The sequence below is a fragment of the Carex rostrata genome, chromosome 1 (assembly GCF_964058835.1).
Source record: "Carex rostrata chromosome 1, lpCarRost1.2, whole genome shotgun sequence".
Classification (NCBI taxonomy): domain Eukaryota; kingdom Viridiplantae; phylum Streptophyta; class Magnoliopsida; order Poales; family Cyperaceae; genus Carex; species Carex rostrata.
The window spans coordinates 15,870,356-15,942,444 of NC_135918.1; the positions used below are offsets into that span (position 1 = coordinate 15,870,356).

The following is a 72,089-nucleotide window of genomic DNA, read 5'->3' on the forward strand; positions in this document are numbered from 1 at the left end:
AAATAGGCCGCTGGAAGTATAAAAACTTCACAGACAAGCCATTTTCAATTGTTTTTGACCATAACTTCTTCGTTTTAAGTCCAAATCGATTCAATCCAGTTTCAAATGAACCCAAATTTAGTTCTCTATAATTTCAAGTAGTAATTGAACATATCCAAGGTTCAGCCAAAATAAAAAATTGTTAGTTTGTAATAATCTAGAAGTCAATAATACGATAATTTATCATAAAGCTTTGTTCATGAATTGGATGATTTATATAGCATTTTGTTGCCTTGAGTATTATTGAATTTATGGATCATTTCGAGTTCATGACTGAAATTGTGAAACTCCATAATATAGATGATATATACTCTTAAAAGGTCACTGACCAAGGTAATTAGCAGGAACACTAATTACCGCGATAAGGTTAGTATGTGGATTAAAAGATGGTTAAGTTTTACAAACCACCTGACACGAGATGTCATTTTAATCACATAGATACATGTTTTAGAAACATGGTATTTGACAGACCCCGAATGAAACATTAAATAGAATTGTGTTCGTGTCATTTATGTTTTCATTCAGTGTCACGTTCTACAGTATGAGGTATTTATCGTTCCCACTGAGAAATATGTATGTGTGATTGTTATCCACCGCTGTCCGTAAAAAGCAGTCATAACGGTAGCTTTTCCATATGTATAGCTTAGCTGAGGAAGTGATAGTTTACCAAGAATACTATTTGTCCCTCGTATCTCTATACGAGCTATAGCATCACTGGGCCCCTTGATAGAGTTAGATTATCTGCTAGCGGTATAATTACAAGAGTAATTATATTTGATAATCTGCTCAAGATCAAGAAAAGATTCAGTTAGCAAGGATGACACACATCTATCTTGAAACTAATCTGATAGCTATGAGACAGAAGAACAGACACAAGTAAATTGTTTACTGGATCGTGATATTGTACAGTACAGCATCATCTGTGTAATTGGATGGTCATGATGTGTTGCCAGATGCCACCCATGACTAACAGAAGTTAAAATAGTTTTAACTCTGTTTACCAACATAACACAGATCCTATTGGGTCACACCATATAGGAGCTACTCGGAGAATCTTACTGATTAATTATAAATTGATTATAATTAATATTAAGATGGTTATAATTAATTATACGTGTTATAATTAAATTATAAATGTTATGTAAAAATAACAAGCAAAAACATTGGTTAATTTATAAACGTGTATGACACGTTGTATAAAAGTTAACCGGTTAATTTATAAATGTGCAGGACACATTGTATAAATTATCGAAACAACAAATAACCGCAAGAAAAATATATATAATTATTCAGAATAATTATACGAATATTATTTGTGTTCGGGCCGAGGGCATTCGAGTCTTTTCAGATTCGTCCTTATCCGCATGACACGTCATCGATCCTATCCAGATGACACGTCATCGATACCGAAACAAATAACTGAAAGAAAAATATATATATAATTGTTCAGAATAATTATACGAATATTATTTGTGTTCGGGCCGAGGGCATTCGGGTCTTTTCAGATTCGTGCTTATCCGCATGACACGTCATTGATCCTATCCAGATGACATGTCATCAATCCTATCCACAAGGGCAAAATGGTCATTTCACACCTATGCCACCTTGCATGTGTAGAAGCATGGAGAAGAATGTGGAAGGGTGTGGAAGGGGTATTTTGGTCATTTCACATATAAAAGGATGAGGTGTCAATGGCATATCTTGTAAATAGGCCGAACTTGGAGGGCATTTTGGTCTTTTGCAACCGTATCTAAACACTATAAATAGGGGTGGAGGGGTAGAGAGAGAAAGATATATTCACATATATACATATGCACATTCACATGTATCTTTTCGTGCAGAAACGAATCGGTATTTTCTCTCTTTCTCGGTTTCTCTCCCAAATAGTGTTTCGGTTGAGAAAAGAAAGTTATACGTAGTTGACGTATAATCTTGCGGGTTGTTGTGGAGTATATTTACGGGATTGATGAATAGTGTTTTACCGAATTTAGCGGTATGTCAGTTTTGCATATTGATAAAACTGAGCAACCGAAAATTCGTGTTTACGGGTTTTCGTCTTTTCCCTGTGAATAGTGTTTTTGCAGAATTCCGCGGTTTACGGTATTTCTGGCAGAAGAAATAAACCGCTCTCCGGTTAGTCCTGGTGGATAACCGATAGAGGTATCACACGTGTGATACTCCGAGTCGATTCCTTCCCTGGTGAGGCTCTACTCGCTCGGTCTGCATTCCAACTGTGATTTGGAAACAAGGTATAAATATGTTATATTAATCTATTTAATTTGTAAGTAGATTAAAGTTTTAGAAATCAATCATGGAGTAGATCTGTAAAAGGATTAAATTGGGTTTTGATGCCAAAGGAATACTGAAGGTGGACCGCCTTGGAAAGTTTCCTGACATACCCCGTTTAATCTTGAGCTTAAGTTGGCCGTAGAAATTTTTGTTCTGCGGTCATTCCGCAACTTAAGCCTAAAAGGGTTTCCGGTTAGCACCCCGCGCAAAACCCCAACAAAAATGACCAAGATACCCCTTTCTTGACACATTTTTATAAATAAAAATGTAAAAATAATGTTTAAACACATTTTCTCAAGTCCAAATCATATAATTGACATGTTTCATGTATTTTTTACATACTTTAAAAATATAAATATGCCTGTACATGCACATGTACCAAAATAAATGTCGAAATATTTTCCAAATCAAACGAGAACCAACAAAACAACCAAATGAACCTTACATGAGCCCTCTTTTAGCCCCAATTACTCAGTTTACACCAAAATAGACGTAAATCCTGGAATGAACGAGGTATTCAGTATTGACCCGAAAGGTCTGCTGATATAATTAACGACAGAGGCTTGCGCCCGTCGGGAGTTAAACGTCCCCACAATCAAACAATAAAATCTCAATATGCTGATTATGAATTGGTAGGCCTGTCACAAGTGAATCGGAAGGAATGCCAAGAGAAGTTCCGGAACAAATGTTCCCCATTGCATTAAGGGATCAGCATATGTACTTAAATTGATTCCCTCCTCTTTAGTGCAACTCTCAGCACCCTACACAAGTGTCTCTAAACTCTATACTTTACTTCATTTTATATTTTAATTAGGACCAAGTTATTTGAGTTTCCACCAAAAATAACTCTAAGACACATTAGGGACTCATAACTTAGACTAAAATTTTAAAAAGACCCTATTCATCCCTCTAAGTGTCTTTGATACCAACACTTCTCATGAGTGACTCCATTGTCAAGGTATGAACATTTTTGTCTTTAATTTGTGTTGTTACATGATGAGTACAAGCTAGGTGTGCAGAAAATGGAAGGAAAGAAAAATAGAGAATTAGGGGTCTTCTATCAACCCACAAAAGAATAGAAAAAAGAAGAAATAATATATTACCACTAGATGCCGTTCATCTTTTGCTAGCTAGAAGCAAGTAATTTGATAGGTTTGAAGGTATCTATGTTGGTCTTGTATTTCCATGTGTAAACTAAATTAGTTTTTATTATCTTATTATGTGTCAAGTAACTGAGAACTAATTTCAAACTTTGCTAGAGAATGAAATATCTTTATCCGTGCCTATCAAACTTTAAGTTCAAACTTATCTGTTGTTACAAAGTTTTGGTCCCTGAATGACAATTGTAATGTATTTTGGGGTTATATTGAGTAAACCAAATGGTATATTTACTCTTTTAGTTTTTAGTTTTTATTTTTATTATGCATGTTTTCTTTTGATTCTAGAACAATATTGTAATTTACTCGTGAGCATAGTAACAAATTTGTAAAAAAATTCAAATCCCTTTCTATACAAACAAGTTAATGGATTTCAGAATCATCCTTGAAACTTTCACAGAATTTGTTTTTCTATCGATGCGTTCTGATGGGCATTGGAATAAATTGGGAAGCATTTCGATTCGTGTCAAGATTCGTATGCAGTTGATCCGCGACAAATTAACCTTGACAGAGATTGAAAGCCTGCAACCTAATTTGAGAAATATATAGTTGACGAATAAATGTCTACTTTAATTTTTTTTTTGTTGGCATCGATCACCCAGTATTTGAAAAAAAAGAAAATTTCTGCGTGAATCATGCGATGAAAAGTTTTATGATGGTGATATAATATTTAAAGAGAGAAATGCATGCAGACGGCAAGATCTTTACAATTTTTCCAGAGGAAACCTATGATTTTATTGTGGAGGCACATAGTGTTTGATGTATTGGGCAACCCAAATGACAAAAATGTGGGTTCAGATCCTGTCTTCTATAAAGTATTGTAGAATGAGATCCATACTGTTTATTATAATCAGACACAGATATTCAAGACTCGTATTTTAGACAGGTGATCTGAAAAACATGCTCAGACTAAAATTTTGTCACATAAGTACAGAGGATACTCTACGTGCTTGTAAACAAAGGCTTGCACAGAATTTCATGAAAGCTAGGTTTTAAATATTCAGTAGCAGTATCTTTTAGGCCAATAATCCACCATGCCGAATGAGAACAATCTTTTTGTATTTATAGGCAACAAGTTAAGTATGGTGAAAAGAGAAAGAAAAAGCCGAATGATAACAATTTCTTTTGTATTTATAAGCAACAAGTTAAGTATCGTGAAAAGAGAAAGAAAAAGGTTACCGACTGGAGAAGATGTCATTCGAATTCTTCTTGATTTCGGACAAACAAAAAGAAAGAGGAAAAATGTTACCGACCAGAAAAAGAAAAAGAAAAAGAAAAAGAAAAAGCTGGAATGAAAGAAATATGCATGTGATGAGGTGGCAAGATCTAATACGTTTTTTCTTTTTCTTTTTATAAAATAAAATATCAAAACTTCAATAAAAAGTAAATGTTTATTTTTCAAAAAATAAATCAAAACGGAACCATTAGCACCCGAATTTTTTTATTGATAGGAAATTATAAAAACTAATAATTAAAAACGAAATCAGTAGAAACAATTTTTTTTAAATAGAAAAACAGCTCTAGGTTAGGGACGCCATAGCAATTAATTTTTTTTTAACAATTTTGTAGTAAGGATGTGATGATTAAAATTTTTGAATTAAGTGAATTTTTTAGCAATGATATGCTGATTTTTGGTAAATGAATATTTATTTTTTTAGTTGGTCAAATTAAATTACTAATAATTTATAATTTTAATTGATTGTAAATCTTGCACAACACGTCAAAATATGACTTACTAAATCATGTCATGTCGTGTTGTTAAAACATCTTATGTGCATCCTTGGATGCGTGACATGTTTCGGCATGTTTGGAACACGACACACGTGTTGTGTAATGTTTCGAACGGGTGACACTTTTGGTTTGTCCAGAACACGACATGTTCAAAACGCGGTACATGTCACATGTGTCATGTGTGTCATGTTTCTACATGTTCAAAACACGACACGACATGTTCGAAACACGTGCCATGCCATCACGTTAAAATTTCTAATTGTGTCATGCTGCATAGTAAAAGAGAAGAACACAGGGTTTAGTAAGTCGTGTTTTAACATGATGTGCAAGATTAGCAAGAAATTTAAAGTAAAAACTATTACTAATTTAATTTAACCAATTAAAAATTAAATATTCATTTACTAAAAATCAGAATATCATTATGAAAGAATTCACTTGATTCACTAAGTTTAATCATCACATCATTCCTACAAAATTGTAACCAAAATATTAAATTTTTTTTTTTTTTTCTCCATAGACAGGTTTTTGCTATGGCATCACTAAGGGACGCCACAGCCTAGAACTGTTTTTTCTAGTTTTAGAATATTATTCCTACTAATCTCATTTTTAATTATTAGTTTATGATTTCCTATTAATAAAAAATTCGGCATTAATGCGGTTCTACGGAAAGATAAATTATGGAACCACATCAATGATACAGTTCCACATGCTGCTACGTACATCAAACTATGTATTTCGTATAAAAATCACTAAAATTTGTAAATTAGAATTGTTTAATATAGATTATAGTTGTTTTTTGATTTAGAGTTTTCTTATTTTTAATATTAATAATTTAAATGTCACTTTGGTTAAAATTATTGTTACATATGTTAATTTTTGTATTAATAATTAATACTAATAAATGTTTATCTAAGATATTTGTAATTATTTTTATTGTTGTTTTTTAATATTTTAATTGTCTTTCAAAACTAAAATAAAAATAGAAATATCAAGTAATACGCTAAATCAAAATGATATATTATGAAGTAATATGACCAATCAAAATAGCAATAAAAAGTGCAAATACAAATTCAAATTTCAAAGACACGCGCGCAATTTTTGATAGTAAACCTCGCTTTCTTATTATGACCATAATCTTGAACTGCACCAATGATTATCGGCTGAAACCTACTAGAACTGCATCAATGATTCGGTTCTAATTAATAGTTTTGATATTTTTTATATGATCGTGACGCATATTAACTCTCAAAAATGACTAGAACTACATCCACTAGTGGAGAACATACAATTAGTGTCGTCTTAAAAAACCGACACTAATACTTTAGTATCGGTCGTTTACAAAAAACCGACACTAATAATATTAGTGTCGGCTGTTTATAAATAGCCGACACTAATTGTTAAGTATTAGTGTCGGCTGTTTATAAAAAGATGACACTAATGTATTAGTGTCGGCTATTAATAAACAGCCGACACTAATACTTAACAATTAGTGTCGGCTATTTATAAACAGCAGACACTAATACATTAGTGTTGCCTTTTTATAAACAGCCGACACTAATTCTCAGTTATTAGTGTCGCCTATTTATAAACAGCCGACACTAAAGCTAAAAAAATTTCATTTTAAGTCCCGCGCTCCTCTTTCAAACGCACGCCTAGGATTTAAAACATAGTCTTCACTTCACTTCACGCTTCTCTCCGATCTGATCTTCTCAAACCTAGCCGCTTCTTCTAGGCGAATACCAGAAGATGTGATGCAATATGGTCCTGCGCATGCTTCACGAAAAGGGGCGTAACTTTTGATCCATCCGTCGGATCGGGCTGAAATTTTGACAGGAACTCCACAGCCCAAAACCGGATCTGAAACCAATCGTTGATTGGTTTCGCCATTTTGCGGGCTCAGATTCACGATCCGAGTCTTCCTTCATGGACTTTTGTACCTTTCTTTATAATTTTAGAGTTTTTAGGGTCTTTTATGTAACTTTTATGTATTTTCTGTTTTAGGGTTTGTATTTAAACAGACGTCATGTCTTTTATGTATTTTCTGTTTTAGGGTTTGCACAAACCATTTATAAGAATAACAATAAATGAGCAATTTGGATGATATTTTATTTAGTGAGTGTTATTTGTAAATTATGATGAATTATTTGATATCTTTGTTTTATATATAGTTCAGCAAAAATATATGAGCATTCCAGAACAAAAATTTTCATTTTTAGAATTTTCTATGATTTATAGTGAATTTTTGAAATTTATTTTTAAAAAAAAAAAAAAACATTAGTGTCGGCTATTTATTAAAAAGCCGACACTAATAAGTATTAGTGTCGGCTATTTATTAAATGACCGACACTAATACTTATTAGTGTTGGCTTTTTAATAAATAGCCGACACTAATACTTATTAGTGTCGGCCATTTAATAAATAGCCGACACTAATGCCTTACTTTTAGTGTCGGCTATTTACAAAATATTAGTATCAGCCCGATTACTGTCGCCTAATGTCCGATACTAATACCGATAAACAGCTGACACTAATTTCAAGTTCTCCACTAGTGATCATTGGTGTGGTTCCATCAGTCTGTCTAGATGAAACCATCATTGGTGTGGTTGTATCTATTTTTTGAAAAGAAAAGAAAATACTGATTTCCTTTCTCGAATATTTACTTTTGTACTTCTTTAAATTTTTTTTTTCTCAATTACGACTCCCCCCTGGTTCCCTCCCTGTGTCTCTAGTTTGTTTTACACTTTTACTAGCACTCAGCAGAGTAGGAAAACCAAACCAGGAAGAAAGAACACGAGCGGAGCGGAGAGGAGAGTTGGGAGGGAGAGAACATAATGCTAATCATTCCCGAGAAATGGCGAAACGAATGGAGCACGGAGCACATCAAGTTGCTGGTCCTCGGCAGCCTCTCCATCCAAATCGGACTAATCTTCCTGGCGCCATTGCGCAAGATACGGCCCAACAAAGCCTTAATGCTAATTCTCTGGCTCTTCTACGTCACATCCGATTTCGTCGCTATCTTGGCCCTTGGCAACATCCTCGGCAAGCAGATTGACTATTCGGGGAGCGGCATCTTGGGTGATCTCACAGCTCTTTGGGCTCCTTTCCTCCTCGTCCACCTCGGCGGACCCGATCCCATCACCTCCTACTCAGTCGAGGACAACGAGCTCTGGTGGCGCCATTTTCTGGGGCTGATTGTTCAGGTTTTCACCGCCGGGTTTGTGTTTTTACAATCCCTGCCCAACCACAGGCTGTGGGTACCGACGCTCTTCGTCTTCGTACCGGGGTTGCTTAAGTATGGAGAGAGGACACTAGCTCTTCGCAGTGCCAGCATGGACAATTTCAAGGATAAAATCATCTCAGAGCTATTCTCTCAGGGGGATCTGCAAGGTTATGATTGCTACCATTTATTACATCTCTCTCTCCCTGTGTAGCGCAGTCCTAGGCCAGATGAGCAATCATATATATGTGACAAACTATATTATTGATATTATTAAACCCATACAAACAACAGACATGTCATTTTTATTAGTAGCATTAAAAAAATAAAAAAAATTAAACCCATAGCAAAGGACCTGAGATGCCTCATCACGACCTGCGCGATCAGATTGTGCATTGGATTTCGATTCTTGCCATATAAATTAAACAATGACAATTAACATTAATATTTCTATATTAATTCCTACAAACGTCCTTAGGGGTGTCAATGATACCCTTTTAACCGTTTACCCAATCTATACCGTATTCGATAAGGTGGATATGGGTAATTTTTTTTTTTCGTTAGCTTATTAGATATGACTAAGGATTTTCTTTCGTTAGTTAAATGGAGGATACGGATAAAGACTATTTTGTATCTGTTATCCTATAAAGTAATTATGTAAAATATAATAATGTGATAATGTTTGAACAATAATTAGTGAATACTTTTGTTATTTAGTGTATTGTTTTTGTTGTAAGAAAAATATTAAACATATTATTTTTATTTGCGTGTCTTATTCTTTCATTAAATAATTGTATTTGTTGAAAAATATATTCTTATTTTTGAATTCTCTTGTTTTATAAAAAAAATACAATTAAGTTGAAATTGATTGCACATTTTTTTTTTAATTTTTATTAGTAATGTCATTACATATGTGTGGAATAAATGAGTTTTTATGTTCTATTTACAAAATATAATAAAATTAATTATTATACTAATATTATTCGTTATTCACCTACTACTATTTCGTTACCCGATAATTTTAACAGGTATGGATAGGATAAGGTAATATCAATTCTTAATGGGTAAAGGTAGAGTATAGATAAGATTATTCCTAGTAGGTATATGGATATCAAAATGCTTCCATCCTTCCGTATCGTACCCATTTACACCCCTAAACGTCCTACACAGTGTAATTTGATATTTGGATATCCTAATTTGATAATTTTTAAACCCTACAACATCAAAAAGAGTAATAGCCTGTGGTGGAAAAATAAAGAAAAATAAATAAATTTTAGGAAAGCCAAATTGTATTTGTCCAAATAGTTCTGATACCACTGGTCAAGTGGAAACTAAAATCCTTCTATGAATGCAGCTTCATTTTGGAAGGTTACCAATCTCTCAAGCGAAAGCCGCTTTATTTCGGAGGGCTACCACTGGTTCGAAATCTTCAAGAGACTCATGGTAGACATGACCTTCTCCTCAGATATATTGATTGACAGCCAGGATCGCTTCTCCGATGTCAGCCCAGAAGACGCTTTTAAACTAGTTGCAATAGAGCTCTCTTTTTTGTATGATATCCTGTACACAAAAGCAGTCACCATCCACAGCATCTCTGGTCGTGTAGTGCGTTGCTGCTCTCTCATTTCCATTGTAGCAGCATTCATAGTATTTCATAATCTTGATAAGACGAAGTTCAAACCCACAGATATCACCGTAACCTATATCTTGCTTGCTGCAGGCCTCAGCCTTGAGGTTGTTGCGGCTGTCTTTCTTGTAATCTCGGATTGGACAATTGTGTCGCTTTCCAGGAGTGGATGCTTTATGAATGTTTACCTTCGAAATTCTATAGATTGGATAATAAGCCGGACCTTCAAAAAAGGAAAGCCTCGGTGGTCGAGAACCATCAGGCAATACAATCTCGTAGAATTTTGCTTTAGGAACAAAGACACTCTAATTCGGAGGATAATGAGTGTTGTGAAAGTAAAACACACATGGGAGAACATGCGTGAGAACATGTGTGAGAGACAAATGGTCCCTTTGCCATCTTTGATGGAGGAGATGATGTTCAAAGAGGCCAAGAGGAGAGCACGGAACGTGGATACTTACAAGGTTTTATTAGAAGCTAGATCCTACAGGGGCCGCAAAGCTCTTGAACGTCATGGAGAACTGGAGAATCTGGAATGGAGCATGAAAAGGGAATTTGATGAGTGCATTATTTTGTGGCATGTTGCCACAGACATTTGTTTTCATAACAAATCTAACAGGGAGGACACCGAGCATGTTGATACGTACATTAATGTTGCCAATGCCACATCCAACTACATGCTTTATCTCCTAATCCTGCAGCCGTCAATGACGCAGTTCGGATTTGGTAAGACACGATTTGAGGCCACATGTGCTGTCATCAAGCAGATGCTTAAGGGCGAGGAAAAACTTGATCCCAAGAAAGCACATCATGTGCTTGGGCAGAATGAAATAGGCACATTTGAACCAAAGGACAAAGGGATATGCTGGGGTAGGCATAAGGATGAGGAGAATAAAAAGCGTAAGGTTGAGTATGAAAAGGGGAAATTGGTATTAGAGGCGGGCCTTAAACTTGCAAGAATGTTGCAGGAATTCGGACCAGAAAAGAAATGGCAGTTAATTAGCGAGACATGGATAGAGATGCTGGGATATGCCGCCATTCATTGCAATTCATACGAGCATGCCAAGTCCTTGAGCAGGGGAGGGGAATTACTCACTCATTTCTGGTTGCTGATGGCTCAATTGGGAGTTGTCGACGAGCACAAGATTCAGCAATACGAGCACAAGATTCAGCCATCATTCCATCCTGATCTCTTCTAGCCATTTTATGTGATATATTCCACTACATATTCATGTTTAAGTTAATTTGTTATACGTACTAACGTGATTAAGCTGGTTGTCCGTTTCTTAATTATGGTCGATTCTTAATTTCTCTTTTGAATTGCATTTTCTTGTAATATTATTTTTATTTTTTTACTCGTGTTTTGTTTTAATATTCACAGTTTGAATCGAAAAATAAGTCGTCATTCAGTAGTGTGAACTGTGAACCTTTATATGATAAACTTATTTTAACCTATTTGTTTTACACAAGAAAGCCTGTGAAATCCGATATTATTATTATTATTTTTTTGAGATGTCGAGCCATATTGAGCTGAGATCTATCATTATATGTCTTGTGTATGTGGTTTTATATTAACGCATTCAATAGTGAAAATTCTCAAATATAAGATGGCTATTAGAACTCCAAATTTCAACAGTTAAAACCGAAACCAACTATAATGATTGGTCGTTGTTAATGAAGGCCGTTGTTAAAACCAACTATAATGATTGGTCGTTGTTAATGAAGGCCGTTATTAGTGCTCATGGCTTGTGGAACATTGTCGAGAATGGGGTTGAAGAGTTCGAAGATGATAGTGAACTCACGGTAGACGAGTTAAATGCTTTGCAAAATAAAAGTAATAGCTATCAAAGAGAATTAAGTTTTATCTATCAAGGGACACTACTAGAATTTGAGTTTTTTCCGTGGGCAGCCTATGCTATTTTTAAGGGGAGGCGAGGCCCTTGAAAATAAAATCGTCTTTTCTGACACATTTAACAATTTTCGACAGCAGGCCAACGAAAATAGTAGCGCATGAAAATTCCTATTGTCTGCCTTTGAAAATGTTTCCTATCTGCCCTTGAAAATATTTCTGGATGACCCATGACTCGCTAAACAAACCAAATATTATTTTTTATTAATAGCCCATGGAAATAGTTGACCCCATGTCCTTCGAAATGTTTTTTGGAAGTAGTAACACATATTATTTTCATGAGCTACCTTTGGAAATGTTTTGGTTATTATGTTTATATTATTTTATAATGAAGGCTCACGGAAATACTTAGCTACTATGTTCTTGGAAATATTTCATTGATACAGTTAGTATTATTTTATAGTTATACTAAATATTTTCATGAGGCTACCATTGAAAATATTTAGCTCTGGAGATATAAATATTTCAATGAGGTACTGCTGAGTTTGTCTTTCCTCAAAAAAAAAAACTGCTGAGTTTGTCAGATATATAAGTACAGGGGATACTCTTCGTGGTTGTGAACAAAGACTTGCACAGAATTTCATGAAAGGTTTTAAATATTCAATACAGAATCTTGTAGGCCAATAATCCAGCATGCCAAATGAGAACAATCTTTCTGTATTTATAAGCAACAAGTTAAGTATCGTGAAAAGAGAAAGAAAAAAGGTTACCGAAGAAGATGTCATTCGAATTCTTCTTGATTTCGGACAAACAAAAAGAAAGAGGAAAAATGTTACCGACCAGAGTGAATTTGTATCCTCTGCGTTAACTCAAAAGGGAATCTTTTGAGTTAATGTATTTTGATCAGTCGATATATTTGAAGATTCGTGCACACTAGATTCACACTAATATTGAAGGGTCTCTTATATTATAAGCAGAAACCGAATTTGCTCCGTCTATTATTAACTCAAAAGATTATTTTTTGTATTAATGCAGAGGATACGCATTCGGCCAGAGTTCCATTATTAATTAATGTCTTGGGTCCTTGGTACTCGTGATGAAAAAGAAAAAGATGGAATGAAAGAAATATGCATGTCATGAGGTGGCAAGATTAATACGCTTTGTTTTTATAAAATAAAATATCAAAATTTCAATAAAAAGTAAATGTTTAGTTTTCAAAAAATAAATCAAAACGGAACCATTAATACCCGAATTTTTTATTGATAGGAAATTATAAAAACTAATAATTGAAAACGAAATAAGTAAAAACATTTTTTTTAAATAGAAAAACAGCTCTAGCAGGCTAGGGACGCCATAGCAATTATTTTTTTTTTCACAATTTTGTAGTAATGATGTGATGATTAAATTTTTTGAATTAAGTGAACTTTTTAGTAATGATATGCTGATTTTTGGTAAATGAATATTTATTTCTTTAGTTGGTCAAATTAAATTACTAATAATTTATAATTTTAATTGATTGTAAATCTTGCACAGCACGTTAAAATATGACTTACTAACAGACGAATAGTTCGGGTTCGATTCAGCGGATCAAAATTTCGTGATTCATGATCATAATTTGTTATAATTTAGAAATGATTCAGTACAATAAATAAGAAAAAAAATGTAAAAAAAAAAGATTTCTAAAAAAATTCACGTTTTTTTGCATTTTTCTGTCTAATAATTTGTGACTCACGTTTTATTCGAGATGGTTTGGAAACGCCAACAAAATGAATAAAAACGCGAATAATTTGCGAATTAAACACGAGTTGTGTGACTATGTTCAGAGAAAGTATTTTTGCTTTTTTTATTTTTCAATTTCAGTCTTGTCTAATACATCCAAAAACCTGAGTGTCATTTAAGAAAAAAAAATCAACAAAAAAAAGGAACCAATATGAGATTTGTTTTTTTTTTAATAAACCATAATTAGAAAAAAATATATATTTATGAAACCAACATGATAATTTTTTTTATTTTTTATTTTTTACATAAACCATAAAAACCGAAATGTCATTTCGATTCAAATTTTTTTTTTTTTTGGACCGAAATGGCAATATCGGTCCCAGGTGTTTTTACAATGTTTCAACGTATTTTTTTTTCTCAAAATTTGTGAAAACGAATGAAACCAAAATGACAATTCGGTTCAAGAAAAAAGGGACCGAAATGGCATCTCACTTCTTATAATTTTTGTAAAAAATAAAACAATCAAATTGATTTAGTAAAATTAATTTTTTTTATTTATGGTTTGTAAAAAAAAATTCCCAATATGAAGGTGTCCCGCTTGGCATGGTAATTAATAGAGAGAGTGTCAGGCCTTGATGTGATGCGCTCTGACGGCTGAGATTAAAGCTGTGCAAGGCCATGATGTGATTGATGCCTTCTGACGGCTGAGAATCTCTTGACCCAGCAGTTCAATTAATGACCCGCTACAGAAAGTATACAATAAAAGCGTATTTTTAATTTGTGAAAAATGTTAACAATATCCATAATCCATCTAATCAGATCACATGACTGACGGTGCTCTGAATATGAATCTCTGCCCCTACAAAGGGAGGCACAGATTCTCTAATCTTAATTGAATATTAATTAGTTATATTAGAGGCATGAAATGTGAGAATAATATTAATTAGTTATTGAATGGTAGTTTGTCTCGTAGTGATTAATGGAGAGACAACATAAAAAACCCAAGTGCTCTTATTAGCTGTACCATGTATTAGTCTCAGTGCCACTAATTATGTCCTAGTAAGTTGAGATTGGTTATATATATATATATATATATATAATTTTTGGAATTTTGTTTCTGTTGTTTGGTTAATTTTGTTTAGAGCTGTGTTTGAAAATTGGGTTGCCTTATGTTTTTTCTTGTGTTATTATTAAATAATGTCATAAGTCTGATGATTAATTCTAGTTTGATGAGATATTTTTAGGTTTTTGTTTTTTTTTTAAATTTCTTGTAGTATCGAATTATATTCGAATTATTTATGAATCACAACTTTTTATTCTGCTAAACAAAACTCGAACTATTCATTTGTCATTATGAGTATCAACATAGTCACAAAATTCGCAAATTAAATCCGAATAATTCTTTTTTTGGTGATGCCAAACCGAATGCCAAATTATTTGGTTATTGAACTTTGACTGAATTAAACCCGAATAATTCACGATTTTTACAAAATTTTCCCGAATTTTAAGAATTATTCACGAATTTTTTCCAAATTTTTTTCATAATTTTTTTGTGCTCTCTAGCAGGACTAAAATCTCTGATCTGGATAATTCCGAATTATTCCCGAATCACGAATTTTTGATCTCGCCAAACTAAACCCGAACCCGAATAATTAATTTGTCACTATGGGTATCACAATGGATCTGAACCCGACCCATTACATAGGTAACAACGACTATTTCAAAACCTGACCCGTTACATAGATGACAACGACCATTTCTGACAGTAAGTGCGTAATCAGTGTGTCCACCATTTCAAAACCCAATTTCAATTTGGTCGACCATGTCCATATTAGATTAGACCATGTCAGTGTCACAGTGATTGATGGGCCCCGCCTGAATTTATTTTTTCCTATTTGTTTATAATTGGATGCTATACATGAGTTCCCATCGTCTGCATTAACTCCATATAAGCGCATCTTTTCAGTTTACCCATATCAACTGTCTGATTTCAAACGGAGCCAATCCGATGACAGATTATAATTCAGATGCTCTTTAATATTAGTGTGGATCTAATCTTAAAGCAGATCGGACAGTTCAGATTTATTAACTCAGAAATTTTGTTTTGAGGTAATGCAGAGGATACGAACAGATCTTAACATTAAAAAGACTAACAAACTTCTTGTACTCCCACTCCCATCACTGTATTCGCAACAACAATGGCCTCTGCAGTTGCCTCTCTGAGCTCCCCACTCTCCCATCACTGGAATGTGGGCCCTGCCACCGCAACCTCCACCGCCACATCCGATAAGGACTTCATTGAGTTTGAGTTTCAACTGGATGATGATCCGGCGACGGCCAAGATGATCTCAGCTGACGAGCTTTTCTCCAATGGTAAGCTCCTTCCTCTCCGGCCCCATCGCTCGAGTGCCCCTTCTGTTGATAACTGCGGTGAGATCCGACACCGACAGCCAGATGCCATCAAATGTCGTCCTTCTTCTCTGATGATCGCCTTAGAATCTGACCCTTATGTGTTCTCTCCCAAAGCACCAAGCTGCTCCAGTCGCTGGAGAGAGCTACTTGGTCTCAAAAAGTCTGAAAACAGTCCCAACAAACCCGATCTTTCTCAGAATCCTAATCCTTCATCCCTCTCTTCGGCAAGATCCTTAAAGTATTTTATCCATAGAAACACCAGATCCGATTCAGCTATCAGCTTACCGTTACTTCACCGGGATGGGAATCGGGATTCGGATGCGGATTCTGTTTCAATATCTGCCCGTTTATCGCTATCGTCTTCCTCCTCGTCTGAGAGGAATGAGCAGGATATACCTCGTCTTTCTCTAGATTCTGACAAAATCCCGCCACGTGTTAGGATGATCCGGGCTCGTTTGGAAGCAGCTCGGACGGGTCGAAGTTCAATTAGAAGGACGCTGGTCCCACCTGTCAGAGGTGCATCTGTTGATAGTCCGAGAATGAACTCTAGTGGTAAGATTGTTTTCCAAGGGTTGGAAAGAAGCTCCAGTAGTCCTGGGAGTTTCAATGGCGGTCCTAGACCTGTCCGGTCGAGGAATGGAATGGAGAGATCATACTCGGTTAACGTGGTTCGGGTTAGCCCGGTTCTTAATGTACCTGTTTGTTCTTCTCTGCGTGGTTCGACCAAATCTGGTTCTGTTTTTGGTTTAGGCCAGTTGTTTTCTCCCCAGAAGAAGGATCGGTCTGGGGATGGTTCTGTTCGACCTGGGTTGGCTCTGGCTCGAACCACTTCCAGGGCAAGGGTTTAGAAAATGGTTGTTTTGCTGTTTTGGATAACGGGTGGGTCGAGTTGAAATTCTTTTAGGAGAAACAGATCGAGAAATTAACCGAATTTTATTTTAGGTTTTAGAAGGTTTTTAGTTTGTTTTTGTTTTTTAACCACCAATTGATTTTGGGGCTGGTGCACCTTTTTTCCGCTCACAATAGCGTGTAAATATTTGGTTAATTTGTCTGATTTTGCTTGTTGTTAACTTATTGAGAAGATTAATTTCTTTCATATTTATGTTTCTTCAGAGTTATTTTACAGTTCTAGTATGAAGTTTATTGATATCATCTAAGAATCTAGTTGAATTTCATGCTCTCAAAGATAAAATTCTGACAAGAGATAGATGTTTTGCAACGAAGAAACATAAACTGTGAGGTTAGCTGCCCAATGTGCAACACTCAAAGCAGGGAAAAAAAAGGTATACTGGTACGATCACTGGTACAGGACCAGTCGGTACCGGCTATTTGTGCTAAATGTCCAAGATGCGGGATTGAAAATGAATATATGATGCATCACAATTGTCCACTGTCAAGTGCATCACAATTGGGGCTGAGGGTTGATAACTTACCAGTATACTTCACAACCACATTTAATGCAGTCACAGCACAGATGGATGAAGGGCAAATAATCATTTTTGCGAACACGGCTTGGTGTCTATGGAAGGTCAGGATTGAAATTCTTTTCTCGGCAAAGAGACCTACCCCTTATCAGTGCTGAAGCAGGTGAGACAGATGGAGGTACTGGTACAACCCATGCAACCTATACAGGTACACTGTGATATTAGCATAGTGGCTTTCTTAAAAAAAAAAAATTACTTATTTGAAACAACTTCCAAACTCGAACTTTTTTTTATCTAAAAAACACAAAAAAAAAAACTTCTAATCTCAAATTACCATGATAAACCAATAATTTTGTTCTCATGTTTTAATTGAATTTTTTCAATGAATCAGGGTAGATGAAAAGAAAAGTTCTTAATAAAATAATGTGTACAATAAAATATGTATTGAAACAAGGCTAGCAGAGTTTGATTTATGTCATAGAACATTTATAAGGGAAGAAAAAACAAAGAAAGCAGAGAGAATCTGATATTTCGGAACAGAGTGCAAGGTTAGGCTTTGGCTATTGGTATCCTTTTGTGCAGTTTCTTAATTTCATATTTGACCCTTTCTGATCGAATTCAAACTTTTACACTGCTGAATTTAAGTGGGTTTCTGCAATCCAGATTTGATTTCTTCCAGTAACATATTTTGGCTTGGTACTTGAATAGTTGAATTTAATTGCCTTGTTACTTACCTCCTTATTATTTCAGTTTGGTTCAATTTTGAAACTTGATAGACTGAACCAATCGAAAACTTTAAATTCATCACCGTCCAAACCAAATATTAAAAAAAAAAAATTAAAATACGACATAATATTGCTTGATTCAATTAAAAATCGGTTAAATTGAACCAAACAATTTTTTTAAATCCATCTTAAGAAAAATCAAAGAATAAGAAAACAAATATTTAATTTTATGATTAATCTTCTTATTTTGGTTCAATTCCAACAATATTTCCATAATCAAATCTCTAATCGTGATTTTTTTTCTTATTCACAGTGCATTCCATTTAAATGGGCCACATTTCTTATGTACTTCCTTTGCCCATTTATCAGAAAATTTCTTCTGAAAGCATTTAAATCACGGACATTCATAAAATAGTAGAATTGATCTGAAAATGAATTGATCATTATTGATATACCCCAATTGAAAGAAATCCAATTTAGCATGAATTTAAGAATTAAATTCTTCCGAGTATGAGCCTCAGATCTAGTGGCTAAGAAAATGATTTTTAAATGAAAAGACCAAAGATGACATGTTCCAAATTCGACCGAGGATCTCTTCTAAATATTTCAATTTTTTTTTTTACGATTTATCTTTTATCCAATAAATTAGTTAAATTTAGCCTTATTGAGATTTGCATTTTTTTTTTTTTAATTTTTTCAGGAGGCCTAGAGTAATAGTCCCAAATTGAACTTTTAGAGAACCTCTGCTCAAATTAAAACTCCAGGCAGTTTAGAAATGCTTTTATAATTTGACAAGTTTATTTGTAAAAATAAATTATTAGTTTTGTAATCAAATTGGTGGGTTTACCTAGTTACACTTTTGCCAATATTTATTTTTTGACTACTTGATAGTATTTTATATCATGCTTTATATGTCATTGTTTTTATCACTATTGTAAATTTATTTTTAGTATTTGCGTAAAATAAGTCTATATTGAAATCATTCCTCAACATTCAAAATTTATAATTAGGTTGGCGCAATAAGATCTTTTGCAGCAAACTGCACAGTTTATAATTTTCCAGGAAAAAAACAAGAAGATTCATATTCTTAAAATCAATCGGGTAATTTTGCATTTTTTTGTTTAAAAAAACATGATCTCACTTTTAGACTCAGCTCTAGAAGGTATGCAGAGGGAGGTGAAGGAAGAATCACTGTGCGAGGGTTAGCTTCATCCCAGACCGTCTTTGCTTGATGGTTTCACCTACTTCAGAAGAGAAGAACCAGAGCGGAAGAGGTGAAAGAGCACTATAGATAGTTTTAATATGATCTTACTTTCACCTACTTCATTCGCTATATTTGGAATCAATATTATGATAATTATAAAATTTGTTAACAAATAATTAATATATTTTTTTCATTTTCTCATGGACAGGTATTTGCATGCCATAGCCTACAACTGTCAACCTATTTTCAAAAAAAATGTTCCTACCAATCTCATTTTTAATTATTAGTTTTCATAATTTCCTATCGTTAAAAAAATTCGGTGTTGTCAAGGTTTCATAAGAGAAAGAAAAATAGTATATAAATTACATACTTAGTGAACAATAAAATTTTAACTAAATCATATTCTTTTTATAAGTTATAATACGTTTATTATTTTGATGATACTTATATATAACACTAAGTTCACACTAATGAGGTTAAATTTAATTTAATAATGATTTCTAGATCCATAATATGTTGTGATTAACGAAGCTACTAAATTATTATAGGATGATTCTATTATTTATTTTTTTATTTTCTATTATTTATTTTTGGTATATATTATGCAAATTATTTATTTATTGTAGATTTTAAGTGAAAAATTGCAAAAACATATACGTCCAAAGATCCAAATGGAGAAATTTTGCAACAAAAACCGAATGGAGATAATTCTTGCCACTTTATTTGCGCTTGAAAAATATCAATTTTCCGTTATTTCAAAAAAAAGAAGAAAAATATCAATTTTCCGAATACACAGCTGCGAGCAAATGAAATTAGCATTATTTTGTTATTACGTACCATATCTTTCTCCAGCTTTGATAGGCGCATAAAGACATTAATTTGCAATTAATTTTAGCAAATAGTACATCTCATTTCCAAATGGCCTATCTCTTATTCATTTTTGAAAGAAAACAAAAAAGGCATATTATTAATTTATTCCCTAGCAGCTTTCGACATTTAATTTGAATTGATTTGAACCCAAAAATTGAAGAGAGCATTAATTATTCCATTTTGGTTGCTTTCGGGGATTCTCTACATGAAGTCCCACATGGAGTCTCCCTGAAACTCTTTAGTGCTGCTTCTCTATCAAACAAATATATATTTATGTAAATTAGAATGATAAATATATATTATTGTTTTATGAAATTCTTTCTTTCAAGTATATAGTTTTATTATAGTTATAATTTATATTATAAATCTGAGAATATTTATTCATATTAAAAATCTGCTATTCAATCGATGTTTGCATGACAATTTGCAACAATAAATAGATCAAAATAAACTAATTAATTCAGTATTTATCGTTATGTTTCAGTAACAGTGTTACAATTGTGCAGAATAATTTTTTAGAACACAGTCTAAAGAGTACCTCTTAAAATAATCAACGAGATACAGTGAACAGGAATGACTACTTAGAATGTCTAATTTCATTTAGGGGGAGTTTTTTTGGAGACCTTGAATTTTTATTTTTGAGTAAAGTCAAAGGTCAATTTACTAAGTTGTTTATTTCATTCAAGATCTCTCCATTAATTTCAAACATGAAATTTATTGGAGCATTGTCTTTTGCCACTAAATAAAAATTAATTCTCGAAGACTAACAACTTTAAAATTTATTACCAATCATTTTAGATTTTACTCCACTCCGGTGAAGTAATTACACAAGATGCATAGTCATCTCCATTCTCCGCTTATTGTGATTTTTATATGAAAATATATATATAGATCAAATTTTATAGTTTTAGAATTATTTTACTATTTTTTAAATAGGAAGAAAATCACTTATTATGAATCATTCAAAATAGTGATTTTTTACCTATTTAAAAAATAATAAAAATTGTTAAAAATATATAAATTTTTATTCCAAACTACATTTGTATATAAAGATCATGTTGAACTTTTTAAATTATCCGTTTGAATTTTGAAAATAAATAATTATCAATCTTCATTATGCAGTCTTTTTTTATCCAAATTGTGAGTTAAGAAAAATAAGATGGTACATAGCTCATCTTTGGTTGTTATTTGAAGTATGAAGAAGTGGCAATCTTCATGTGATGATATTTTTTAAATAAAAATATAGTAACGGGTTCAAAAAATAAAATAAAAGTCACAACAATGGAATGAGGAAGAAAAGTATGACACTAAAAATAGATTTAAATTTTAACCTTCATTTGACCAAGTCAAAACCAAATACCGTTGTTCGTTAAGCAATGAGTACTCTCCATTTAATCAATGAATGGATATCTCCCGTAGTTTCTCAACCTCCCCAGCTCAGCATCCCGGCCCAAGTAACGTTTGATCTGTGCGAGGTGTTTTTTTTGCCGATTTTGGGTGAGTATTTTGGAGTGAGGCCTCGGTTAGGATTTTGCCTCAATTGGTGATTGTTTACTGCACAACCTCAAATTGGGTTTGGATAAAGCCCAAATTGATCTGCATTGATAACTATCTTATTGTTCGTGAGATTTGCTTATGTGATTGATAGATTTGTTTATGTGTACTTATCAGAAATAACTTTGATGATGGAAATATTATATTGTAAAATATAGCAATTATAATTATTTCAAATGACGAATTAAAACTGTTAAAACTGATCTACTTAATTCACGAGTGATGAGTTTACATGTCAAATTTATAAATTTTTCACTTAATTTAATATAAAGTCAAGTGGTAAAAATAAAAAATAAATTAATTAATTTTAATTCATTCATTTTTCATCAGTTTTTGATAATATTTCTGTATAATGTAAATTGTAGAAGAGAAACTAAAAGCAGAGTAAAGGATTAAGAGAATTTCAATGTATTGTCATCGCGTGTATCTTACATGTACAATGATTTGCTCTTATATAGAGAAGGAATTACACTAACTATGCTCTAGTTATATTTAACCACTCTCTGACTCTGGTTCTAACATCCTGAGTTGATTGTTATTCTGTTACTTGGCAAGTGATTCAAATCTTCTGGTATTTGTAAACATATCCAGTGGTAGTCGCATAACTATCTCCATTTTATTCAGAACAGGTCATCTCCAGTAGTGTATTCCAATAGAAACCTTGATAGGAGCAAAAATATTTGGTCAGGAATTGCGTTGAGGAGAGACATTTCCAAACCGTGGGTTCCTCTTTCGCGTTGGGTGCTTGTTCAAAACCCTAACAGTATGTAGCATCAGTGGTTCCATTTCACAAAATTACTCAGATGCGGTTATGTTCTAACATCAAAGCCTTGAGTCTATGAGAAGTGCGTTACCAACATGCACAAAATAAAACTCCAATGCATTATGTTACTCTACCTAACCTCCGATACACCAAAATACCTTCTGCACATGCACTACTACTGAACATCCAATTACTGATGGTTTTGTCAGTGACAGTTCTTGCAAACAATTGTCAGTGTCAATTCTTGGTAAGGGTTTCAATGGGTATGCTATGGGTCGGATGGGAACTTTTTTTTTAATACCCATACTAATATAAAATTAGTCTTACCCATACTCTACTTGTACCAATTTAAATATTAACTTATAGGGATGCTAATGAGTCGAGCCAGCTCGCGAATTAATGAGTTGAGCGGCTCAATATTTCATAAAGAATCGGACTCGAAACTGAAAAAAAGCTTGAACTCGGCTCGATTCTGAAAGAAAAAGCTCGGTTCGGCTCGGCTCATGTAAACACTTGGCTCGACTCGGCTCGGCTCATGAGCCGGTTCATATTTTTACTTATTGAGCTGAAAATTATTGTCAAGAAGGCTGATGCACTCTGGAATATATTTTTACGGAAATCGTGTCAACAATCAAATCATCCAACTACCTACGATTTTTAAAGGATCGTATTCAAATCAATTTTTGACCGAAACAAAATTATATGACATCAGCTGTTGAACTAATGGATTTGAGTTTAGGTACCAATTGATCCATTTTGTTTCAGAAAAGAAAACAAAATGTTCTCCCCTCTAATTATTATTTTAGCATGTTATACAACAAGGAACAAAATTTCACCTGAAAATAAATGTTATACCAAATCAAATCCAGCTTTTCTTACTGAGAAGGCTCTGTGTTTTTTTTGTCCTCCTTCCGAACCTCCTTCTCTTTCTCCTCTGTAATTGATTCTGCCAAGGCTTCCTCCACATGAAGAATCGGATCAAAATAGTACCTTCCGAAGCTCAAAATATTTCTGAAGGAATTACATATTTATAAAAATGAAAAAATAATTTATACCTCTTGGTACCAATCAAATGTTTCAAGAAAAAAATTTGGTTAGAATAAACAAGAAAATTACCTCAATAGAGGAAAGGGACTGATGGGGACATGGTGCTGCTATTGGAGTGTTGAGCCCAATATTTCTCTTGATTATTGCCCAAATCCAGGAGGTTCAAATCCAGCCCAATTAAATGACTAAAACATTTATTATTATAATTCAGTTCAATTCATATAATCTAAGGGAACACAATATTTCTCTTTACATCTGAACTGGCTCGTCAAAATTTGCACGAATATTAAAGATATCCGGTACATTTCACCTCGAACTTGGTTTCAATTCGGATTGAATGGTCTAAATCTAAACAATATTATATTACCTGATATTGAATCACTCAAATTTAGCAAATTAGACATATCAGGCTTTAATAAAGAATTGATGATTTAATACATTTTTTCAAATTAGATCAACAAATTGGAAGAAAAGAAAGACTTTTTCGAATGGGAAACAAAATTAGAAATTCAATTTTGACGGAAAAAAATAGAAATTTTTAATGTTTCAATTGGATAACAAAAATCACCCCTACCTTTGTATTTTTTATAATATAAATTCATAATAGATACCAATCTGCATTATAGATAGTTTTATTTATGAAAATTGTGCGTTAGGAAAAATAAGATGGTACATATATAACTTCTCTTTGATTGTTAGTTGAAGTATGAAGAAGTGGAGAGCACAAGAACAAGATGTGATGATATTTTTTTAAATATATATATATAGTAACAGGTTAAAAAACAAAAAAGAACAGTCACAACAAACGAATGAGAAAACAAAAATATGGCACTAAATAAAAGTTCTAAGTTTTGACTTTCATTTGACCAAGTAAATATCAAACTTGTTGGCTTTTATGAAACAAAAAGCAAAGAATAAATGAATGCTAATTTGAAACGGTTAATACAAAAAAGGTCAACTCTCTAGAAACCATATTTTTTTTTTTCTTCAAAAAAAAAAAGAAAATTTTCATGTTTAGCTCCCACGTTTAATTTTCAAATTTGGAAGAAACATTAAATAGAAAGGCTCTAGAAATTATGTAGCACATTGTTGTCAGAAAGTAGGACCTGTTTGTCAGCGAAGGCATGACCGTTAAATATCTGTTATCCCAGTACGCTTATGTAGGACAGCTCTAGATACTAATAAATGAATACTGCTAGAACATTTGAAACAAAGGAAGTAGTCTCTCTGAATACTGGACCCACAGTTCGTTTAACAATGATTTACACCTTATACTGCCGAAATCCTGGATCAACCAATTGTGATGTACTCCTGAATCCTCTCCATTTATTAAAATAATAGATGAATCCAGTAGTTTTCTGACTCCCTAGCTTAGCATCCCGGCCGATGTAACTGTGCAGCCATCTTAAATCATGACCGTTTGTTTTGTTCATCAAATGATGTGGCGACTTATTAGATGAAAGATATCTCACGGCATCCTCTCCCGCACTCTTATCTGTATTTGGATGAATAGTTTTCCGACCTTCCGTACAATTTTTTTTTTTTACAGAGGATCTCTTCTAAATATTTAAATTTTAAATTGCTTTTTACCGTTTATCTTTTATCAAGAAAAAAAAAAATCAAACCGTTACCATTTATTACTATTTTTTTATTCAATTTTTGCAGGATGCCTAGAGTAATAGTCCCATATTGAACTTTTAGAGAACCTCTGCTCAAATTAAAACTCCAGGCAGTTTAGTTAAAAATACTTTTATAATTTGACAAGTTTATTTGTAAGGAAAAACTATAAGTTTCGTGATGAAATTGATGAGTTTATAATTTTCAAAAAAATTATAAACAATTAGAATTCTTTTCCAATAAGATCTTGTAGTGAAGATTCATATTCTTAAAATCAACCAACCGGGTAATTTTACATTTTTTTTGTTAAAACAATTCTAAAACACAAACAGTGTAATTATTTTGAATAATCATTTCTGTACCTGCGCTACAGTACCCGCGCTACAGTAACTCCATTTAGAGAAATAATGTATTATGGTCCCCACTAATTATATTGTGTCCACTAATTATTATTCTAAAAAGATATTATATAGTCTTAACTAATTATTATTCTAAAATCCCAGCAGCACCCTTTCAAAGCCTCGGCACTAATTCCGCGTTAACATTTCTCTAACAAAAATAGTTGACCTCATAAAAAAAAATACTTCAGTGCATAAATATAAATACTTTCAATATTTAGATATTAATACTTTCAGTGTCATATGTAAAAAGAGGAGGGATCCAATTACAACATTATAACAGTTTAGGTCCCCACAAGCAGTTATGTAAAAATTACAACATTGTTTACTATATAGATATAAATACTTGTGTTCTTTGAACTATATACTTCAAGATTTGACTATTAATATTAAAAAAAAGTTATAGATCTGGAACGGTTGTGGTCCCCACAAACAATTACGGCAGTTTAGGTGCGGGTACGACGTCAGAAATTTCAAAAAAAGGTGCGGGTACGATTATTTAAAAGTAATTAATTTGTCATTTACATTGTTTACTATATAGATATAAATACTTGTATTCTTTGAACTATATACTTCAAGATATTACTATTTAATATTTTAAAATAAAGTTACAGATCTGGAACAGTTGCGGTCCCCACAAGTAATTATGGCAGTTTAGGTGTGGGTACAACATCAGAAATAAAAAAAAAAGTGCGGGTACGATTATTTAAAAATAATTAATTTATCATTTACATTGTTTACTATATAGATATAAATACTTGTGTTCTTTGGACTACATACTTCAAGATTTGACTATTAATATTAAAAAAAAAGTTACAGATCTGAAGTGCAGTTATGGCAGTTTGGTCCCCACAAACAGTTATGGCAGTTTAGGTGCGGGTACTATGCGTATACTGTAGCGCGGGTACTCATATCAGCTTCCAATTATTTTACCTCCTACTTTATCATTGATTTTTTATTTCTTAAATAAAAGTAAGCCATTTGGTTGATGCTTTAAAAAGCTTACATGCTCTCTTTAGATTACATTCAGAGTTACTTGTTTAGACATCTAAAAATGGATATATGAATTAATAGTAAGGATCGATCTATGCTATTCATAGTATTGTAGCATCTCATCATTCTAATATGTGCGAAGTATCATTAATAGTACAGTTCAAGATCTAATCATTTTCATTGTAATCTATGAAAGTATCATTTTCAGTAATTCAAAATTATCTCAAAACACTACAGCAAAAAAGGGTAGCAGTGATTGGGCATTCGGTCGCTGATAATAACTGCGCCGGTCGCAGATGGATATTAGCTACCGAATTTGGTCGCAGATGGCCGGTCGCAGAAGGCATCGTCACCGATACTAGCATGATGATGGCACCAATCACTGATTGACGTCATCCCGATCGTTGATGCATTTTCAGAGACTATTTTTTTACGGTTGCTGATATTATTTGCTAACGTCATATAGGGGCTTTTAGCGTCCGATTGTCCATCGCAAATGTTTAAAATTCGGACGCTGATATCTTTTTTCAGCAACCAACTTTTTATTTTAGTGTCCAATTATTAATCGCTAATGTTTAAAATACGGCCGCGAATACTTGTTCTTAGCAATCAACTATATATTGAACGTTGCTGATGGTAAAATAGCAATCACTAATGCTCATGTAAGCATTATTTTTTTGTTTGTCATTTATTTTTTTAATAATTCCATCCAATATCTAATATTGTATGTTTCGTAATCTTTCAATATCGACATACAACAAGATATCAAATAACATCAAACATCACACCAAATAACATCTAAGCATCAAACATCGTACCAAATAACATCAACCATCAAACATCGTACCAAATAACATTGAACATAACATCTTAAGCATCAAACATCGTACCAAATAACATCAAACATAACATCTAAGCATCAAACATCGTACCAAATAATATCAAGCATGACATCTAAGCAACAAATATCATACCAATTAACATCTAATATAAACCATCTAAGCATGAAACATCGGACCAAATAACATCAAACATCATCATCTAAGTCGTTACTATTATCATCCTCCGCCTCATCCCTCATCCTCGATATTGGGCATCGATGTATGGTGCGAGCTTGAACTTCCCTGTGAATAATAGAAAAAACTAATCAATTATGTACATTTTTCTGAAGGAATTAAGTCAAAATTCAGACTTAATTAATTAAAATTCAGATTGGAAGAAACATTTTAATTTTATATAACCTGATCAGTAACATGCTCTAGATTTGGAAAGTTCTCGAGTTTTAGGCATTGAACAACACGCACTGTGGTAAGTTGTGCCATAGCCTTCGGTTTTACCTCCCAAATCTCCAAATTCTCCAATTTGAAAAGGTCTAAGAACCGCAACTGTGGAAACCCATTTGCGGAGCAAACCATTTTCTTCCCTATGTATGCACCATCTTGTAAGCTCAGATATTTCAGAGCTTGTAGTCTTTCTAGCACGGACATGGGGTCTTCCTTCAAACCAGACTTGATCAGGGTGAGCTTCACAAGATTTGGTGGAAATTTAATATTATCTATTAATAGTTTCCGGACCCTCCATTGTCCCTCTAGTTTAATGGACTTCACCGTCTCAAGATTCGGTAAGGCCCTCGTATCTACAAACTCTGATGGTACAATATCACCTATAATTTCCATCGAGAGGAGATTAACCATGTGACTCAACAGGTTAGAAATAGGTTTCCAGTATGGATTTGATTTGGAGTTTGGTTTGTCCCTGTTTGAAAGTGCTAACTTTCTAAGGTTGCTCAGGAACTGCGGAAAATTTTCTAGCCACGACTTGTGAACCGCAACTGTTTTCAGGATTTGCAGGTCATTTATTTTTGCTGTGGAGGGTGGGCCTTTAATTTTGGGGCTAGGGTTGACATATACATGACGAAGTGTTGTAATGTTCCATAGAGATTCAGGTAGGGTATCTATGTTTGTATCTCTAATATCCAAGGTTATGAGTTCATATATAAAGCTCCCAAAATTATTAGGAAGCTTAGATATGTTACTACCCCTCAAGCCCAGATATTTTAGATATGAATAGGAATCAAAGGCAAATAAAGTTTTTTCTGTGTTTGTGGATTTCCTCAATTCCAACACTTCCGGCATATATAATTTGATTTTTTGTAAATCACTCATATCAAAATCGAAACAGACTAAAGAAGTGATATCACGATACCGCTTGGATGTCTTAAATTCCTCCCCCGTGTACTGTTTCTTGTCATCATTATAAAATGCTACACGGGTCAGGGATCTCATTTCTTCCTCTTTTGGATTGGCAACCAAACACTCTTCCTCACAGGATTTTTTGATGCAAAATTCATGAATAGATTGACGTACTCGGCAATATTTGACTGCGCCTGAGATTGATCTCTTTGAAACCCAAACTAATGACCTGCAAGCAACAAGGAAAATAAATAAACAACAATTACATGTATATATAAATAAAAAATCTAGATGGACATGACCTTTTTATCTATAAGAAATTAAAGAGTCAATTTACGTAAATGAATATAAAATTTCTTTGTTCTTGGCCTGGGAGTGTTGTATATTTCTAGTTGGTATTGTGACGTTAGAATTATACCAGCAAAAATTCAGTTTTATTGATGAACTATTTTTAAGAAACTATGAGCTAATTTTTTAAATAGCAAACAACTAATTAAGAAATAAAAGCAAAAACAATGCACACCTAACCATAAATCACCAATAAATTATAAGACCGAATGACAATTTTCGGAAATATTGAGAATACCTTTGAACAAGTTGCTCTAGGTACTTATTTGCAGTCTCTTCTATTGTCTCTCCATCCTGTGGATCAACAAATTCTTCAGCAATCCATATCTCTGTTAGAGACCTTGCAGGAATCTCATAATTCATCGGGTAACATGCCAAATAAAGAAAGCATGCTTTGAGAAAGTAAGATAATTCATCATAGCAGTAGGTATAAATGTGCCACATATAATTCTCATTCCATGGTTTCACCGACTTTTTGATCTTGACCAGATCATCTTTCACCCTGTTCCATGTGTCATAGGCCCTTGGATTGACCGAAAGGAGACTCCCTATAAGGAGAAGAGCCTGAGGCTCTCCTTCACATGCCTTGCAAATCAGTTCAGGAAGATTGTCCAGTTCTGTGGATAACTCGATTAAGAACTGGAGCATTTTATAACAGTCTTTGAGATCACAAAGAGCTGGAATCGCTGTTATAAGGAGGAGTGCTCGGCTCTTCTCATCATTTGTAAAACAGTTTGAACTGTTTGCGTTGTGAAGAACCAAGTCTTCCATGCTTTTTATGTCGTGGAGAGAGTTTATAACTACGTCTCTGTCGACTTTGTGCTCTAACTCACCTTCTACTTCTATTTTCTCCAAATAATTGCAGGAAACCAACTCATCAATACAACAATCTAGTTCTGTCTTAAGCTTTCTCAAAACACGGTGAATAGACCATCGTGACCCCTTTCTCCCCTTTCTCTCTCCTTGAAATCCCAAAATCTCCCTCCTTGAAATCCCAAATTTTCTGAAAATTGTTTTCAGATTGTTAATTGTTTCCATCTTTTTGTCCTCAGTGTCCCCCGGGTGTAATGTCTTTCTCGTAACATCTACACGATTTCTCAAAGAAATATAATTATGTGTTTCAAGAATTCTAGGGTCATGAACAGTGTCTGATAAAAAAACTCTGAGAAAAGGTTTGGATAGCATTTCTTTTATGAAAGGTATAGCATCCATCTCTGTTTCAACTTTCTTAAAATCACAACCAAAATCCTCTCTCTCTCTCTCTCTCTCTCTCTCTATCCACTTGAAATCAAAACAGTTTAATCCTTCTTTCCCTCCCTCACTCACATCCAATTCAACTGCAAGCTCCACCAAGTAACTGCAATCTGATGCATGACTGCAATATAATAGATACATTTAAAACCTACTATTAATGATGCATGACTGCAATCTGACATTATCAAGTTGCTAAATTTTAAGACTGTTGAAACCTAGAACTCGAGACCTTAGAGTCCCTGACAACAAATCAGGCCCCACCATGGAGGTCAGAACTGGACTCGGTAGGCAAGAACAGAGGAAATTAACTTTTGATAAAATAAGACTAAGACGGGATTCATGCATTCACATGGAAGTCAACTTTTGACCAGATCTAAATTTCAATACATGCCTCAACTTTTTTAGCATTCCGAAGCTACATAAAGAGTCAAGAAGAAGTTCAACTCAAGCAATCCAAGGAGTTAGAATAGTAAAATATGTACACAAGATGAACCTTAATATATATGATCCAACCTGTTGGATATCAAAATACAAAATTAGAGTCAACCTTACTCCTAGTTAGAGATGTGTATTTCAATGTCTAATTTATATTTTTTTATATCTATTCTTATACACAAACTAAAAGGTATATTTTCATAAATAATTCATCATTTATTTGGAATAAGACAAATCTCATCAAACATACAAATGATTCACAAATGTTAGAACATCCACAATTGTAGAATGTTGTAACTTGCTAACAGAAGTTAGTATAGAATAATATCTATACTTCTTGTAGGGGTGCAAACGAATCAGATACGGATCGGATAGTGGTAAAACCATATCCGTATCCGTTTTTATTTTCTGGATACGAATACGAATCGGATATTAGACGGATACGGATACGGATCGGATATTAACCGGATACGGATACGGATATCCGCTTTTTATAATAGTGAATAACATAATTTTTTTCATAATTCATATTAAATTATATAATATATATCTACTATTCGGATACGGATAATTAAAATTCAAAACCATATCCGTCAGATAATATCCAACCCGTTTTCACCCCTATCTTCTTGTCTTGGTTGCTTTTAGGTGACCTAGGGAACAAGAAAGTAATATACTTCTTGTCCAAGTTATAGTATATGCCTTCTTTTGCTTGTTGTGTGGATCGAAAGTAATATACATTACTAATAAAAAAATATATTATAAGTTTGTAATACAACAATAATCACGAATTTTAGGTTTTTAAAAAAAGAAAAATTTAAATCATTAATGAGAACAATAAGATATAAACTAAGTCTTATTATTTTTTACTAGTGTGGAAACAAAATTAAATTCATTAATGGTTTCTAAAACCATTAAATGTTATGAATGATATGAGTACGATGTTACCAATTTTAAAGAGAATGTACGAAACAAAGAGTTTAAAAAATAAATAGAAAATACTAATTAATAATTATTTGTCATTCTTTTTTAAAATCTTGAAAGTATTTTTAAAATCAAGTTAACTTATCTTTACAATTAAAAACTATATTATAAGTTGTTCATAATGTACATAACTTGCTAATTAAATTCTCAAATAACTCAACACTGTGATTAGAGTTTGTAACGCAACAACAATCATAATATTTAGGTTTTAAAAAAAATATTTAAATCACTTTAGTGAAAAGCAAAATAGGAACTAATCTTGTTATTTTTATAGATATTCATAGCGCGGGCCAATATGCGTAATGCATAGTATACCATAGCCTCACTCTAATATAATTATTAAATAAATTGTACTTCTAATGTTAAGTTTTAAGCATAAACTAATGTCCATAAGAAAATTAGAAAAGACAATGATACGAAAGATTCGCTCTGTAATTAATCTGTACGGTGCTTTTACTTTATTAGTTTGATTTATTATCCATAGAATAGAAAGTATTAGATAGAAATAGCCAAATATTTGCGTCACAGTCATTTTCATGGCATTGTTTTAATATGAAAATTAGATGAAGTGTAAATGTAATTTTACTAATAGTTTACTCTCATGCATTTTTTTTTTCTACACTACACTGTCACACCAACAAAAAAATAATGTTAGTATAAATGCTTCAAATATATTTTTATTGAACAGACAAGTACGGAAAAGTTTTTACTTGTATCCTTATTCATAAAGCTAACATAAAAAAAAAACCTTTATTAAATACGATAAAAAGGTCAGATGAACAGATAAAAGGGCATCATTAATATCCCCCTGAGGACCTCTTTATCTATAAGATAATCAAGAGTCAAGTTGTAGAAATAAGTTATAAAATTACATTGTTCTTAGAACCGCGACCTTATTGCAGTGGCAGTGACCTAGTTGTTTGAAACTTAAATCATACTATTAATATTGGGATGTCATTTATGCCACAAAGGTAAAAACTATACACCAAACAGTTACCTATAAATTATAAGATTTCATTTTCAAGAAATATTAAGAATACCTCTGACCAAGTTGCTCCAGGTACTAATTTGTAGTAGCCTTTCTCTGTGGTAACGAAATCTAACACCTAATTCGACTGTGAGCTCCACCAAGTAACTGCATTTCAAAAGAAATATTTAAAAAAGTACTATATATGGTAAAAACTGAAATCTAACTCTAATTACGGAGTAGGAAATATTTGTCAAATGCTACCAACTTGAAGGCCGTTGAAGCTTGAATCTCTAGACCTTAGAGCGCCCGCCAACAGATCAAGCGCCATTAACATATCAGGCCGGAACAGTACATAATGGGAAGAAAATCAGTAAGGAAGATAGAAGTGAATTCCAAATAGAAAGAAGAGAGGAGACACTCACCCGGTACCGTTGCAGTTTCAGGTTCATGACAGGAGAAATGACCCGGTGGACTTGGCAAGAGAATAGAGAAGTATTTGTGCTGGAGAGGACCTTTTGGTTGATAGGGAGGTTTAATATATAATGAATTTAAGACAACTAAAAGCTAAGCAAATATTGCCTTTCAAGTAAATTGCACTCTACGTTTAGATCTTTATTCCTATCTTCTAATTTGAATCCTAATAGATGCCACTGCACGTGAGATTTTTTTTCACAAATTTTTTAATTTAGTTTTATAATTTCATTATTTGTTCATCTGATATATACAACATTTATACATAATTTACTTCAAACAGAGAGGAATTAATTTGAAAGTTGTCCGGCATTACAATTGTATATATACGTCGAGGGATCAGTAATTGATATATTGAACAATTAATAAATAACTAAACATGATACCTCTAAGTTTTATCTATGGCATTTTTATTTTAACATTTTTGTATCACTTTATTAACTTTAATAATATCTCCAAGTCTTCAATTTTCATATATTTATATAAATGAAGTAATATATCCACCGCTGGCTCACTTTTAGTTGTGGCACAAATTGTATATTGTGGAGTGTAGCAAAAGAGCAATTTATAATTATGATTACACTCCTTTTATTTAAATACACTAATTAAGATGGGTATCATGCATTCACAGGGAAATCAACTTTTGACCATATTCAACTTGGAATAAAGTAACATACATGCCTCAACTTGGAATAAAGTAACATAAAGAGCCAACATGAATCCTCTCTTTTTACTATACGTACACAAAGTGAACCTTGCATGATTATATATGCTCCAACCTGTTGGATATAAATATACAAAATTATGTCAACCTTAAGCCTTGTTATATGTGTATTTTAATGTCTAATTAATATTTTTGTATGTATATATATCTATATGTATTTAGAGAGAGAGAGAGAGTTAGTGTAGTTGGGGTACAAAATAAAAAAGTATAGCACAATCTAATAAATCAAACATACATACAAACTGTTTCGATGGTTAATTAACAACAACCACCCTTTAATTAGCACACCAGTCAGCTTAATTAATTACATGTGATTTATTATTAAATGACTAACCGTACGAAAAATTAAAAACAAAATATTTTATTACTATTTTAGGTTTTAAATGTAACACCACACTTGTTGAATGTTATGTCTTGCTAATAGAAGTTAGTATAGAATTATATTCATATTTCTTGTCCCGGATGTTTTTAGGTGACCTAGGGAACAAGAAAGTAATATACTTCTTGTCATGGTTGCTTGTGCATATACATTCTTTTGCTTTCAAATGAATTATTTTGCTTTTTGTGTGGGCCAAGAAAGTAATACAAATTATTCTTGGACAGAGAGGAGGATGAGAGATGCATTTGCGCAAAGAGCAATATTTGAAACCTGTTTTGGTAGCTATGATTCCGCAGATTTCTTTCAAAGAGAGAGATAGAGGAAAGTGAAATATGTAGAGCGATTAGAAGGGAATACGAGTTAGGGTGGCTGAGTTAGAGAATTAGCATTTGATCATTTTTAAATAGATAATACATTCTCAAATAAAAATAAAATTCAAAAATCAACATCAATGCAATGATATAATTTCATATCAAGGCTTAAATCATCATTCTTCAATATCATATTCGTAAAAAAACAACAAACTCATTTTTAGAGATTAACTCATCAATCAGATAAATTAATTTATCATATAACAAATTCCATAAACTCATTTAACTAATTCATTAATTAGTCAAATTAATAACTTATCGTTTGGACTTTTAGATCAGTCTTTTTATGAGTACCATAAATTCATTTTGATCAACTTTTGTTAGTCTTGGCCTTTGTACAAAGTTTGAACTCTTGAGCATTATTGTCAGGAGAATTTAAAAGTATTTGAAAACCACATATATACTTTCTCTATATTTTGATTCATTTTGGTTCTTCTTTGCAAAAAAATAAAAATAAAAAGCAGATTCGAACTCGAAGTAAAAAACATAGAAATGTTTTTAAGAAAGACAAAACCGGTACATAGAAGAAAAAGTTCTCTCTCCTCTCAATAGTTGAATTTATGACCTCAAAATAGCGGTTCCCATTACATATTAGTTATTCTCCCAAAATCAAGCAAACTATAAAAAGAGTGAACAGTTAAAATATCCTCTTTGGATATTTGACTATAACATTCAGAAAAAAAATGATTTATTATTATTATTTATTCTTAAATGATTTTTCTCACAATATAATAAAAGATTTTTTTAATCTTTTGTAACATGTTCTATTTATAATACTCGAGATGAAAAGAAAAAAAAAATGTTGATAAGTTAAATTATACCTACACAATTGTGCAAGTATTTTATTTTTTTTAATCACCTATTAAAAAGGTTCAAAATTCTTAGATTGGAAAGAATTTAATTTCCATGATTGCCTCTTAATTACGCCGGTTACAAATCAAATTAAAGATAGCTGAATAAAAATAGAAATAACCTCCCTTTTTTAAAAAAAAAAAATCTTCGGTAGCAGTCCACCACAATCTCCAAAAATAAAATCAAATAGAAAAAAAAAAGATAAAAAAAGAGAAGAAGAAACAAATATTGCGGCAGCAGTCCACCGCAATCCTAGCAGCGACGACGGCAACCATATGATTCGACCGACATACTTAATTTTGGAGTCTAATCGGAAAACTGCTTGCACAAATTTGGAATAATAAATGTTGTTGGTAAGAGATTGTCATTTTGATCAAAGACTTCAAATGCTGAATTTTTCATTGTTAATTATTAATTGGACAGCCTCATATATATATTTAAGTGATGAATTGACTTGGCACTTGCCACGGTCCATAATTTTCCATAGTGATGCATGGTACTTAATTTTGACTGTTGAAAGCTACAGGACCACTTGGCACGCTGTCAAAAAATTTCTCATCCAGTCATTATCTCACAATGGCAACAGAAGTTAGCATTCCTTCGAATCTAATTAAAAAGCACATTACCGTTACCACTATTGATGATTCAGTAACAGTGTTATAATTGTGCAGAATAATTTTCTAGAACACAGTCTAAAGAATGGGATCGAATCTACTGCCCTCCTGGGGGCAGGAATTTCCTGCCCCCAGAGTCACTGTTAGTGGGCTCCACCCACCCTAAACCCTAAACCCGGCCCCACCCACCCTAAACCCGACCCCACCCTACAGTGACTGAGGGGGCAGGAAAATCCTGCACCCCGGGGGGCAGGTGATCTGCTCCTCTAAAGAATACCTTTTAAAATAATCAACCGGATACAGTGAATAGGAATGACCACTAAGAATGTCCAATTTCATTTAGGGGGAGATTTTAGGAGATCATGAATTTTATTTTTGAGTAAAGTCAAAGGTCAATTTACTAAGTTGTTTATTTCATTCAAGATCTCCATTAATTTCAAACATGAAATTTATTGGAGCATTGTCTTTTGCCGCTAAATAAAAAAATAATTCTCAAAGACCAACAACTTTAAAATTTATTACCAATCATTTTAGATTTTACTCCACTCCGGTGAAGTAATTACACAGGATGCATAGTCATCTCCACTGTCCGCTTATTGTGATTTTTATCTGAAAATATATATACAGATCAAATTTTATAGTTTTAAAATTATTTTACTATTTTTTAAATAGGAAGAAATCACTTATTATGAATCATTCAAAATAGTGATTTTTTGCCTATTTTAAAAAAATAAAAAAATAATTGTTAAAAATACATAAATCAACGTACATTTGTATATAAAGAATTAAAGATCATGTTGAACTTTTTAAATTACCCGTTTGAATTTTGAAAATAAATAATTATCAATCATCATTATGCAGTCTTAATTTTTTATCAAAATTGTGAGTTAGGAAAAATAAGATGGTACATAGCTTCTCTTTGGCTGTCATTTGAAGTATGAAGAAGTGGTGATCATCAGATGTGATGATATTTTTAAATTAAAAATATAGTAGTGGGTTAAAAAAAAAAAAAAGTCACAACAATGGAATGATCGACGAATAGAGGAATAAAAGTATGACAGTAAAAAAAGATTTAAATTTTAACCTTCATTTGACCAAGTCAAATACCCAATGAGTATTCTCCATTTTATAAATTAATGGATATCTCCCGTTGTTTCTCAACCTCCCCAGCTCAGTATCTCGGCCCAAGTAACGTTCGATCAGTGTGAGGTGTTTTTGGTGGTAGACATTATTGTTTGTTTTTGCCGATTTGGGGTAAGTATTTTGGAGTGAGGCCTCGGTTAGGATTTTGCCCCAATTGGTGATTGTTTACTGCACAACCTCAAATTGGGTTTGGATAAAGCCCAAATTGATCCGCATTGAGAACTATCTTATTGTTTATGAGATTTGCTTATGAGATTGCTAGATTTGTTTATGTGTACTTATCAGAAATAACTTTGATGAAAATATTATATTGTAAAATATAACAATCATAATTATTTCAAATGACGAATCAAAACCGTTAAAACTAATCTACTTCACGAGTGATGAGTTTACATATCAAATTTATAATTTTGCCGCTTAATTTAATATAAAGTCAAGTGGTACAAATAAAAAAAATTAAATTAATTTTAATGCGTTCATTTTTCATCAGTTTTTGATAATATTTCTGTATAATGTAAATTGTAGAAGAGAAACTGAAAGCAGAGTAAAGGATTAAGAGAATTTCAATGTATTGTCATCGTGTATATCTTACATGTACAATGCTTTTCTCTATATATAGAGAAGGAATTACACTAACTATGCTCTAGTTACATTTCACCACTCTCTGACTCAGGTTCTAATATCCTGAGTTGATAGTTATAGTCTGTTACTTGGCAAGTGATTCAAATCTTCTGATAATTGTAAACATATCCAGTGGTAGTCGCATAGCTATCTCCATTTTATTCAGAATCGGTCATCTCCAGTAGTGTATTCCAATAGAAACCTTGATAGGAGCAAAAATATTTGGTCAGGAATTGTTTTCAGGACTAGAAACATGGGGGTGAGGAGAGACATTTCCAAACTGTGGGTTCCTCTTTCGCGTTGGGGGCTTGTTCAAAACCCTAACAGTATGTAGTAGTACATTTCCAACAATAATAGCATCAGTGGTTCCATTTCACAGAAATCTTGCAACCAAGGAAGGATATCAGTTGCTCTTCGCTATTACTCAGATGCGGTTATGTTCTAGCATCAAAGCCTTGAGTCTATGAGAAGTGCGTTACTAACATGCACAAAAAAAAACTCGAATTAATGGATTATGTTACTTTACCCAACCTCCGATGCACCAAAATACCTTCTGCACATGCACTACTACAGAACATCCAATTACTGATGGTTTTGTCAGTGACAGTTCTTGCAAACAACTGTCAGTGTCAATTCTTGGTAGGGGTTTCAATGGGTCGGATGGGAACTTTTTTTATACCCATACTAACATAAAATTAGTCTTACCCATAATCTACTTATACCAATTTAAATATTAGCTTATGATCATATCCAGCCCTTATCAATTAAGATAACCGGTAACGAAATAAATAATGGTCTATTATCAAATAAATTGATAACATATATATATATTAAATGCATGATGTACCTCACAAAATAACTTTGTATCTCATTTATATTTTTTATCACATTATTTTAAATTATATAAATTATTAATTAAAAATGATAAAATATTGTCTAAATCAACTGTAACATCCTAATTTCTGAAAATATGAAAATTTTATTTCACTTGAAATAAAGTGTGTTAAAAAATTACCAATATGAATTTTGAAGTATAATTACAAACTATTGTATTTTTAAAAGTAGAATTAATATATTTATACATACATATAAATAGTTAAGTAATATTCTATTAGTTAAGAAAGTTATTTAATCATGCAATCACATAAGTAATTATACATGTTATTCTTTCCATTTTAGTATATTTAAAATTTGTAAGGAATTTAGTGCAGACTAGTTAATTATTAATTACGTAAGAAGAAAAATAGGTGAATATATTTTATATAAAATAATTTGCATGATAGATACACGTGTCCAACTATTAGTTCTACCACCTAACTGCACTAAATGATACTCATTGGCACTGAATTATTTACCTAAGCTTTATTTAAAATAATATATTATTTCCTTCCTATTCGGTGCATTCTTTGTTTTGGGGGAGGAGACAAAAGCCGAACCGCCTTTTGTCTTTGGAGAGATCGAAAAACAAAAACAGAGATGAAGACCGGTAAATAACAGGGGAGACATTAAGAGAAGAAGAAAATAAAAACTGAAAAGGAAAATAAATAAGGCTAAATTCGATTACAAATGTAGCAGCACTCCTTTAAAACTGACCAGGCTATTCTATTTGAAAGAAATCCAAATTTAAAATTGTCTCAATTTGTAAATGTGCCACGGATCTCAGGAGATGTGTACCGTATCTCTCTGGGGCATTTCAACAAACAGTTGTGTCGCGAGAGAGGAGGAAGCTAACGGCTTAAGGAGAAAGAGAGAAGTTATCAGAGGAAGGCGTCGGAGGGAGTGATTGAGGAGGAGAAATGCACAAAATCATGTTTCTGATTCCTGGCCACATCTGCGACAGTGACGTCGGGAGGCACCAGTTTTCCGATTTCCATCCACTTCTAGACCTTTGCACAGTAAAATCAGCAGATACCGAGTTCACTTTGCTTTCTCGTCCATGGGAGAAGGAGAAGGAGCACAGACTCCCATCATTGATCTCTTTGCTTTCTCCTCAGTCGCCCCCATCGCCATAGCAATTGCCTTGTCACCTCCTCCGTCGCCATGGTTCTATCGAAGCAATGGCGACTGATTATTGATCGATTGAGCCTAGCTCCAAGATCGGAGAGAGTGACTAAAAGCTTATCCTAAACAACTGGGGATTTTCTGGGAACTAAAAAAAGATTTTAATTGTGACCAAGTCAAACTTGTTGGCTTTTACGAAACAAAAAGGGCTGAATAAATGAATGTACCAGTACCAGTTCGGTACTGTTTGGTACTGTCAAATTTTCTTGTCAGCATACCAGTCGCTATTTACCAGTCCATTTGTTGTCTTTTCACAGCCCAGACGTACTCATGTCTCCCTGCAGAAGGAATTTTAGTTGGCCGATCCTCAAACTTATTATTATTTTAGCATGTTAGACAACAAGGAACAAAATTTCACCTGAAAATAAATGTTATACCAAATCAAATCCAGCTTTTCTTACTGAGAATGTTTTTTTTTCCTCCTAAATTGTTACAAATTAAACTCCTAAATTATTACAAATTATCACATCCTAAATTGTTTTACTTTTTTGAATCAATACTTCCTTTATTCTGTCTCTCTGAAACAAAAAAATAAAAATAAATATGCAATTAAAGAGTGTATGGTTGGTACAAGGCTGTACCAGTCGGGTCAGAATGACTGGTACATGGCTGTTAGAAGGCTGTCATTTTTGCTGTTTTTTTCTATTTCAAAGACTGAAATTGAAAAATTAATTAAAAATAGTAGAAAAATCCAAATTGATCAAAATTTGAGACTAAACTGCATGAAATTAAATCCTCCATCTATCTGTCATATCTATTTTACCAAAATCAGAGTTTATGTTATCTGATTTGCCAGTTTTCAACAGAAGGGTATTTTTGACCCTTTTTTATGACAACCATGAATGATTGTATTCTTGGGTTGTTCCATGTTCTCAATATTTGGTTAGTATAAACTATCCTATCAGATTGGTGTACAACCACTTGCAAGGTTCTAACTGATTCACCGAAGAAAAAGCCAAAAATGAATAATAGAATTAAAATAGAAGAAAATTGAAATGAAAACAAATGTTACATCCATAAGAAAATCAAACCGATTCAGTTCTTTTCCTTGTTCGCCAAGACTCTCCTCTTCTTCCAATTTTTCTTATGCATATAACTGCAAGTCCAGTGCTACTTTTTCCATGGATATCCATCTGGTATCTTGTGACAGTATCTATAAGAAACCATAAAATATCAGTATGCATGACCTATAACCTATGTATGATGTATGCAAGACACAACATAAAATATCGAGAAAATCAAGGTTTTGTTTATTTATTTTTCATATTACATGAGCTTTCTGTCAATAATTTTGGCAAGGGATTTTACAAGAATGCCCTCATATTTTATTTTATTTGTATTCTTGTCAAATTAAGGACAGTTGAACCTTTCTCTTTTCTTTGAGAATCATGAGGCACTCATGAGATGAACTCATATGGTCACTGTGCCTTATCTCAATTATTTACTTCGATACCCTTTATTTATTTTATTTACAAAACAGTGATTGTGATAACTTTCTTTTAAGAATTTCCATCTTATGAGCATTGCTTGCTCAAAGATTTCAATTATTTCATATGATACAATGGAGGTTATCATCTGATACTCAAACCTCCTACTGTAATGCATACTTACACTTAAACCCTTTTATTTTCTTGTTTTACTATTTTATTATGAAGAAAAACTTATTTAATCAAGGAGAACTCATATAGTACTTTAATTTAATCAATTTTATTTGTTGTACTGGTACTAAGCAAAATACATGCTGTGCATCCATGAGCCACAAATAAACATAAACAAGAGGTTTCATTCGGATAATACCTGGTTCCTCCAAGATTGAAGGTAGTAATTACATATTACATTTTCTTGAGTACCTGGCAACATAATTCAACATTTTCTTGTTAGTTGACTAATTTTATCCCTAAATTGATAAGAAACAACTCAGAGTAGAAGGAAGAAATTTAATTATGAGTAAAGTGCTTCACCAAAAGAGTCGCCGCCTATGTTATGGTAACAATCACCACACGGCATTAGCCTAAAAAATTATTAAAATTATCAAAGATAAACCTACTTACCAAATTGAAGAACACGAAATAGTTTACCGATTAAAATGGAAGAACACGAAATAAACAAATCTCCAAATTGCAACTTGTTCCTTTTTTTTTTCTGAACTAGCAACCCCAAATACAAGAAGATAGAACAAAAAATAAGAACACGTGACTATCGATAATTGTAAGGAAGGCTTAATTTTTTAAAACCACACAAAATCTAAGGAATGAGAGGGTTTAATTTAGGAAAACAATACCAATTTCTGCTTCGAAGGAGAAGAGACGAGAGAGCATCTCCTCTGTCATCCCCTCCGGTAGGTGCTTTACCAAAAGAGTCGCCGCCGATGTTGAAGTCTCCGGCAGCTGAGGAGGAGGCTGATGTGGCACACTCGGATATATATGGGGGAGGAGACTGGCGAAGAATGAGAGGGAGAGACGGAGACAGAGAGAGAGAGAGATTGGGAGAGGCAAAGAATGAGAGGGAGAGACGGAGACAAAGAGATCGGGAGAGGCAGAGAATGAGAGGGAGAGACGGAGACAGAGAGAGAGAGAGATTGGGAGAGGCAAAGAATGAGAGGGAGAGACGGAGACAAAGAGATCGGGAGAGGCAGAGAATGAGAGGGAGAGACGGAGACAGAGAGAGAGAGAGATTGGGAGAGGCCGAAGTTGAAAATAAGAGAGGGTGAGGCACGAAACGAAAATAGAGAATGCAAGCAGCGCTAAATAAATTAGTTTTAGGAACAGTTAATTATTAATAACCGATCCTAAGAGCATCTCCATTGGTGAAAGCCTTTGCAATTGCAAACAATTGAATTGCAATTTTAATTCATTTTAATTTCAATGACTCTACATCCATGAAATTAGATTTAATTTCATTTTGACCGCCAGCGATCTCTTTTTTTTTCGGTTGACCTTTTACTTTTTCTCCGTTGCGTGAATTTCTGTTAAATCCAAATCTACGATCTCTCTCTCCTCTCCACGATGAACAACAGAAGCCCTCATCTCTCTCTCTCTCACTCTCTCTCTCTTTCTCTCTGTCTCTCAATACATATAAAAGAACACAGAAAAATTTAATATGATAATTTAATATGAAGGCTATGTGAACAATCTTCTTAAATTATGTTACATAATTAACAATTAAAAAGTTAATAAGAGAAAGACTACTATGTATGTTGCTTTTCCACACTAATCACACCTCTAGCAATATCCTATCATATAAGAAAAGAAGAAAATGTTTGATCTAGTATTACATTCACAAATCACAATACCTCCTATGCAAACTGCTAGCTAGTGAACAAACAAAAATGTATTGGACAGGTGCATCAAAAAGTCTTTGCATCTGATAACGTATACGCCAACTGGTACATTATATGTTCTTGTACCAGTATTGGCATCGGTTGTACTGGTACAATTCATATTGCTACAAATAAAATGTAGATCTCTGAAAAGGCATAATCAGCTTCACTGACACTCTCTTTCATTTATGATCCTTGTTGTATCCTCCGTGTTGGAACTTGAGCTGCTGGTCTTGATATCGCCCTTACCGTGGCTTCTCCATAGAACTGCATATAAAAATCTGAGATGGAAGCCTTTACAATGATATTCTTTTAACATAAGTTGCAAATTCAGTTGAAAATTCAAGAATAAATTAAGTCAAGGTTATTAGTTGGTATGTTAATGTTAATGCCTTTATAATGATAACCTTACCTGGTAATGTTAATTAAGTCAAGGTTATTAGTTAGGATTTGGGCATCAGAATTATTAGTGCCAGCTGACACTATGTAGCAAGTTCTATTTACTTTGATATACCAATATCAGGAGGTTTCTAAACTATTTTCACCAGAATGAACGTTACCATAGCAATGCACATGTCCGGTATGTTTGTGAGCTTGTTATCCCTCAAAACCATCTCCTGTTGAAAGGGCAAAAAGGGGAAATAAAATATGTGGTCTGGAAATACTTCTCAGGTTCAACAGCATACTGGTATACTAGTACCCCCGAGTAATGTGACAACGAGCAAAACTCAATTAGGTCAGGGAAATAATCTTTTAACTTTATCTTCTTGTTGGTTCTTAATTGAGGATTTTTTTTTTCAATATTTGTTCAATATTTGTTCTGGATTGTGTTTTACTGAAACATGTATAATCTGACCAGAATAACATAATATAAAACTCTGAAGCTTGCCCATCAAACTAATTGCTGGCCAGAAGCATACAAGATAAAATTCTCTAACTTACCATTTTTGTCTGGTACAGATACTGGCATACATCAGGTATAAACAAATACATATTGGTTAATCATTACCATACATATAAATGGCAATAAAAGCAATATCGCTTATAAGATATCAGCAAAAAGAAAGGGGTGAAAAAGAAAAGTACTAAACTTTTGAGGGGCATAAACGAAAAGCTAAGTATCCTACTCACCTCTAGACCAGTGATTGCATTCCACTGTGTGAGGGGCTCGATAGCTTGATCGTGAGCAAATTCTGACGCAGCGACAGCTTTTTAAGATGGGACAGGAGAGAGATGCACTCGTCGAGCTTGGTCAGACGGTTAGCGGTGAGATCGATCTCTTCCAGGATTTCAGGTAGGTTGATGTCAGCCAGATCGTGCAACTGGCAGCTCGTCAGGTGTAGAAACCGCGACTCGTCGGTCGGATTGGTTTCCATTTCTGATCGGAGGAACGGGGACGGGAAAGGGGAGAAGGGGAGAGGAAATTTTGAGCGATGACTGGCAGCTCAAGTTAGCGACGAGCAGCGCAAGAGATAGCGCGATTTGAAGATTTTGAGCGAAATGAAAGGGCCGATGAAAGCTTGCAAATTTTGAAAGCTTGCAAATTTGAGAGAACCTCTGTATCGGTGAAATTAGAAATGAAATTGCGGAGCGGTGCCAGGTCAGCATTTGCAATTGATTTTGCAAGGCGTTGTAGATGCTCTAATTTATTGTAAAAATTAATTTTTATTTATAATACATTAGAATATTAGAATCGGTTGTTTAAAATAACCAATCCTAATAGTGCTAATTAGGATCGGTTATTTGAAACAACGTAATTGCGTTCAGGACTAGAAACATGGGGGTGAGGACTGAGGAGAGACATTTCCAAACCGTGGGTTCCTCTTTCGCGTTGGGTGCTTGTTCAAAACCTTAACAGTATGTAGTAGTAGTACATTTCCAACAATTAATAATAGCATCAATGGTTCCATTTCACAGAAATCTTGCAACCAAGGAAGGATATCAGTTGCTCTTCGTTATTACTCAGATGCGGTTATGTTCTAGCATCAAAGCCTTGAGTCTATGAGAAGTGCGTTATCAACATGCACAAAATAAAACTCGAATGCATTATGTTACTCTACACAACCTCCGATGCACCAAAATATCTTCTGCACATGCACTACTACAGAACATCCAATTACTGATGGCTTGTCAGTGACAGTTCTTGCAAACAACTGTCAGTGTTAATTTTTGGTAGGGGTTTCAATGGGTACACTATGGATCGGATGGGAACTTTTTTATACCCATACTAACATAAAATTAGTCTTACCCATACTCTACTTATACCAATTTAAATATTAGCTTATCATATCCAACCCTTATCAATTAAGATAACCAGTAACAAAATAAATAATGGTAATTATCAAATAAATTGATAACATATATAATTTAATCTAAAACACCTGACAAACAAATATATATTAAATGCATCATGTACCTCACAAAATAATTTTTTTATCACATTATTTTAAATTATATAAAATATTAATTAAAAATGATAAAAGATTGTCTAAATCAACTGTAACATCCTAATTTCTGAAAATATGAAAATTTTATTTGACATGAAATAAAGTGTGTTAAAAAATTACCAATATGAATTTTGAAGTAGAATTACAAACTATTGAATTTCGAAAAGTAGAATTAATATATTTATACATACATATAAATAGTCAAGTAATATTCTATTAGTTAAGAAAGTTATTTAATTATAAAATCACATAAGTAATTGTAGATGTTATTATTTCCATTTTAGTATATTTTAAATTTATTAAAAATTTGTAATAATAAAAAATAATATTTAGATGCCATGTTTTATATCTAAAGTGAAGGAATTTAGTGCAAACTAGTTAATTACTAATTAATTACGTAAGAAGAAAAATAGGTGAATATCTTTTATATAAAATAATTGGCACCTGACTCCACTAATAGTTCTACCACCTGACTCCACTAATAGTTCTACCACCTGACTCCACTAAATGAAACTCATTGGCACTTAATTATTTCCCTAATTCTTTGTTTTGGGGAGGAGACACAAAAGCGGAACCGCCTTTTGTCTTTGGAGAGATAGAAAAACAAAAACAGAGATGAAGGAAAATAAATAAGGCTAAATTCAATTACAAATGTAGCAGCACTCCTTTAAATCTGACCAGGCTATTCTATTTGAAAGAAATCCAAACTTAAAATTGTCTCAATTTGTAAATGTGCCACGGATCTCAGGAGATGTGTACCATATCAATCTGGGGCATTTCAACAACCAGTTGTGGCGCGAGAGAGGAGGAAGCTAACTGCTTAAGGAGAAAGAGAGGAGTTATCAGAGGAAGGCGTCGGAGGGAGTGATTGAGGAGGAGAAATGCACAAAATCATGTTTCTGATTCCTGGCCACATCTGCGACAGTGACATCAGAGGCACCAGTTTTCCGATTCCCATCCACTTCTAGACCTTTGCACAGTAAATTCAGCAGATACCGAGTTCACTTTGCTTTCTCGTCCATGGGAGATGGAGAAAGAGCACAGACTCCCACCATTGATCTCTTTGCTTTCTCCTCAGTCGCCCCCATTGCCATAGTAATCCTTGTCACCTCCTCTGTCGCCAAGGCTAGCAGAGGAATGAGCAGGATATACCTCGTCTTTCTCTAGATTCTGACAAAATCCCACCACGTGCCAGGATGATCCGGGCTCGTTTGGAAGCAGCTCGGGCGGGTCGAGGCCCAATTAGAAGGACGTTGGTCCCACCTGTTAGAAGTGTATCTGTTGATAGTCCGAGAATGAACTCCAGTGGTAAGATTGTTTTCCAAGGGTTGGAAAGAAGCTCCAGTAGTCCTGGGAGTTTCAATGGCAGTCCCAGACCTGTCCGGTCGAGGAATGGAATGGAGAGATCGTACTCGGCTAACGTGGTTCGGATTAGCCCGGTTCTTATTGTACCTGTTTGTTCTTCTCTGCGTGGTTCGACCAAATCTGGTTCTGTTTTTGGTTTAGGCCAGTTGTTTTCTCCCCAGAAGAAGGATTGGTCTGGGTCGGCTCTGGCTCGAACCGCTTCCAGGGCAAGTGTTTAGAAAATGGTTGTTTTGTTGTTTTGTATAATAGGTTGAGTTGAAATTTTTGTAGGAGAAACAGATCGAAAAATTAACTGAATTTTATTTTAGGTTTTAGAAGGTTTTTAATTACTTTTTGTTTTTTTAACCACCAATTGGTTTTGGGTCTGGTGCATGTTTTTTCCTCTCGCAATTAATAGTGTGTAAATATTTTGTTAATTTGTCTGATTTTGCTTGTTGTTAACTTAATGAGAAGATTAATTTCTTTCATATATTTATGAGAAGTTTATTGATATCATCTAAGAATCTAGTTGAATTTCATGCTCTCAAAGATAAAATTCTGACAATAGATAGAAGTTTTGCAACGAAGAAACATAAACTGTGAGGTTAGCTGCCCAATGTGCAACACTCAAAGCAGGGAAAAAAAGGCATACTGGTATGATCACTGTTACAGGACTAGTTGGTACCGGCTATTTGTGCTAAATGTCCAAGATGCAGGGTTGAAAATGAATATATGATGCATTTTCTTTTCTATTGTCCACTGTCAAGTGCATCACAATTGGGACTGAGGGTTGATAACTTACCAGTATACTTCACAACTACATTTAATGCAGTCACAGCACAGATGGATGAAGGGCAAATAATCATTTTTGCGAACACGGCTTGGTGTCGATGGAAGGCCAGGAATGAAATTCTTTTCTCGGCAAAGAGACCCTACCCCTTATCAGTGCTGAAGCAGGTGAGACAGATGGAGGTGCTGGTACAACCCATGCAACCTATACAGGTACACAGTGATATTTGCATAGTGGCTTTATTAAAAAAAAAAATTACTTATTTGAAACAACTTCCAAACTCGAACTTTTTTTTATCTAAAAAAAAAAATTAAAAAACCAACAACTTCTAATCTCAAATTACCATGATTGAAACCAATAATTTTGTTCTCATGTTTTAATTGAATTTTTTTAATGAATCAGGGTAGATGAAATTTAAAGAAAGTTCTTAATAAAATAATGTGAACAATAAAATATATATGTATTGAAACAAGGCTAGCAGAGTTCAATTTATGTCATAGAACATTTATAAGGGAGGAAAAAACAAAGAAAGCAGAGAGATTCTGATATTTTGGAACAGAGTGCAAGGTTAGGCTTTGGCTATAGGTATCCTTTTGTGCAGTTCCTTAATTTCATATTTGACCCTTTCTGACCGAATTCAAACTTTTACACAGCTGAATTTAAGTGGGTTTCGGCAATCCAGATTTGATTTCTTCTGGTAACATATTTTTGCTTGGTACTTGAATAGTTGAATTTAATTGCCTTGTTACTTACCTCCTTATTATTTCATTTTTCCATCCATACTCCATAGGATAGATGTTCTTTTGAGTGTATTTTTTTTTTCCAAAAATGTAAGATGGTGTTGGTACGTAGGGTGTTCATCAGGTCCGGTTTAATTAATTTTAAACCAAACAGAGAGAGTTCGAATTAAACGGTTCGGTTTTTCTAGTTAAATGGATCAGTTTGGTTCAATTTTGAAACTTGATAGACTGAATTAATCGAAAACTTTAAACTCATCGCCGTCCAAACCAAATATTAAAAAAAAATTAAAAATACGACATAATATTGCTTGATTCGATTAAAAATCTTAAATTGAACCAAACAAATTTTTTAAATCCATCTTAGGAAAAATCAAAGAATAACAAAACAAATATTTATTTTTATTTTTAATCTTCTTATTTTGGTTCAATTCCAACAATATTTCCATAATTAAATCTCTAATCTCTAATCGTAATTTTTTTCTTAATCACACTGCATTCCATTTAAATTCTTCAGAGTATTAGTCTCAGATCTAGTAGTCAAGAAAATGCTCTTTAAATAAGAGACTAAAGATGACATGTTCGAAATTCGACCGAGGATCTCTTTTAAATTTTTAAATATTTAAATTGTTTACCATTTATGTTTTATCCAATAAATTATTTAAATTTAGCCTTATTGAGATTTGCATTTTTTTTTTTTTTTTTTGCAGGAGGCCTACAGTAATAGTCCCAAATTGAACTTTTAGATAGAACCTCTGCTCAAATTAAAACTCGAGGCAGTTTAGTTAAAAATGCTTTTATAATTTGACAAGTTTATTTGTAAAAACAAATTATTAGTTTTGTAATGAAATTGGTGGGTTTACCTAGTTACACTTTTGTCAAATTATTATTTTTGACTACTTTATAGTATTTTATATCATGCTTTATATGTCATTGTTTTTATCACTACTAATGTAAATTTATTTTTAGTATTTGCGTGAAATAAATCTATATTGAAATCATTCCTCAACATTCAAAATTTATAATTAGTTTGGCGTAATAAGATCTTTTCCAGCAAACTGCACAGTTTATTCCCAGGAAAAAAACAAGAAGTTTCATATTCTTAAAATCAACCGGGTAATTTCGCATTTTTTTGTTAAAAAAAAATATGATCTTACTTTTAAACTCAGCTCTAGAAGGTATGCGGAGGGAGGGAAAGAAAGAATCACTGTGCAGAGGTTAGCTTCATTCCAGACCATCTTTGCTTGATGGTTTCACCTACTTTAGAAGAGAAGAACCAGAGCGGAAGAGGTGAACAAGCACTATTCGGAGGGAAGGAAAGCTCAGCACTATGTTGATTTTTGGCGACTATTTTCACTCCTAAATCGGAGTGTAAAATGACTGTGCGAAGGTGAAACTCACCCCAATCTCTTCACTTCCCCTTACATTAATGAGGTTTCATTCTCAATTTGTGGAGCTGCATTATTCTAAAAACAATAAGTGTAACTCTTTTACCTCCTAATTCCACATTGATTTTTTATTTCTTGAATAAAAGTATGCCATCATTTGGTTCATTCTTTAAAAAAACTTACATGTCCTGTTTGGATTACCTTAATTATAAATCTTAAACATGAAAGTGATAATTTTATGTTTATTAGGTTGATGTAGTTATTTTTTTTTCAAATATTACATAAAAGTTTAAAATTTTGATGATTAGTTTTTATCTCGCCTCCATCCTTCGACTTGGTTGATTGAGGCAGAACTTGAAAATTTAAATTGAGTAGCTGAAATGTAAAATAAAAAATGGTTGTAGTCAGAATTTCAACTCAAATCTTTGCAACTACAGAAAATACACATTTAATGTTTTATGTGGGAGACTAAACTATTTATAATTTTTTTTTTTGTTTAAATTATAGATGGCTCAGAGCTGAAGAAACACCCTGATTGAACTCAAATTTTTTTTGGGAGGAAGGGTAAATATTAATAGCAACTCGGATTGACTAAGAAATGCTGAAATGATGTTTGTATTAATATAGAAGCCGGCCTATAAAATTCTTAACGGGCTTTCAGAGAGCCCAGTATACTCTTTAACTATTTACCGGCCCAAAAAAGATAAGATATAGAGAAACAATGCTTGGTTTGTTACAACTTGAATGGTATTGTTTTATATTTCTAGCAACAATTCAGTTCCATTTTTTTCTTCTACCATTTTCTTAGAAAGAAAACTACAAATCATTTATTTTCAAGCTTCAAATGTAGCACTGCACTTGTAATATGTTGCAACTTGCTAACAGAAGTTAGTATAGAATGATATCTCTACTTATTGTCCTGGATGCTTTTAGGTGATTGAGGGAACGAGAAGGTAATATACATTCTTTTGCTTTCGAATGAATTCTTTTCATCTTTTGCTTGTTGGCTGTACCACAAAAAGTAATATACATTCTGCCTGGACAGAGAGGAGGACAAGTGCATTTGCGCAAAGGGCAATATTCGAAACATGTTTCAGTGGCTAGGACTCCACACGTTTCCTTCAAAGAGAGGGAGAGAAGGGAACTAGAAAGAGACAAAAAGTGATCGGAAGAGAATAATAGTACGTACTGACACAGTTAACTTTCTTAGAGGCCAGGATCTTCGTTAGTCATTAAAAGCCCACCGAAATAATGTCAAATATTTAATTATGTAATGTAAATTCTGTTGGTGATCAATACTAGCTATGTATTTTAATACTACAAACTACAAAGACAATTTACTATTTCTAATCCACTGTTGTAATCAATTATTTATATAAGACATACCGTTATTTACTTCTCGGCTAGTTGTATGGCAATCAAATGGTAAGTTACAATTTAGATCAATGGAATCCTTCTTAAAATATAATATCACATGATGAATCAGTTGTGAAGCTCAATATATAAATATTCTATCCTATATATATTGCATGGATATGGTACGGGTATCGTATCGGATACGATACGATACTGATATGGTGATACAGCAATTTTCAAAAATCTCAGATACAATATGCCTATTATATATTATTAATTCAATATTTATATTATATAAATTAAATATCAAAAAAATTGGATAAGGTATTTTACATAAGTTATTATATATATATATATATATATATATATATATATATATATAGAGAGAGAGAGAGAGAGAGAGAGAGTTAGGCTGGGGTGCTATGGATAGCATAGTGGCCTCTATGCTACGGCTCAATATTCGAGTTTTCAAAATCCAAACGGTCGATCCGAACCGTTCATCTTATTCTCCATATTAATATCTGCTTGGAGACCAAATTTTATAATTTTCTGATTTTTTTTACTATTTATTAAGCCACTTTGAAAATCGCTAATCCAACGGTTTTACTGTTTTGTGCAGCCACCGTTGGATCAACAATTTTGTAAAATACTTAATAAATAGTAAAAAAATTCAGAAAAATGTAAAATTTGGTCTCCAAGCAGATATTAATATGAAGAATAAGATAAACGTTTCGGATCGACCGTTTGGATTTTGAAAACTCGAATATTGAGCCGTAGCATAGAGGCCACTATGCTATCCATAGCACCCCAGCCTAACTCTGTTCTCCATATTAATATCTGCTTGGAGACCAAATTTTATAATTTTCTGAATTTTTTTATTATTTATTAAGCCACTTTGAAAATCGCTAATCCAACGGTTTTACTGTTTTGTGCAGCCACCGTTGGATCAACAATTTTGTAAAATACTTAATAAATAGTAAAAAAATTCAGAAAAATGTAAAATTTGGTCTCCAAGCAGATATTAATATGAAGAATAAGATAAACGTTTCGGATCGACCGTTTGGATTTTGAAAACTCAAATATTGAGCCGTAGCATAGAGGTCACTATGCTATCCATAGCACCCCAGCCTAACTCTATCTATCTCTCTCTCTCTCTCTCTCTCTCTCTCTCTCTCTCTCTCTATATATATATATATATATATATATATAAGATACAATGTCACAACGACAAAGTTAAGTAGCTGCAGTGGTTGAGGTGCTGTCCGATTTCCCTCATATCCTCAGTTCGATTCCTGCTGATCCGAGTAGAGAAGACTGTATCGGTGTGTGTCAACGTGTGTCGGTGACCGTATCAAAGTTGGAAAAGTTGGACGTATTTGTGAAGGTGGTAAATTTTTCAGTTGTGTTAAATACGCAATAGAAATCCTTTATTTGATTGCAAAATATTATTGCTACTCATTTCATGCTGCGGTACGTTTGGATGTATTGAGAATAGCGAGAATAGCTAGCTATTCCGAATAGCGTGTTCCGATCCATCCAAACATACTCAATTGCTATTTGGAACAGCGAGAATAGCGTTGTTCTCGCTATTCTCGCTGTTCCAACAAAAAGTAGGAATAGCATTTGTTGCAAAGAATGCATTCAAAGAATAGCGGCTCTATTCCAAAGAGTGCATCCAAAGAATAGCGGCTCTATTCCAAAGAGTGCATCCAAACAACATTTTAGCTATTCCGAATAGCTTGAGTTAGCACTATTCTCTTTACCATGCTATTCTTATTTGCTATTCTCAATAGTAGCTATTCTAGAATGGATTCAAACGCACCCCTAGATTTAGTTGCATTTAATTTATTGCTGCCATTTTTTTTTATTGTGTTAGATTCACATTAGTCACCTTTATTTGATTGCAAAATCTTATTACTACAGAGAACTTGGAATCAAATTATAGTTGAAATAAACAAACAAAATTGCAACCAAAAAATAGTTGCGACTATATTACAACAAATCCTTTGGCAAACTGCTGGCCACAAATTTTCTCGGTTAAAAAAAATATTTAGTGCAACAAATTTATATCTATTGCAACTAAAACTTTGATTGCCCAAAATAAAAAATGTAGTTCGTTACTTCGTCATCTTACTTATACAAAATTTAACCTCTTTTTTTTATTTATGGGAGAGAATGAGTACCATAACTACCCGGTTCGGGCGGAGAATATAGAATTTAATGGTTGGTCTGAATATGTTGAAAATTCAGTGAAGGGTTATGTTCAAAGTCGGACTCAAACTGTCTGATCCGTGTCAAAATTCTCACAAACAATATATATTTATTGAATCATATAAACTTATTATGTTAAAATCCTTTTACACGAATCTCAACACAATTTAGACAGTTTAAGCATGGCTTTGGACAAACCCAATCCCTTTTAATTAAGAAGGCCATCTTAGAGAAAAAGTTAAATGTTAGCTAATAAAGAATTATTAAATTAATAGAAACGTCAATAATACAAAAATGGGAATTTATATTCCTTTTATTTTATCAAGTTTTCTAAAAGACTGGCTTGAAGAACTTAATATGTCATGGTCAGTTTTATTAAGTTAGGAGAGACAAATCCAACTCTACTGTCATGGTCACAAAATTATATAATAATTTTATAACATGTGAATTTATCTGCCCGATTCAAATTAATTACATCAAATTAATTCATCTCTTTAATTATAAAAAAAAATCTGACCTAATTCAAATTAGATGGAAAATTTACGGCTTCATTTTGTAAGTATGGTAGCAATTAGAAAAAAATATATATAAATTTGGTTGAGAAGTGAAAGAATATTTTATCTGAAAAAATGTATCTTGAATGGGACAATTAATATTCATTAGTTTTCCGGCAAGTTTTTTTTTTTTTTAGTTGGGTCCACAATTACTTTAATGAGCTAATTAATGAAGTATGAGAAAGTCAATGACTATTTAATTTGACAAGACGAGTCATGCGATATTTTTATGAAAATGCTAATTAATGACGTATGACGACACAGCTTAATGTCATAAAAGGGTGAACATTATTCCAAGATCTAACAACTTTGTTTATTCATTAGGACAACAAATTTCAATTATTCCCAGATCTAACAACTTTTTTTAATTATAATGATTAGCATGTGTAATACTGTCGTGTTTTGATTTTTAGTAGATTTTATTTCTTAAGGATGTATTTTTCTGAAGGATATATTGTGAACTCTTTTGTTTGTTATGTATTATTGCAGTTCTTAAGCAACAATGGGCACAATATGGTGCAGGTGGAAGTATTTTCATCCCTGTATCTATCAACTTAACGAAAAATAAACACTCTATACTTATCCATAGCCTATAAGATTAAAAAAAAAAACTTTACTCATACCCATCTTATCGAATGTGGTACTGGTTAGGTAAACGAATAAAAAGGTGCCATTAATTAGATATATATCGGTCATGAATAAAACCGTATATATCCAATATCATCACGAAATAGTCTTTATCCATATGTATCCTTACATGTTATGTTAACAAAAAATATTTACTCTTATCCGTATCCGATAAGCTAATAAAAAAAAACCTTACTCATACCCGTCATATTTAATATGATACAGATCAGGTAAACTGATAAAAGAATGCCACTGACACCCCTACCAAAATCATGAGCTCATGACCATTTTATAATCACAACACAACATGCACAATGAAAAATAAAATAAAAAAGAGTAAAAATACTATTTCATTTAATGAAAACACCAAATCCATAAAAACATGAAATTTACTCAATGTATTCCCAAACATACAGTATTTTTAACATAATGATACTGAGAGTAGACAACATACATTAAAACTAAAACATAACGAACAAGGGACACACATGCAAACAAAAAAATAAATAAATAAAAGGAACTGAATAGAAGCAAGAGATCGGAAGAAGCATTTTAATTTTATATAACCTTATCAGTAACATGCTCTAGATTAGGAAAGTTCTTGAGTTTTAGGCATTGAACAACACACACTGTGGTAAGTTGTGCCATAGCCTTCGGTTTTACCTCCCAAATCTCCAAATTCTCCAAGTTGAGAAGTTCTAAAAATCGTAACTGTGGAAACCTATTTGCGGAGCAAACCATTTTCTTCCCCATGTATGCACCATCTTGTAAGCTCAGATGTTTCAGAGCTTGTAGTCTTTCTAGCACGGACATGGGGTCTTCCTCCAAACCAGACTTGATTAGAGTGAGCTTCACCAGATTTGGTGGAAATTTAATATTATCTATTAACAGTTTCCGGGCATTCCATTGTCCCTCTAATTTAATGGACTTCACTGTCACAAGATTCGGTAAGACCCTCAAGTCAACAAATTTTGATGGTATAATATCACCTATAATTTCCATCGAGAGGAGATTAACCATGAGACTCAATAGGTTATAAATATGTTTCCAGTATGGATTTGATTTGGAGTTTGGTTTGTCCCTATTTGAAAGTGCTAACTTTCTAAGGTTGCTCAGGAACTGTGGAAAAATTTCTAGCCACGACTCGTGAACCGCAACTGTTTTCAGGATTTGCAGGTCATCTATCTTTGCTGTGGAGGGTGGGCCTTTAATTTTGGAGCTAGGGTTGACATATACATGACGAAGTGTTTTGATGTTCCATAGAGATTCAGGTAGGATATCTATGTTTGTATCTCTAACATCCAAAGTTTTGAGATCTCTCATCCTCTCAATATCATTAGGAAGTTTAGATATATTACTACCCCTCAAGCTCAAATATCTTAGAATATTATTGGAACTAATGAAACTTTCTATGAATACGGAATTCCTCAATTCCAACACGTACGGCAATAATTTGATTTTTCGTAAAACACTCGTATCGAAATCATAACAGACTAAAGAATCGATAGTAGAATAGTCGTTTTCCTTAAATTCCTCCCCCGTGTACTGTTTCTTGTCATCATTATAAAATGCTACACGCCTCAGGGATCCCATTTCTTCCTCTTTTGGATTGGCAACCAAAAACTCTTCCTCGCGGGATTTTTTGATGCAAAATTCATGAATAGATTGACCTATTCGGCAATATTTGACTGCGCCTGTGATTGATCTCTTTGAAACCCAAACTAATGACCTGCAAGCAACAATGAAAAAAATAAACAACAATTACATATATATATAAATCTAGATGGACATGACCTTTTCTATCTATAAGAAATTAAAGAGTCAATTTACGTAAATGAATATAAAATTTCTTTGTTCTTGGCCTGGGAGTGTTGTTTATTTCTAGTTGGTATTGTGACGTTAGAATTATACCAGCAAAAATTCAGTTTTATTGATGAACTCTTTTTAGGAATCTATGAGCTAATTTTTTAAATAGCAAAAATCTAATTAAGAAACACAGGAAAAAACAATGCAGCGCTAACAATAACTAACCTATAAATTATAAGACCGAATGACAATTTTTGAAAATATTGAGAATACCTTTGAACAAGTTCCTCGAGGTACTTGTTTGCAGTCTCTTCTATTGTCTCTCCATCCTGTGGATCAACAAAATCTTCAGCAATCCATATCTCTGTTAGAGACCTTGCAGGAATCTCATAATTCATCGGGTAACATGCTAAATAAAGAAAGCATGGTGTGAGAGAGATAGATAAATCATCATAGCAGTAGGTATAAATGTCCCACATATAATTATCAGAAGCACCATTGTTGGACTCTTTGATCTCGACCAAATCATCTTTCACCCTCTTCCATGTGTCGTAGGCCATTGGTTTGACCGAAAGGAGACCCCCTATAAGGAGAAGAGCCTGAGGCTGTCCTTCACATGCCTTGCAAATCTGTTCAGGAAGATTGTCCAGTTCTGTGGATAACTCGAATAAGAACTGGAGCATTTTATAACAGTCTTTGAGCTCACAAAGAGCTGGAAACGCTGTTATGAGGAGGAGTGCTCGGCTCTTCTCATCATTTGTAAAACAGTTTGAACTGTTTGCGTTGTGAAGAAGCAAGTCTTCCATGGTTTTTATGTCGTGGAGAGAGTTGATAACTGCATCTCTGTCGACTTTGTGCTCTAACTCACCTTCTACTTCTATTTGCTCCAAATAATTGCAGGAAACCAACTCATCAATACAACGTTCTAGTTCTGTCTTAAACTCTCTCAAATCACGATGAGTATACCATTGTGACCACTTTCTCGCTCGAAATCTCCTTGAAATCTCCTTGAAATCTCCTTGAAAACTCCCTGAAATCTCCCATTTCTTCACTTCCTCTCTCCCTGAAATCTCCCTCCTTAAAATCTCCTTGACATCTCCTTGAAATATCCCTGAAATCTCCCATTTCTTCCCTTTCTCTCTCCTTGAAATCTCCCTCCTTGAAATCCCAAATTTTCTGAAAATTGTTTTCAGATTGTTAATTGTTTTTTGCTTTCGGTGCTCAGTGTGCCCCCTGTCTAATCCCTCTCTCATAAGCCTTACAAGCAAATACAAGTCTTCATTATATAATTCAAAAATCCAGGGGTTAAGAACAGTGTCTGATAAAAAAACTCTGAGGAAAGGTTTAGATAGCATTTCTTTTATGAAAGGTATGGAATCCATCTCTGTTTCAACTTTCTTAAAATCACAACCAAAATCATCTGTCTCTCTCGTTATCCTCTTGAAATCGAAACAGTTTAATCCTTCTTTCCCTCCCTCACTCACATTCAATTCAACTGCAAGCTCCACCAAGTAACTGCAATACAAAATAAACATTTAAAAAGTACTATTAAGGATGCATGATTAAAATCTGACATTATCAAGTTGCTAAAATTTAAGATTGTTGAAACCTAGAACTCGAGACCTTAGAGCCCCTGACAACAAATCAAGCCCCACCATGAAGGCCAGAACTGAATAGGATGGGCCAGACAACAAATCAGGCCCCACCTCTGAATAGGATACCCGGTGCTGTTCCTGTTTCAGGAACTGGCCTGGTGGTTCGATCTGGGGGACTTGGTAGACAAGAACAGAGGAAATCAACTTTTGAACAGATACAATAATGATCACCCTCCTTTTAGTTAAATAAGACTAAGACGGGTATCATGCATTCACATAAATAAAGTAACATACATGCTTCAACTTTTTTAGCATTCCGAAGCTACCAAAATAGTAAAATATATACACAAGATCAAACTTAATATATATGATCCAAAATACAAAATTAGAGTCAACCTTACTCCTAGTTATATGTGTATTTCAATGTCTAATTTATATATTTTTTATATCTATTCTTATACACAAACTAAAAAGTATATTTTCATAAATAATTCATCATTTATTTGGAATAAGACAAATCTCATCAAACATGCAAATGATTCACGAAAACAAAAATTTATTACTATTTCAAGTTTCAAATAAAAAAATATATTATATGTTTGTAATACAACAATAATCACGAATTTTAGGTTTTTGAAAAAAGAAACATTTAAATCATTAGTGAGAACAATAAAATATAAACTAAGTCTTATTATTTTTTAACTAATGTGGAAACAAAATTAAATTCATTAATGGTTTCTAAAACCATTAAATGTTATGAATGATATGAGGACGATGTTAATAATTTTAGAGATAATGTACGGAAAAAAGAGAGTTTAAAAAATAAATAGAAAATACTAATTAAGAATTATTTGTCAATCTTTTTTATAATCTTAAAAATATTTTTTAAATTAAGTTGAATTATATTTATAATTAAAAACTATATTATAAGTTGTTTCAAATGTACATATATAATTGCTAATTAAATTCTCAAATAACTCAACGCTGTGATTAGAGTTTGTAACGCAACAACAATCATAATATTTTAGGTTTTTAAAAAATATATTTAAATCACTTTAGTGAAAAGCAAAATAGGAACTAATCTTGTTATTTTTATAGATATTCATATCACGAGCAATATGCGTAATGCATAGTATACCATAGCCACACTTTTTAGAATAGATATAAAATACAAAATTAGAGTCAAACTAGTTATATGTGTATTTCAAGGTCTAATTAATATTTTTTTATATCTATTCTTATACACAAACTAAAAAGTATATTTTCATAAATAATTCATCATTCATTTGGAATAATTAGACAATCTCATCAAACATACAAATGATTCACGAAAACTTGTACGTAGAATGAAACAAACATTTTGTTACCATTTCAAGTTTAAAATGAAACACCACAATTTTAGAATGTTGTAACTTGCTAACAGAAGTTAGTATAAAATGATATCTATACTTCTTGTCTTGGTTGCTTTTAGGTGACCTAGGGAACAAGAAAGTAATATACTACTTGTCCAAGTTGATATATAGTATATGCCTTCTTTTGCTTTCAAAAGAATTAATTTGCTTGTTGTGTGGACCAAGAAAGTAATATACATTACTAATAAAAAAAAAATATATATTATAAGTTTGTAATACAACAATAATCACGAATTTTAGGTTTTTGAAAAAAGAAACATTTAAATCATTAATGATAACAATAAGATATAAACTGTCTTATTATTTTTAACGAATGTGGAAACAAAATTAAATTCATTAATGGTTTCTAAAACCATTAAATGTTATGAATGATATGAGTACGATGTTATGAATTTTAAAGAGAATGTACGAAACAAAGAGTTTAAAAAATAAATAGAAAATACTAATTAATAATTATTTGTCAATCTTTTTTAAAATCTTAAAAGTATTTTTAAAATTAAGTTAAGTCATCTTTATAATTAAAAAAATATATTATAAGTTATCTTTGTAATTAAAAACTATATTCTAAATTGCTAATTAAATTCTCAAATAACTCAACACTGTGATTAGAGTTTGTAACGCAATAACAATCATAATATTTAGGTTTTAAACAAAATATTTAAATCACTTTAGCGAACAACAAAATAGGAACTAATATTGTTATTTCTATAGAAATATGTGTAATGCATAGTATACCATAGCCTCACTCTAATATTATTATTATATAAATTATACTTCTAATGTTAAGTTTTAAGCATAAACTAATGTCCATAAGAAAATTAGAAAAGACAATGATACGGAAAATTAGCTCAGTAAGTAATCTGTACGGTGCTTTTACTTTATTAGTTTGATTTATTATCCATTAAATAAAAAGTATCGGATAGCAATAGCCAAATATTTTTTGTTCTTTCAAGTTTGGTATGGTAAGATAAGTTTCAGACTGGATAAATAATAGTTTTAGGATGCACTAGCTATAGTATAACTTTCAGTTTACGTGTAGATAATAATAATTTCAGAAAAACGTGTAGATAATAATAATTTTAGTTTTTATAATTATCTTATAGGACAATAGACAGGTATGGAATAGTTTTTACTCGTATCCTTATTCATAAAGCTAACACTAAAAAAAACTTTAGTAATACTCGTACCCAATAAGCTAATAGAAAAATGGCTTACCAATACCAGTCTTATTAAATACGATAAAGATGAACAGATAAAAGGAGGTCATTAACACCCCAATGAGGACCTCTTTATCTAAAAGATAATCAAGGGTCAAGTTAGCAGAAATGAATTATGAAATTGCATTATTCTTACAACCGCGAGCTTATTGCAGTGACAGTGACCTAACTATTTGAAACATAAATCATAATATTAATATTAGGATGTCATTTATGCCACAAAGGAAAAAAACTATACACCAACTAGTTACCTATAAATTATAAGATTTTATTTTCAAGAAATATTAAGAATACCTCTGACCAAGTTGCTCCAAGCACTAATTTGTAGTCTCTCCTTTCTCTGTGGTAACAAAATCTAACACCCAATTCGACTGCGAGCTCCACCAAGTAACTGCATTTGAAAAGAAATATTTAAAAAAGTACTATATATGGTAAAAACTGAAATCTAACTCTAATTACTGAGTAGGAAATATTTGTCAAATGCTACCAACTTGAAGGCTGCAAAAGCTTGAATCTCTAGACCTTAGAGCCCCCGCCAACAGATCAAGCGCCATCAACAGATTAGGCCGGAACAGTACATAATGGGAAGAAAATCAGTAAGGAAGATAGAAGTGAATCCCAAATAGAGAGAAGAGAGGAGACACTCACCCGGTACCGTTGCAGTTTCAGGTTCAGGATAGGAGAAATGACCCGGTGGACTTGGCAAGAGAAGAGAGAGAAGTAGGGGTGCTGGAGATGAACTTATGGTTGATAGGGAGGTTTAATATATAATGAATTTAAGATACAACTAAAAGCTAAGCAAATATTGCCTTTCAAGTAAATTGCACTCTATGTTTAGACCTTTATTCCTATCCTCCAATTTGAATCCTAATAGATGCCACTGCACATGAGATTTTTTTTTTCACAAATTTTTTAATTTATTTTTATAATTTCATTATTTGTTCATATGATATATACACCATTTATTCATAATTTACTTCAAAGAGAGAGGAATTAATTTGAAAGTTGTCCGGCATTATAATTTTATATATACGTCGAGAGAGTAATTGATATATTGAACAATTAATAAATAACTAAACATGATACCTCTAAATTTTATCTATGACATTTTTAACATTAATAATATCTCCAAGTCTTTAATTTTCATATATTTATATAAATGAATTAATATATCATGCACAAATTATATATTGTCGAGTGCAGCATGGAAATCAACTTATAATTATGATTACAGTACTCCTTTTATTTAAATACACTAATTAGGATGGGTATCATGCATTCACCTGAAAATCAACTTTTGACCATATCCAACTTGGAATAAAGTAACATACATGCCTCAACCTGGAATGAAGTAACATAAATGCCTCAACTTGGAATAAAGTGAAATAAAGAGCCAACATGAATTCTCTCTTTTTACGATACGTACACAAAGTGAACCTTAATTATATATGCTCCAACCTGCTGAATATAAATATGCAAAAATATGTCAACCTTAATTACGCCTTGTTATATGTGTATTATAATGTCTAATTAATATTTTTGTATGTTTATATATATGTACATATAGAGAGAGAGAGAGAGAGAGAGTTAGTGTAGTATTAATTAGGTACAAAATAAAAAAGTATAACACCATCTAATAAATCAAACATGCATACAAAATGTTCCGATGGTTAATTAACAACTACCACCCTTTAATTACCACACCAGTCAGCTTAATTAATTACAGGTGATTTATTATTAAATGACTAACTGTACGAAAAATTAAAAAAATATATTTTATTACTATTTTAGATTTAAAATGTAACACCACACTTGTTGAATGTTATATCTTGCTAATAGAAGCCAGTATAGAATGATATTCATATTTCTTGTCCTGTATGCTTTTAGGTTACCTAGGGAACAAGAAAGTAATATATTTCTTGTCATGGTTGCTTGTACATATACATTATTTTGCTTTCAAATGAATTTTTTTGCTTTTTGTATGGGCCAAGAAAGTAATACAAATTATTCTTGGACAGAGAGGAGGATGAGAGACATGCATTTGAGCAAAGAGCAATATTCGAAACCTCTTTCGATAGCTATGGCTCCACGGGTTTCCTTTAGAGAGAGAGAGAGGAAAGTGAAATATGCAGGACGATTAGAAGGGAATACGAGTTAGGGTGTCTGAGTTAGAGAATTAGCATTTGATCATTTTAAAATAGATAATACATTCTCAAATAAAAAAACATTCAAAAATCAACATCAATGCAATGATATAATTTCATATCGAGGATTAAATCCTCATTCTTCAATATCATATTCGTATATTCGTAAAAAGACAACAAACTCATTTTTAGAGATTAACTCATCAATCAGATTAATTAATTTATCATTTAACAAATTCCATAAACTCATTTAACCTATTCATTAATTAGTCAAATTAATAACTAATAACTTATAGTTTGGACTTTTAGATCAGTCTTTTTATGAGTACCATAAATTCATTTTGATCAACTTTTGTTAGTCTTGGCTTTTGTAAAAAGTTTGAACTCTTGAGCATTATTGTCAGGAGAATTTAAAAGTATTTGAAAATCACATATATACTTTCTGTATATTTTGATTCATTTTGGTTCTTCCTTGCAAAAAAATAAAAATTAAAAGCAGATTCGAACGAACTCGAAGTAAAAAAACATAGAAATGTTTTTAAGAAAGACAAAACTGGTACGTAGAAGAAAATGTTCTCTCTCCTCTCAATAGTTGAATTTATGACCTCAAAATAGCAGTTCCCATTACGTATTAGTTATTTTCCCAAAATCAAGCAAATTATACAAAGAGTGAACAGTTAAAATACCCTCTTTGGATATTTGACTATAACATTCAGAAAAACAAATGAATTATTATTATTATTTATGCTTAAATGATTTCATTTCTCAAAATATAATAAAAGATTTTTTTAATCTTTTGTAACATGTTCTATTTATAATACTTGAGATGAAAAAAAAAAATAACTTGTTGATAAGTTAAATTATACGTACACAATTTTGCAAGTATTTTTTTTTTTAATAACCTATTAAAAAGGTTCAAAATTCTTAGATTGGAAAGAATTTAATTTCCGTGATTGCCTCTTAATTAATTACCTCCCTTTTTAAAAAAAAAAATCTTCGGTGGCAGTCCACCGCAATCTCGAAAAATAAAATCACATAGAAAAAAAAGATAAAAAAAAGAAGAAAAGAAACAAATATTCCGGCAGCAGTCCACCGCAATCCTAGCAGCGACGCCGGCAACCATATGCTTCGACCGACATACTTAATTTAATTTGGAGTCTAATCGGAAAACTGCTTGAACAAATTTGGATTAATAATGTTGTTGATATAAGAGATTGTCATTTTGACCAAAGACTTCAAATGCTGAATTTTTCATTGTAAATTATTAATTGGACAGCCTCATAATTTATTTAAGTGATGAATTGACTTGGCACGGTCCATAATTTTCCATAGTGATGGTACTTAATTAATTTTGACTGTTGAAAGCGACAGGAGCACTTGGCACGGTCAAAAAAATTTCTCATCCAGTCATTATCTCACAATGGCATCAGAAGTTAGCATTCCTTCGAATCTAATTAAAAGGCACATTACCGTTACCACTATTGATGTGTTCAGTAACAGTGTTACAATTGTGCAGAATAATTTTCTAGAACACAGTCTAAAGAGTACCTTTTAAAATAATCAACGAGATACAGTGAATAGGAATGACCACTTAGAATGTCTAATTTCATTTAGGGGGAGATTTTAGGAGACCTTGAATTTTTATTTTTGAGTAAAGTCGAAGGTCAATTTACTAAGTTGTTTATTTCATTCAAGATCTCTCCATTAATTTCAAACATGAAATTTTTTGGAGCATTGTCTTTTGCCACTAAATAAAAAAATAATTCTCGAAGACCAACAGCTTTAAATTTATTACCAATCATTTTAAATTTTACTCCACTCCAGTGAAGTAATTACACAGGATCCATAGTCATCTCCACTCTCCGCTTATTGTGATTTTTATATAAAAATTTATATATCATATCAAATTTTATAGTTTTAGAATTATTTTACTATTTTTTAAATAGGAAGAAAATCACTTATTATGAATCATTGAAAATAGTGATTTTTTACTTATTTAAAAAATAATAAAAATTGTTAAAAATACATAAATTTTTATTCCAAACTACATTTGTATATAAAGATCATGTTGAACTATTTAAATAAATAAGTATCAATCTTCATTATGCAGTCTTTTTTATCAAAATTGTGAGTTCGGAAAAATAACATGGTACATAGCTCCTCTTTGGTTGTTATTAGAAGGATGAAGAAGTGGCGATCATCAGATGTGATGATATCTTTTAAATAAAAATATAGTAACGGGTTCAAAAAAAAAAAAAAAAAAAGGTCACAACAATGGATTGAGGAATAAAAGTAGGACAGTAAAAAAAGATTTAAATTTTAACCTTCATTTGACCAAGTCAAATACCAAATACCCGCCCTTCGTTAAGCAATGAGTACTCTCCAATTAATCAATTAATGTTGTTATTTGATCTGTGTGAGGTGTTTTTGGTGGGAGACATTATTTGTTTGTTTTTGCCTCCGTTAGGATTTTGCCTCAATTGGTGATTGTTTAGTGCACAAGCTCAAATTGGGTTTGGATAAAGCCCAAATTGATCCGCATTGAGAACTATCTTCTTGTTCGTGAGATTTGTTTATGCGTACTTATCAGAAATAACTTTGATGGAAATATATACTATATTGCAAAATATAACAATCATAATTATTTCAAATGACGAATCAAAGCCGTTAAAATTGATTTAATTCACGAGTGATGAGTTTACATGTCAAATTTATAAATTTTTCACTTGATTTAATATAAAGTCAAGTGGTACAAATAAAAAACAATTAAAATTAAATTTAATGCGTTCATTTTTCATCAGTTGTTGATAATATTTATGTATAATGTAAATTGTAGAAGAGAAACTATAAGCAGAGTAAAGGATTAAGAGAATTTTATTGTATCTTATAGAGAATAAATTACACTAACTATGCTCTAGTTACATTTAACCACTCTCTGACTCTGGTGCTAACATCCTGAGTTGATTGTTATTCTGTTACTTTCGCGAATAATTCAAATTTTCTGGTATTTGCAAAGATCTCCAGTGGTAGTCGCCTAGCTGTCTCCATTTTATTCAGAACCGGTCATCTCCAGTAGTGTATTCCAATAGAAACCTTGATAGGAGCAAAAATATTGCGTTCAGGACTACAAACGTGGGGGTGAGGAGAGACATTTCCAAACCGTGGGTTCCTCTTTCGCGTTGGGTGTTTGTTCAAAACCCTAACAGTATGTAGTAGTATTACATTTCCAACAATAATAGCATCAGTGGTTTCATTTCACAGCAATCTTGCAAACAAGGAAGGATATCAGATGCTCTTCGTTACTACTCAGATGCGGTTATGTTCTAGCATCAAAGCCTTGCGTCTATGAGAAGTGTGTTACCAACATGCACAAAAAAAAAAAACTCCAATGCATTAATTATTAATTAAAAATGATAAAATATTGTCTAAATCAACTGTAACATCCTAATTTCTGAAAATATGAAAATTTTATTTGACTTGAAATAAAGTGTGTTAAAAAATTACCAATATGAATTTTGAAGTATAATTACAAACTATTGTATTTCTAAAGTAGAATTATTATATTTATACATATAAATAGTTAAGTAATTTTCTTTTAGTTAAGAAAGTTATTTAATTATAAAATCACATAAGTAATTGTACATGTTATTCTTTCCATTTTAGTATATTTTAAATTTATTAAAAATTTGTAATTATAAAAAATAATATTTAGATGCCATGTTTTATATCTAAAGTGAAGAAATTTAGTGCAAACTAGTTAATTATTAATTACGTAAGAAGAAAAATAGGTGAATATCTTTTATATAAAATAATTTGCATGATACTCATTGATACTCATTGACGCTTAATTATTTCCCTAAGCTTTATTTAAAATAATATATTATTTCCTTCCCATTCGGTGCATTCTTTGTTTTGGGGGAGGAGACACAAAAGCGGAACCACGCCTTTTGTCTTAGGAGAGATCGAAAAACAAAAACAGAGATGAAGACCAGTAAATAACAGGGGAGAAATTAAGAGAAGAAGAAAGTAAAAACTGAAAAGAAGGAAGATAAATAAGGCTAAATTCAATTACAAATGTAGCAGCACTCCTTTAAAACTGACCAGGCTATTCTATTTGAAAGAAATCCAAATTTAAAATTGTCTCAATTGGTAAATGTGCCATGGATCCAAATTTAAGCCACTTGGAAAATTGCTGATCCAACGGTGGCTTAACAAAACAGTAAAACCGTTGGATTAGCGATTTTCAAAGTGGCTTAATAAATAGTAAAAAAATTCAGAAAAATATAAAATTTGGTCTCCAAGCACATATTAATATGGAGAACAAGATGAACGATTCAGATCGACTTTTTGAATTTTGAAATTTCAAGTTTGAACCGTGTGTATTTTGACCCATATGCTATCGAAAGCACATTAGCCTATCTCATATATATATATAGAGTTAGGCTGGGGTGCTATGGATAGCATAGTGGCCTCTATGCTACGGCTCAATATTCGAGTTTTCAAAATCCAAACGGTCGATCCGAACCGTTCATCTTATTCTCCATATTAATATCTGCTTGGAGACCAAATTTTATAATTTTCTGAATTTTTTTACTATTTATTAAGCCACTTTGAAAATCGCTAATCCAACGGTTTTACTGTTTTGTGCAGCCACCGTTGGATCAACAATTTTGTAAAATACTTAATAAATAGTAAAAAAATTCAGAAAAATGTAAAATTTGGTCTCCAAGCAGATATTAATATGGAGAATAAGATGAACGGTTCGGATCGACCGTTTGGATTTTGAAAACTCGAATATTGAGCCGTAGCATAGAGGCCTCTATGCTATCCATAGCACCCCAGCCTAACTCTATATATATATATATATATATATATATATATATATATATATATATATATATATATATATATATATATATATATATATATATATATATATGCATCATGTATGTTTTATTTCATTTATAATTTTTCATCACATTATTTTAAATTATTAATTAAAAATGATAAAATATTGTCAAAATCAACTGTATAATCCTAATTTCGGAAAATATGAAAATTTTATTTGACTTGAAATAAAGTGTGTTAAAAAATTACCAATATGAATTTTAAAGTATAATTACAAACGATTGTATTTCGAAAAGTAGAATTAATATATTTATACATACATATAAATAGTTAAGTAATATTCTATTAGTTAAGGAAGTTATTTAATTATAAAATCACATAAGTAATTGTACATGTTATTCTTTCCATTTTAGTATATTTTAAATTTATTCAAAATTTGTAATTATAAAAAATAATATTTAGATGCCATGTTTTATATATAAATTGAAGGAATTCAGTGCAAACTAGTTAATTATTAATTAGGTAAGAAGAAAAATAGGCGAATATCTTTTATATAAAATAATTTGCATGATAGGTACACGTGTCCAACCATTAGTTCTGCCACCTAACTCCACTAAATGATACTCATTGGCACTTAATTATTTCCCTAAGATTTATTTTAAAATAATATATTATTTCCTTCCTATTCGGTGCATTCTTTGTTTTGGGGGACAGACATAAAAGAGGAAATGCCTAAGAGCTTAAATCAGGAAAGAAAAAAAAAAAAAAATGCGAAACCACCTTTTGTCTTTGGAGAGATCGAAAAACACAAACAGAGATGAAGACCGGTAAATAACAGGGGAGAAATTAAGAGAAGAAGAAAATAAAAACTGAAAAGAAGGAAATAGAGAGGAGAAAGAAAAGACGTTGGTAGTTCAAGTAAAGGTCGTCGAGACATGAGCAAGCCACAGAAGAAACTTGCTTGGTTGATTTTGTTCCTGGGGTTGTCCTCGAGGCTCGAGCAAACAATCGGCCTGTTTTTGAACAGTGGACCAGCTTCGAGTTCTATCGTTCCCAACATTAAAAGGTGCGGATTTCGAGTTATTCCTAGCTCCTAACTTGTTTAATTGCTGCTGTATGCTCGTGGGTTTCTTTGCTTCCTTTTGGTTGCATGTTGATTGCTCGATGATTGTGATTTAATTGCGGGATTATTTGTTTAGAATTGTCGATTTTACTGCTCGATTTGGTACGTATGGTAGTGGTACTTGCATAATTAATGAGATTACATGACCATGAAGAATGGAGAATATAATTAGTGAACCAGGTAATACGTGGTCCCTTTTAATTGTAAACCAAATCGGTGTGTATAGTGACACACTTTAGACAAGTATGTGGTAATTTGAACATGTACATATAAGCCTCAAGTATGGTATATGACGATCTCTATATTGATTTATGGGATTAGAGAATGACATGATTGAATCATTTGGTTTAGTATTATTTGAAATGTGATTTGGTTTGCTTGATTGATATTGTCTTGATAATTGCTTGTTGATTTCTAATTGTTGGTCTTACTATAGATATTTGTTGAAGTTTTGAATTGTATGATATAAATGCATGAAATGCATGTCTTAGGAAGCATGATATTACCTTTATGAAATTCATGCATGACTTGATATAATAATTCATTTGGTTGAATCATAAGTTTGATTTAAGTGAACAGTGGCATGCATGATAAGGATACATAGTATATTTTCTCATAAAGCATGACATAGTCATATGTGTAATTGATTGAATATTAAATTGGATACTTGACCGGTCATGTAGGCACTGTCTTTTCGTGGTAGTGCATGACTGGAGTCATGTAGGCGCTGTTTTCAGGATAAGAGCACAATTTTGGTTATGTAGGCGCTGAACTTGTAGCGCATAACATAAATTGTGTAGGTACCATTTTCGTGGTAGCATGATACGGTTATGTAGGCGCCATATTCAGGGTAAGCGCATAATTTGAGGTTTTGGCCATAACAGAAATTGTGTAGGAACCGTATTCGTGGTAGTGCATGCAGGGGCGAAACCAAGGGGGTGAGAGCAGGGGCAGGCACCCCCCATCAACCATGATAAGTACATATATTGTATGTATATATATGAGAACTTGCATGTATATATAGTATTAAAATAGTGTATAGCACCCCTCCCCCCCCAAAAAAAAAACCCTCCAAAAAATTTCGGCACCCTCCAAATTCAAATCCTAGTTCCGCCCCTGAGTGCATGACCCATAGTTAGATAAGTGTCGAAACTGCATCACAAGATATAAATGTTAAAAGAATTGCTTTACAAGAACATTTGTGCATTAAGTAAGACTCGTGATCATTGCATTTGGGTACCTATATCATATCATATGCATGGAAAAATATTGAATTTTTTTTAGCGTTTCTCCTATGATTGCTGCAGTTATTATTACTTTGTGTGTATTGTTTCTTTATTTGAATGCGAGCATTTCATGTTGTGAATTATTTATTTGGCTTGATTATTAGTGTTGCTCTTTTATTATTTGTGCTCGGTGCTATTTGGTTTATGTTGGTTAGATCTTAGAATAAGTCGACTGGAATTGAATACTGCACTTAGAGATTTTCAATCTCTAATATTTTTCAACTTCGATGGGTTCCAGGTACAAAGCGCTAGAAAAAGGTATCGGGAGGTCGAATTGGAAGCTGCGAAAGTTGTCACAATGAAAAGAATATGTTTGTTTAAAATAAATCTGCTATGGTCAATCGTCTTTAACTATACCGTAACAGGTGTATAATGTATTTGCTTACAAATGTATATTATGAAACTTATGGGAAAGTTTTATCACATATTGTGGCTCTTGTGTTGTCACTGGTAATGTATGTATATATGTGATTATGTATGATAATTGAAACGCCTTGCGCTTTTGTGTGCGGCGAGTTATCGGCTCTGTTGTCGAGGTGTGACATCAACTTTGTCATAAATTACTAATTAAAATAATTATATAAATGTTGGTAAATCAATATTATCATAAATTACTAAGCAAAAAATTATATAAAATGTAATATAAATTAATCTAATAATAATAATAAACTTATATAGTTATATTTACAAATAAAAAAGTAATCATATGTAATTTTATATTATTAACTACCCTGTAGAGTAATAAGTACATGAGTACAAAATAGCTTTTACTATATATATCCGATAAGCTAATATAAAAAAATTCTATACTCACCTTATTTAATACGGTATATATGAGTCGGATAAACGAATCAAAGAGTATCATTGACACCTCTAATCCATGGTGGCAAACTAATAAATAAGTTGGAAATATCAAATGATGGTTCATTTATAAGAAACCCTCAGGTGGAAGTTGACCAACTATCATTGACAGTTCTTTACAAGGAACTGTCAGTACGTACCTCATCACTAATGGTTTTTTTAAAGAAACTGTTAGCGATAGTTGATTACTTTCACTGACAGTTCTTTCTCTAGAACCGTTAGTGAAGAGTGGTATTTCGATATCTGGCATTTTATGAAAGAAATTATCAGTGATATTTGGTCAACTTTTACTGACGATTACTTAGAAACTGTCAGTAAAGATTGTTGGTAAACTAATGGTTTTTTTTTTAAATAACCACCACTGATTGTTCATTATTTATAAATAGTATTTGACCATTTCTCTCTCACTGAGCCTGTCGTGCGAGTTAACTCCATTTCCAACTGCACGAATTAAATTGCCCATTCTCTGAGGCGCTATTCGGTTCAACTCAAAAACAAGTAAACAGCAATTAAAACACCCCCAAGCCCAGCAAGCATAGCTTGAATTTACAACACTTTTACAACCAACCCCCTAGAGACTTAATTTTGAATTTACAACAATTAGACCTCTTACACATCTTAGCTGATTTAATCTCTTGGGTTTCACCGCATCCAAATAGTGCCGTACCAGTAGAGTACTAGTACCAGTAAAGACCCTTTCATTAGGTTTTCTCCATAACAGACATACTGTGTAGCTATACCAGACTACCCATTCATCCGCCTATGATCTCTCCACCCTCTCTCTTGATGTCAGCCAGATGCTCTGAACTGTAGTGGCCGGTACCATCAGCTGAATGCCAAGAGCAGAGGATAGTAAGAAGAAAACATGTGTTGTTGCGTAGGAACATAAGAACAATAGGTGTAATATTGACTCAACGGGACAGTTTGTACACATCACGCATTTCAGATCAAATCTGAAGCCGAAAATCAG

At 32.6% G+C, this 72,089-nt stretch overlaps 4 protein-coding genes across 4 annotated transcripts; 2 read left to right on the top strand and 2 right to left on the bottom strand.

Moving 5' to 3' along the window:
* The first annotated feature begins 8,047 nt into the window (after positions 1-8,047).
* Positions 8,048-11,259, top strand: LOC144565955 (uncharacterized). Its single transcript, XM_078315843.1, has 2 exons — positions 8,048-8,603; positions 9,788-11,259. Exons 1-2 carry the CDS (start codon positions 8,048-8,050, stop codon positions 11,257-11,259), a joined length of 2,028 nt encoding a protein of 675 aa, XP_078171969.1.
* A 4,567-nt stretch (positions 11,260-15,826) lies between these two features.
* Positions 15,827-47,610, top strand: LOC144566043 (uncharacterized). Its single transcript, XM_078315939.1, has 2 exons — positions 15,827-16,897; positions 47,435-47,610. The coding sequence occupies exon 1, from the start codon at positions 15,827-15,829 to the stop codon at positions 16,886-16,888; it is 1,062 nt and encodes a 353-aa protein (XP_078172065.1). The 3' UTR covers positions 16,889-16,897; positions 47,435-47,610.
* LOC144566121 (putative disease resistance protein At1g59780) lies at positions 27,843-33,146 on the bottom strand. Its single transcript, XM_078316050.1, has 4 exons — positions 33,115-33,146; positions 32,889-32,983; positions 29,414-30,260; positions 27,843-29,056 (listed from the first exon to the last, which is right to left on the bottom strand). The coding sequence occupies exons 1-4, from the start codon at positions 33,144-33,146 to the stop codon at positions 27,868-27,870; spliced, it is 2,163 nt and encodes a 720-aa protein (XP_078172176.1). The 3' UTR covers positions 27,843-27,867.
* Positions 40,715-44,749, bottom strand: LOC144566194 (uncharacterized). The gene is made up of 6 exons (XM_078316174.1): positions 44,513-44,749; positions 43,929-43,990; positions 42,336-42,797; positions 42,016-42,065; positions 41,852-41,904; positions 40,715-41,207 (listed from the first exon to the last, which is right to left on the bottom strand). Exons 1-6 carry the CDS (start codon positions 44,747-44,749, stop codon positions 41,139-41,141), a joined length of 933 nt encoding a protein of 310 aa, XP_078172300.1. The 3' UTR covers positions 40,715-41,138.
* Positions 47,611-72,089: the final 24,479 nt, after the last annotated feature.

Coding starts and splice junctions, on each gene's coding strand:
- LOC144565955 (XM_078315843.1), top strand. CDS start 8,048: ATGCTAATCATTCCCGAGAAATGGCGAAACGAATGGAGCACGGAGCAC. Junction 8,604..9,787: donor CTCTCAGGGGGATCTGCAAG/GTTATGATTGCT, acceptor CTATGAATGCAG/CTTCATTTTGGAAGGTTACC.
- LOC144566043 (XM_078315939.1), top strand. CDS start 15,827: ATGGCCTCTGCAGTTGCCTCTCTGAGCTCCCCACTCTCCCATCACTGG.
- LOC144566121 (XM_078316050.1), bottom strand. CDS start 33,146: ATGGCGCTTGATCTGTTGGCGGGCGCTCTAAG. Junction 30,261..32,888: donor CTGGAGCAACTTGGTCAGAG/GTATTCTTAATA, acceptor GAAATCGTGTAG/ATGTTACGAGAAAGACATTA. Junction 29,057..29,413: donor CTAGAGCAACTTGTTCAAAG/GTATTCTCAATA, acceptor TGTTGCTTGCAG/GTCATTAGTTTGGGTTTCAA.
- LOC144566194 (XM_078316174.1), bottom strand. CDS start 44,749: ATGGAAACCAATCCGACCGACGAGTCGCGGTTTCTACACCTGACGAGC. Junction 42,798..43,928: donor ATGTGCATTGCTATGGTAAC/GTTCATTCTGGT, acceptor TAATTTATTTAG/CGCTGCTTGCATTCTCTATT. Junction 41,905..42,015: donor CATAGGCGGCGACTCTTTTG/GTGAAGCACTTT, acceptor TTATGTTGCCAG/GTACTCAAGAAAATGTAATA.